The 72,089-nt window shown below is 43.5% G+C and overlaps 4 long non-coding RNA genes across 4 annotated transcripts; all 4 read left to right on the forward strand.

Annotated features, from left to right (window-relative positions):
- Positions 1-15,174: 15,174 nt before the first annotated feature.
- Positions 15,175-16,394, forward strand: LOC142740605 (uncharacterized). Its single transcript, XR_012880813.1, has 3 exons — positions 15,175-15,343; positions 15,454-15,877; positions 16,183-16,394. It is a non-coding gene; the product is annotated as an uncharacterized LOC142740605 (long non-coding RNA).
- A 4,407-nt stretch (positions 16,395-20,801) lies between these two features.
- Positions 20,802-21,920, forward strand: LOC142740607 (uncharacterized). Its single transcript, XR_012880814.1, has 3 exons — positions 20,802-20,862; positions 20,973-21,396; positions 21,709-21,920. It is a non-coding gene; the product is annotated as an uncharacterized LOC142740607 (long non-coding RNA).
- A 4,532-nt stretch (positions 21,921-26,452) lies between these two features.
- Positions 26,453-27,569, forward strand: LOC142740608 (uncharacterized). Its single transcript, XR_012880815.1, has 3 exons — positions 26,453-26,513; positions 26,624-27,047; positions 27,358-27,569. It is a non-coding gene; the product is annotated as an uncharacterized LOC142740608 (long non-coding RNA).
- An 18,127-nt stretch (positions 27,570-45,696) lies between these two features.
- On the forward strand, positions 45,697-47,695 carry LOC142742202 (uncharacterized). The gene is made up of 2 exons (XR_012881326.1): positions 45,697-46,180; positions 46,319-47,695. It is a non-coding gene; the product is annotated as an uncharacterized LOC142742202 (long non-coding RNA).
- Positions 47,696-72,089: the final 24,394 nt, after the last annotated feature.

Consider the following 72,089-nt stretch of genomic DNA (forward strand, 5'->3'; position numbering starts at 1 on the left):
TGAAGTTAATGCCACCCTGCCCCTGTATGTAATGCCACATAGCCCCCTGCAGGTAATGCCACCAAGCTCCCTGCAGGTAATGCCACCCAACCCTCTGCAGGTAATGCCACCCAGCCCCCGGCAGGTAATGCCACCCAACCCCATGTATGTAATGCCACCCAGCCCTCTGGAGGTAATGCCTCCCAGCCCCCGGCAGGTAATGCCACCCAGCCCCCTGTATGTAATGCCACCCAACCCTCTGCAGGTAATGCCACCCAGCCCTCTGGAGGTAATGCCTCCCAGCCCCTGGCAGGTAATGCCACCCAGCCCCCTGTATGTAATGCCATCCAGCCCTCTGCATGTAATGCCACTCAGCCCCCTGCAGGTAATGCCACCCAGCCCCCTGTAGGTAGTGCCACCCAGCTCCCTGTAGGTAATGCCACCAAGTCCCCTGTAGGTAATGCCACACAGCCCCCTGTAGGTTGCACCCACCCCCCCCCCCCCCCCCCCCATTCCAGGAGAAGTCACTGACTTCATTGTCCATATATGGACAGTGTAGTCACTCACTTCTCCTGTAGCGGAATCCCCGGACATAGGGTCGGGGATTCCGCTTCAGAAGTGTGTGACGTCGCTGTGTCCATATATGGACAGTGTAGTCACTCACTTCTCCTGTAGCGGAATCCCCAATCCCCGGCAGGGGATTGGGGATTCCGACTCCTACAGGGAGCAAAAAAAGACCCTCCTCCTCCTCCTCACATGCACTCTGCATTCACTCACCGTCAGAAGAAGGCAGGAGTCTTGCAGCGGCGTACTCACTGGTGTCGATGCCAGCCCGGGAGTGGACCAGTCCAGTCACCTGACCTGTGAGGTCAGGTGACAGGTCAGGTGACTGGACTGGTCCACTCCCGGGCCAGCATCGATCCCAGTGAGACCACCGCAAGACTCCTGCCTTCTTCTGATCGCTGCTGCAGTCATCAGCGATCAGCTGTTTTGATGCAGCACCCAGCGGGACATTTTGAAGACCGGCCGGGATGGTGGGACAGTGGTGAGAAACCGGGACTGTCCCGCCGGAATCGGGACGGTTGGGAGGTATGCAAATGTTTGGCAAATGATTGGCAGAAGCTGAGCCGGTGCCATCATCGCGGTTTCTTACAGCTGACATCCGGCTGTAATGGCGGGGACCGAAATTAGATCGGCTCTCGTAGCCGCCGGCAAGATGGCGCCGGCTCAGGAGCTGATCCGGCGTCATCAGCGGTGGAAGTCAGCTGTATGTTACAGCTGACATCCACCTGTAACAGCAGGAATCGGAGCTAGCTCCGAACCCTGCTATTAACCCATTCGATGCAGCAATCGAAAGCGATTGCTGCATCATAGCGGTTACTAGCAGATCGCCAGCCCTGACAGGCAATCAGGACTGGCGACTGCTGCTATGGCAACAGGAGACACAATAATAAAAATAATAAACCATACGTATTTGGTATCGCCGCGACCATATCGACCTGAGGTATCAAAATATTATATTATTTATTGCACGCAGTGAACAGCGTAAAAGAAAAACTTAAAAAACGATACCAGAGTTTCTGTATTTTGGTCACTTTTCCCTACAAATATTGGAATAAAAAGTGATCAAAAAGTCGCACGTATCCAAAAATGGTACCTATAAAAACTATAGCTCGTCTCGCAAAAAAACAAGCCCTCATACAGCTCCATCAACAACAAAATTAAAAAGTTATGGTTCTCACAACTTGGTGACAGAAAAAATACATTATTTTTGCAAAAGTAATTTTTATTGTGCAAAAAGTTGTAAAACATAAAAGTGATATAAATTAGGTATCGCCGGAATCATACTGACCTGCAGAATAAAGTTAACATGTAATTTATAACGCATGGTGAACGCTGTATAAAAAAAACTAAAAAAACGATGCCAGAATTAAGTTTTTTTGTTTACCTGGCCTCCCAAAAAATAGGATAAAGGGTGATCAACAAGTCGCATGTACCCCAAAATGGTACCAATAATAACTACAGCTCGTCCCGGGAAAAAAAGCCCTCATACCGCTACGCCTATGAAAAAATAAAATTAGTTATGGCTCTAATAAGTCAGGAAATAAAAAATATGCAGTTGTGCAGCCCGAGGGGAACATTTCTTCTGTTTCAAGAGGCGATTTATCAAGGACCTAAAATTAGGGAACCAGGAAGGGGAGGGCCCAAACATATCCGCTGGAAGTGACGGTGCCCGTATTATACCAGGACAACACTTTCCCAGCAAAATTCCCCAAACTGCAAAGGTGTGGAGTATGGACCAAAAGGGGGATAAGAAAGGACGCCATATATCAGTGCAACACCGGCCTGTGCAGAAAGGATTGCTTCACAGCGTAACACATATCTATGGATCATTTTATTGTTTTTTTACCCCATTATTATACCACCTGACTATGCCCCTGATGTACTCTGCCCGGCTTATATGTACCCCCACATTATAAATGGAAACACCAGCAATACTCAAACAAATCTACTACCAAGCAAAATCCGCTCTCCAAAAGCCTAATGGCGCTCCCTCCACTCTGAACCCTACAGTGTGCCCAAACAGCAGTTTCCGTCCACATATATGGCATCGTCATACCCGGGAGAATCCTTTTAACAATTTTTGGGGTGTGTGTCTCCAGTGGCATAAGCTGGGCATGACATATCTGCCACTGAAATGGCATATCTAGGGAAAAATAAAAAATTTTAATTTGCGCCATCCGCAGCGCATTCATTTATGGAAAAGACCTGAGGGGTGAAATGCTCACTACACACCTTAATAAATGCCTTGAGGGGTGCAGTTTCCAAATGGGGTCACTTCTCAGGGGTTTCTTTTTCTTATTTCACATCTGAGCCTCTGCAATTGTGAACCAATACTTTGTAAATCGCCAAATTAGGCCTCAATTTCGCATGGTATGCTTTCACTCCTGAGCCTGGTCGAATGTCCAGGCAAAAGATTAGGGCCACATGTAGGGTGTTTCTAAAACCGGGAAACACAGCATAATAATTAGAGAGCTGTCTTGTTATGGTGGCACAAGCTGGGCACCACATATTGCTATATCTATGGAAAAAAATCCCATTTTCACTCTGCAACATCGAGTGCACACTAATTTCTACAAAACACCTGCACGGTTCACATGCTTACTACACCACTAGGTAAATGCATTGAGGGGTGTCGTTTCCAAAGTGGGGTCACTTCTGGGGGGTTTGCACTGTTTTGGTCCCACAGTCGCCCAGACACCAATCCAGCAAAATCTGCACTCCAAATGGCGCTCCTTCCCTTCTGAGCCCTGCCGTGTGCCCAAACAGCAGTTTATGGCCACATATGGGGTATACCATACTCTGGAGAAATTGCTTTACAAATGTTGAGAAAATGAAAAATTTTGATCTAAAGCTACGTCTTATTGACGAAAAAGGATTGTTTTTATTTTTACTGCCCAATTCTAATAAATTCTACGAAACATCTATGTGGTCAAAATGCTCACTACACCCCTAGATGAATTCCTCAAGGGGTGTAGTTTCCTAAATGGAGTCACTTTTTGTGCGTTTTCATTGTTTTGTCCCCTCGGGGGCTTTGCAAATGCGACATGGCCTCCGCAAACCATTCCTGCTAAATGTGATCTCCAAAAGCCAAATGGCGCTCTTTCCATTCTAAGCCCTGCCGTGTGTCCAAACAGCCGTTTATTACCACATGTGGGGTATTGTTTTATTCGGGAGAAATTGCTTTACAAAATTTGGTGGTGCTTTTTCTCCTTTAGTCTTTGTGGCAATGAGAAAAAAAATTGCTAAACCTACATTTTTTTTGAAAAAATTTAGATTTTAATTTTCAGGGCCTATTTCCAATAATTTCTGCAAAAAACCTGTGGGGTCAAAACACTCACTATACCCCTAGATAATTTGCTCAATGGGTGTAGTTTCCAAAATGGGGTCACTTGTGGGGGATTTTAACTGTTTTGGCACCGCAAGAGCCCTTCAAACCTGACATGGTGCCTAAAATATATTGTAATAAAAATTATTCCCCAAAATCCACTAGGTGCTCCTTTGCTTCTGAGGCCGGTGCTTCAGTCCAGTAGCACGCTACGGCCACATGTGAAATATTTCCTAAAACTGCAGAACCTGGGCAATAAATATTGAGTTGCATTTCTCTGGTAAAACTTTCTGTGTTATAAAGAAAATTGGATTAAAAATTAATTTCTGCAAAAAAATTTGAAATTTGTAAATTTCACCTCTACATTGCTTTAATTCCTGTGAAAAGTCTAAAGGGTTAAGAAATTTTCTAAATGCTGTTTTGATACTTTGAGGGGTGAAGTTTTTAAAATGGGGTGACTTTTTGGGGGTTTCTAATATATAAGGCCCTCAAAGCCACTTCACAACTGAACTGGCCCCTGTACAAATAGCCTTTTGAAATTTTCTTGAAAATGTGAGAAATTGCTGTGAAATTTCTAAGCCTTGTAACGTCATAGAAAAATAAAAGGATGTTCAAAAAAAGATGCCAATCTAAAGTAGACATATGGGGGATGTTAGTTAGCAACAATTTTGTGTGTTATAACTGCCTGTCTTACAAGCAGATACATTTAAATTGAGAAAAATTCCAATTTTTGCAATTTTTCGCAAAATTTTGATGTTTTTCACAATTAAATACTTAACATATCGAGCAAATGTTGCCAGTAACATAAAGTCCAATGTGTAACGAGAAAACAATCTCAGAATCACTTGGATAGGTAAAAGCATTGCGACGTTATTACCACATAAAGTGAAACATGTCAGATTTGAAAAATGAGGCTCTGTCAGGAAGGTCAAAAGTGGCTAAAAAGGGAATCTGATCAGTCCACTGTTTTCACTTTTTAACCTGCTCTAGAATAGGATTCCAATTATATAATTGTAACCAAGTTTCGGACTGGGGTTCCTGGGCCCTGGGACCTTTGGGACCTATTATTGTGTCAGTCTGGGTCCCCCCGCTGGATCCTTGGTACTTTGGTGGCCTAGGAAAACCCTGGTAACACCTCATTTAGCAGTTTTTATAAATAAATCCCATTGTGTTAAAATGAATATATCTTAATAATGGAACATATATTATTCTGCATTATCATTTATGTAATGAAACAGGCCTTATAACACACACACACACACACACACACACACACACACACACACACACACACACACACACGTGTATAATTACTGCAACCAACTAAATTCAATGCTAAATTCCCCTCTATCTACTGCTCCTACCACAATGATGTAAATCATGGATACTGTAGGTCCGGGTATGTCTTTTTTGCTAGCTACATTTTAAAATAAAAGGTCACCCTGCTAATGTCCGGTACAATGTGATTTGTTATCCTATAAAATAACATTGTTCTAGAAATGTGACTAAAGGACATCTATTAGGTAAACTGACTATTTCAGTCTGTAGAAATAATGATGATGTACAATCGGCACAGTGACTGCACACTCTTTCTATTTTGTGTTTTAATTGAAACTGACAGAGTCGCTAGTGACTGCGTTCTGAATATATTATCAGGAAGAATAACAGTTCAAGGGTAATCATAACATTAATATTACTGCAAACGGAGTGCCATCATATTGTACCAGAAACAAATATAAAAACGACTACATAAAAACTGTTCTCCTTTCTAAATAATGTCACCCAGTTTAACTATTGTTACTTGGATATACTTAACCCCATTACTGAAAAAATATCTCCTGAAGTGTCTGGCTCTGCTAACCACCGACCGGTCTCTAATTTCTCATTCATCTCTAAATTCATGGAACGCTTGGTCTCGCCTAATTTGCTACCTCTCTGCTAACTATATTCTTGCTCCTGACAATCTGGTTTCCACACTCTACAGAATCTGCCCTTACTACAGTCTCAAATCAAGTCTGATGGCTAAATCTATCGGCAACTACTTCCTATTGATTCTTCTGGATCTCTCTTCAGTGTTTGATACTCTATTGGCCTCTAGGACACTGCTCTCTCTTGGTTTCCTTAGTACCTCTCTCACTGCTCGTTCAGTGTATTATTTATGCCAGTTGCACACGACCGATGTGCCACTCAAGCCATTTTTAACGGCACCTGAGTGGCACTCGATAGTCTTCACGGACACTTTAGTGGGTGAGTCGGGTCCGTGAAAACTGACTTGATTCTCTGATCCGTGGAAAGATAGGACATGTCCTATCTTTCCACGAATCACTGACGGGACTCGGCTGGCACACACTGTCATCTGCATGAGGCATAACTGGCACAACTTCTCCTCTTTCCCTTGCTGTTGGGTTTCCTCAGGGTTCAGACTTAGGTTCTGCAAGCTGGCAATGCCGGTCTTCCCCAGGCTGGAGCACTGTGTAAGTCGCTCACAACTTTGTTAAGGAGCCTTTTTAGCTGGCACCTGACGAAAATCATTAGACATCCCTAACCCTGGACTGTCCTAAAGGATGGAAAGGAAGACTCTTTCTATTTCCACTCCAGCAGCTCAGCCATTTCCGGGTTCTCTTAGGTCTCATGCACACGACCGTGCTTTTGTGGCCGCAATCTATTTTCACTTTTGCAAATAAATAGCGGACCTATTAATTTCTATGGCCCCATGCACACAATCGTGGTTTTCACTGAACCGTGCTGGGTCCGCAAATTCGGACCTCAAAAACTCAGGACAAGTCATTTTGCAGTCCGTATTTGTGGTTTCACACTACTGGTGAACTGTCCCACCCAATCTTGCTGACAGTCTCCTCCAGTGTCACCATCCAATCTTGCTGATAGTCTCCTTCAGCATCCCCATACAATCCTGCTGACAGTCTCCTCCAGCATCACCATACAATCCTGCTGACAGTCTCCTCCATCGTCCCCATACAATCTTGCTGACAGTCTCCTCCATAATCACTACCCAATCTTGCTCACTGTCTCCTCCAGCATCACCATACAATCCTGCTGACAGTCTCCTGCAGCGTCACCATACAATCCTGCTTAAAGTCTCCTCCAGCATCACCACCCAACACTGCTGACAGTCTCCTCCAGCGTCACCATACAATCCTGCTGACAGTATCCTCCAGCATCACCATACAATCCTGCTGACAGTCTCCTCCAGCGTCACCACCCAAAACTGCTGACAGTCTCCTCCAGCGTCACCATACAATCTTGCTGATGAGTGATAATGGAGGAGACTCAGCAGGATTGTATGGTGATGATAGAGGAGACTGTCAGCAAGATGTATGTTGATGCTGGAGGAGACTGTCAGCAAAATTGGGTGGGGATGCTGGAGGAGACTGTTAGCAGTATTGGGTGGTGATGATGGAGGAGACTGTCACCAAGATGTATGGTGACGCTGGAGGAGACTGTCAGCAAAATTGGGTGGGGACGCTGGAGGAGACTGTCAGCAGTATTGGGTGGTGATGATGGAGGAGACTGTCAGCAAGATGTATGGTGACGCTGGAGGAGACTGTCAGCAAAATTGGGTGGGGACGCTGGAGGAGACTGTTAGCAGTATTGGGTGATGATCCTGGTGGAGACTGTCAGCAGGATGTTGGGATAAAGACATTTAGCAGGAGAGGCATGCAAAATGCGCAAAAAAAACGTGTCAAATACACGCCGTGTGAACCTGTCAACTGAAAAGTCATTCACTTCACTTTCATCATTCTAAGGGTATGTTCACACGTAGTGTTTTCAGCTGTTTTTTGGGCCGTAAAGTTCGTGAAAAACGGCTGAAAAATCGGAAGCAGAACGCCTCCAAACATCTGCCCATTGATTTTAATAGGAAAAATGCATTCTGTTCCGAAGGCCCGTTATTTTACACGGCCGTTTTGAAAAACGGCCGCATAAAAAAAAACGGGCGCGAAAAAGAAGTGCATGTCACTTCTTGGGACGTTTTTGGAGCCATTTTTTGATTGACTCTATAGAAAAACAGCTCCAAAAATGGCCTTAAAAAATCAGAGAGAGAGGCTTAAAAAACATCTGAAAATTAGCAGCTGTTTTCCATTGAAAACAGCTCCGTATTTTGAGACGTTTTTGAGTTTGTGTGTGCACATACCCTAATGCATTACAAAAATTGTAGCATGGGAATGGGGTAGGGAAAGTGCAAAGGAAGGCATAATTAGTTTCAATGGGAAATACGGCGTTCTGTTACGACGGGGCGTTTTTTTACACGCCCATTTTCCAAAAACAGCACGTAAAAAGACGCCCGCCAAAAAGAAGTGCAGGTCACTTCTTGGGACATTTTTAGAGCCGTTTTTCAATGACTCTATAGAAAAACAGCTCTAAAAACGGACGTGAAGAACACAGCCAAAAACGCGAGTTTGATTAAAAAATGCCTGAAAATCAGGAGCTGTTTTCCCTTTGTTTAGTGAGCGTGTGAACACACCCTTAGTCTTTTGGTGTGTCCTATAGCTTCTGCCAGCTGCATTTCAGCAATCACACCCAAAATGGTAGCCGGACACTGCTTAGCAATTTGAAGACACCTTTTCCTGGCTTGTAGGAGCGGGGGGGGGGGGGGGAGATTCCCTCCCACATTTACGGCAGCTGTGAGTCAGGTTGATTTGCCTTATTCACCTTGCTGTAATTCTGGGAAGTGCTCCCTCTGGTGGCCAACATAGGAAAACATGTAAAATTATTATTTAATTTTTACTACTTTCCACCATGTGGAAGAAAAAAATAAATACAGCAAAAAACGTAAAAAATATAATAGAAATAAGTAACTTACTTAAAAAAAAAAAAGGTTTAATTCGCGACACATTCCCTTTAAAAGGACTGGTCTGTTGCTCAGTGGTCCAAAGTCCTGTTTTCAGATGAAAGTAAATTTTGAATTTCATTGGGAAATCAGGGTCCCAGAGTCTGGAGGAAGAGTGGAGAGGCATCAATCCAAGTTGCTAGCGGTCTAGTGTGAAGTTTCCACAGTCAGTGATGGTTTGGGGAGCCATGTCATCTGCTGGTGTTGGTCCACTGTGTTATATCAAGTCCAGAGTCAGCGCAGCCGTCTACCAGGAAATTTTCGAGCACTTCATGCTTCCCTCTGCTGACAAGCTTCATGGAGATGCTGATTTCATTTTCCAGCAGGACTTGGCACCTGCCTACACTGCCAAAAGTACCAATACCTGGTTTAATAACCACGTATTAGTGTGCTCGATTGGCCAGCAAACTCGGCTGACCTAAACCCCATAGAGAATCTATGGAGTATTGTCAAGAGGAAGATGAGAGACACCAGAACCAACAATGCAGACGAGCTGAAGGCCGCTATCTATACCACCTTAGCAGTGCCATTGGCTGATCGCCTCCATGCCACGCCGCATTGATTCAGTAATTCATGGCAAAAGGAGCCCCGACCAAGTATTGAGGGCATATACTGTACATACTTTTCAGTAGGCCAACATATATATATATATATATATATATATATATATATATATATATATATATGAGACAGCTTATCTGTAGCACTCTGACCCTATACCTATGGATAAGATTAGATTACAGTGGCTCAGCAGACAGTATCACACATGATAGGATTAGATGTAGGGCCAAGCTCGCTGACATTGCGGCTCCAGAGCTGGACCCAGGAAAGGTAAGAATAATAATTGTTTTGCTTTTTTATGTGTTACTCATTTTTTTTATGTGTTTTTTTACAGGCTCGGTTGTTGGACTACGTCGCATTCAGGGATTACTTTGATGATGCCTGTTTTTATTCTCAATAAAATGGTTAATGAGGGTTGTGGTTGTTTTTTTTAATTTCAATAAAAAAACATTTTTTTGTCCTTTATTACTACTGCCTTAGTAATGGCTGCTGGCTGATTGACAGCGTCCATTACTAAGGCGGGGCTTAGTGTTAGCCAGTGCAGAGGCTAACACGAGCCCCCATTATTAACCCGGTACCCACCGCCACCAGGGTCCAATACCCGACCATCTGTAGTGATGGCCGGAACCTGGGGCGGCCGCAGGCTGGTACTATTAGGCTGGGAAAGGCCAGAAACAGTGGCCCTTCTCACCCTGGTAATGCTAGGCTGCTGCTGCTATGTTGTATCTGGCTGGTTATGAAAAATGAGGGAGGGGGGGGGGGAGTCATGTAATTTTTCCCAAACTCATTTTTTTTTAAAAATAAATAAAAAAAAATTACATGCCCCCCCCCCCCCCCAATTTTCATAACCAGCCAGATACAACACAGCAGCCGCAGCCAAGCATTACCAGGGTGGGGGGGGCACTGTCTTTGGCTTTTCCCAGCCTAATAATACCAGCCTGCGGCCGTCCCAGTACCCAACCATCACTACAGATGGTCGTGTACTGGATCGTACCCGGCCCTTCACGGCACCCCTGGTGGCGGAGGGTACCGTGGTAATAATGGGGGTTTGTGTTAGCCTCTGCACTGGCTAACACTAAGCCCCGCCTTAATAATGGACGCTGTCAACCAGCCAGCGGCCATTACTAAGGCAGTAGTAATAAAGTTTAAAAAAATACAAGTACAAAAAAAAAAAGTTTTATTTAAATTAAAAAAAAACACACAACCCTCATTAACCATTTTATTGAGAATAAAAACAGGCATCGAAGTAATCCCTGAATGTGACGTAGTCCAATAACCGAGCCTGTAAAAAAACACAAACACATCAAAAAAATTAGTAACACATAAAAAATCAAAACAATTATTATTCTTACCTTTCTTGGGTCCAGCTCTGGAGCTGCTCTTCTTAGTACCCCTGGTGGAGGTGGGTACCGGGGTAATAATGGGGGTTAGTGTTAGCCTCTGCACCGGCTAACACTAAGCCCCACCTTATTAATGGATGCTGTCAATCAGCCAGCAGCCATTACTAAGGTGGTAGTAATAAAGTTTAAAAGAAAATACAAAGACATAGATAAAGTATTTTATTGAAATAACCCCCCACACAACCCTCATTAACCATTTTATTGAAAATAAAAAAAGCCGTAATTTAAGTAGTCCTCGAATCCGACGTAGTCCAATGATCGAAAATGGAAAAAAACACACAAAAAATAAACATTAGTTACACATGTGGTAGGCTTAAATACAGGGCCCATGTTTGATACTGTCTGTTAGACCATTATCTAAGCCTACCAGAAGGTAAGCTTAGATACAGGGCCCAAGCAGACTGTAATCTTATACAGTATAAGATTACTGTCTTCTGGGCCCTGTATCTAATCATACTATGTGGTAAACTTAGATACAGGGCCTATCAGATAGGTTCAGACATGGGCCATGTATCTAAGAATACCATGTGGTAGGCTTAGATACAGGGTCCATGTGTCACACAGTCTGTTAGACCCTGAATCTAAGCTTACCACAAGGCAGGCTTAGATACAGGATCCCAGCAGACCGTAACGTTACACTTACCTCCTTTTCGGCTCCGGGTGCAGCGGCTGTCCTGACACCATCTAGCTTTGTGACGTCATCCGCAGCGCACAGCGTCGTGACGTTATGACGCGAGAAGACGTCAGGACTTCCGCTGCCCTCGGGAAGGAAGATGGGTAAGTATGTGTAATTACTATAGTAATAGGGGCCCGTGTATTTGATTACATAGGCTCCAGTTACTATAGTAACTTTTATAGATGCGGTGTGGGTGGCCCGGTCGCAATTGCGACGTCCCTGGTACCAAGTACTGGAGAGTACCCCTGATCCTTCTGGAATCCACAATCCTCTGAACCTCAAACTCCATATCTACTTCTACCTGAACTGGAGGAGGAGGTTTAGGTGGTGAAAAAAAATTGTTAAGGAGAGATTTGTGAAAAACATCATGAATTTTAAAAGACGGAGGAAGAGCCAGACGAAAAGACACAGGGTTAATAACTTCAACAATTTCATATGGACCAATAAACCTAGGGGCAAACTGACGAGACGGCACTTTCAGTCACAGATTTTTAGTAGAAAGCCACACCTTTTAAACCACACTAAACACAGGACCCACCATACGTTTCTTGTCAGCATTTTTCTTTTGGATAACTTGTGAGTTCTTCAGGTTCATTTGAAGCTGAGCCCAAACTGTGCACAGTTTATTTGATTCAACTTCCACCTCAGGGTTATCACTAGAAGAGGCGGAAAATGAACCAAAACAAGAATGAAAACCATAATTACGGAAAAACGGCGAGATATCAAGAGAAACATGATGACGATTATTTATAGCAAATTCTACTAGTGGAAAATACGAGATGCATTCAACCTGATTATCCGCAACATAACACCTCAGATATTGTTCCAAGGTTTAATTTAAGCGCTCAGTTTTACCAGTCTCAGGATGAAAAGCAGAAGAGAACGATAACTATACACCAAGTTTCTTACAGAAAGCTTTCCAGAAGTTAGCCACAAATTGTACACCTCTTTCAGAGACAATATTTTCTGGAATACCATGCAGACGGACTATCTGATCAATAAATAATTTAGACCGGGTTTTGGAATCAGGAAGTTAAAGCAAAGGAATAAAATGACACATTTTACTGAACTGGTCCACCACAACCCAAATTACAGAGGGAGGCAAATTGGTGATAAAATCCACAGACAGATGAGACCAAGGTTTCTGCAGAACAGACAATGGAAATAGTTCACCCATAGGATGAAGTCGAGGAGTCTTAGCACGAGCGCAGCACAAGCATACATAGGAAAATACATCACCAGACAAAGACTCCAGTAGAGACAAATTTTTTAGCACAAGTTATCCCTGAATGACCACACAAAATTGAACCATGTAACTCATAGAGCAAATTAAATCTGAACTGAAGAGGGACAAGTAATCTTCCAGCAGGAATATTTTGCAGAGCGAGTTGCTGAGATTTTTTAATCTCAGTTACAAGATCAAGCGATATTGCAAAGACCACTATCCCCTTAGAAAAGGTAGGTTCAGGATGAATGTCGGGGATCTGTGAGGAACAGAAACTTCGAGATAAGGCGTCTACCCTGACATTTTTATACCTGGGTCTGTAGGTTAAAATGAAGTCAGATCTGGTAAAGAACAAGACCCACCTAGCCTGTCTAGGATTGAGTCTTTTGGTTGATTCTAAAAAAGTCTGTTTTTTATGGTCAGTCAGTACAGTAATTTGATGTCTAGCCCCCCTAGAAAGTGGCGCAACTCTTCAAATGCCCACTTAATAGCAATAAGCTCATGATTACCTATATCATGATTTTTCTCAGTGGTGGAAAATTTGCGAGATAAAAAAGCACAGGGAAGCAAATTAGTCAATAAAGAAGATCCTTGAGTCAAAACAGCCCCCACACACCTATTTTTGAGGAATCAACCTCAATAATATAGGGCTAGAAAGGCCAGGTTGAACAAGTAAATGCGCTTCTATAAAACACTTATTTTAAGGTTTCGAAGGCGGAGACCTCACTAGGTTTCAAGTTTACTTTTGTAAGATCCGTCAAATGTTTGGCAATAGAGGAAACATTATGAATACATTTCCGGTAATAATTAGAAAAACCCAAGAACCTCTCAGTGAAGTGGGTTGGACCCAATCAAGAACCGCTTGAACCTGAGTCCATACGAAAATCATTTGGAGAAAGAACATACCCCAAGAAATTAACTTCCTTAACTCCAAAAATAAATTTTTCAAATTTCGCGGAAAGACAATTTTCCCTCAGCACTTGAAGGACAGATCTTAAATATTGAACATGAGAGGATCAATCGGAAGAAAACACAAGGATATCGTCCAGATACACAACCACCAAGGGTCCAGTAAAATTTCTGAAAATATCGTTATCCAAGCTCTGAAAAACAGCTGGAGCATTACTTAAACCAAAAGGCATGACCAAACACTCATAATGACCATCTGGAGTGTCTTTCACTCATCCCCTCTGCGGATATGAACCAAATTGTAGGCCCTGCTTAAAGAGGCTCTGTCACCAGATTTTGCAACCCCTATCTGCTATTGCAGCAGATAGGCGCTGCAATGTAGATTACAGTAACGTTTTTATTTTTAAAAAAGGAGCATTTTTGGCCAAGTTATGACCATTTTCGTATTTATGCAAATGAGGCTTGCAAAATCCCAGTATGTGTTCGTATGAAATCAAAGAAATTCCCCCCTCTGAGTCTGTGCCCTGCTGTAGATTCTTTTGTTAAGGCGGTTACATTAGAATTTCAAAATATTCCCGCTAACATTAAGCATGATAATCTTACTACACCACAACGGGAAAGCTTAAACAGATTACAAAAAATTAAGGATGTTGTATTTAAGGCTGCCGATAAAGGCGGGAATGTGGTTGTATGGCCGTGCCACATGTATGAGGCTGAAGCCTATAGACAGCTACGCGACAGACAGTGCTACAAAAAACTGACATTCAATCCTTCATCCTCTTTCAGATCTACACTGCAGCAGATACTATCGAAAGCCTTACAAGAAGATGTTATAAATAAGGATTTGTTAACCGCACTTACAACGGCTGAACCCATTGTCCCTACGTTGTACTTACTCCCTAAAGTGCATAAGAATGACAAAATACCACCAGGAAGACCAATAATTTCAGGTAGGGGCAGTATTACCGAGAAATGTTGCAAATTTATTGACCACCACCTTAAAGACCTAGTCATAAACCTTCCTTCATATGTTTGGGACTCTGCAGATCTTCTTCAGAAAGTTAGCGGTATCAGCATTGATGATGATATGCTACTAGTTGCGATTGATGTCGAATACCTCTACACTAGTATTAGGCATGTTGATGGTATTAGGGCCACTAAATTCTTTCTGTCCACAACAAATCAGGAAAAACCCATGTGTGACTTTCTTGTAGAATTACTGGAGTATACCTTGACGCACAATTTTTTCACCTTCAATGGGCATTTTTACCTACAGCTCCAAGGAACGGCGATGGGGGCTGCCTGTGCACCCTCATATGCCAATTTGTTCCTTGGATTGTGGGAGAGGGACCTTTTTTCGGATGGCCGGGATGATTCAATGGACCGGATCCTGTTTTGGGCACGGTACATTGATGACATCCTGGTCATCTGGAAGGGTACATCCTCTGAGCTGGACAAATTTATGCTAGATCTCAACAAGAACCAGATTAATCTCAAATTTACGTATAAATGTAATAGTCAGCATATTGATTTTTTGGACATCAAATTAACCAAGGATATTGATGGTTTTCTACAGAGTGATGTGTATCGTAAGGAGACCTCTGTTAATTCTCTACTGCACTTCTCATCCTCCCATCCACCACAGACCTTACAGGCGATCCCTATCGGGCAATTCCTGAGGATAAGGAGGATATGCTCCTCCGACACCATTTTTGAGGAACAGGCCAAGGACCTAAAAAATCGTTTTATTGACCGAGGCTACAGCATGCGGTCCATTAAAAAAGCGTACTATAGGGCCAAGCATACAAATAGAGATGATCTTCTGTTTGCTAAGAAGACGAAAGATACACAGACTAAGGTGAGGTTTATAACAAACTATCACTCGAGATGGCCACAAATGAGGGAAATTTTCAAAAGGTATTGGCCCATTTTGCTCACGGACCCTATTCTCACCAACTATGTGACCAGGTACCCCAGCATAACAGCAAGACGTGGGAGAAATTTGAAAGATCATTTAGTGAGGAGTCACTATGATCCGGTTACGAGAAAACATCCGTTTGGATCAAAGGGAGCGAAGTGGGGGTGTTCCCCCTGTGGGCATTGCGTGGCATGTCCTAATATCGAGAGGACAACAATATTTTCAAATGTTAAAGGTACAAAAATCTATACCATAACACATCCGATAACATGCACCACCAAAGCAGTGGTGTATTATGCAACATGTCCGTGCCCTAAAGTATACATTGGTCTCACTTCTAGGGAACTTAAAGTGAGAGTGAGGGAGCATATGTCCGATATCAGACGAGCAGCAAATGAGGAAGCTGTGGAAACTCTGAAACCGATACCGCGACATTTCAAAACATATCATTCCTGCGATCCAACAAAATTAAAGGTGAGAGGCATCGATCACATCGTTACAAACATGAGAGGAGGCAATATCAAGCAAAAACTAGCACAATGCGAAGCACGTTGGATTTGGACCCTCGGGTCAATGTATCCATCAGGCCTCAATGAGTCTTTGAGTTTCGCTCCATTTCTCTGAACCACTGACTCTTTGCGGGTCTAGGTTTTTTAACATATTTTTAATCAATAAATATATATATTTTTTATTTTATTATGTATATATATATATATATATATATATACAGTCATTACCTTGTTAACTACCCTTCTCTATGAATTCTTTATTTCTTGAAGGTATACAGAAAGACAGTTATATGTGGCGATATGTATATTGAAGATGTTGGAGGCTATGGACTCTGGAGACGCTGAAGATTTAATATAATGTATATGTATGCCCATTGGCTATGGGCATGTGTCATCCTATTCTGTATTTTAAAGATGTTCTCCATTTCCTTGTTCTTCATGGGGATGTTGGTTTTATATTTGTTGGGGATTTATATTTATCATAATATGCACTTTAGATATAAATATGTGTTTATATATCTACATATCATATATATTGTCATTTTTGACAATGTATGGGTGATTGTGATTATTTATGCATCTTAGTGATATTTTTTATTGACCTTATGTATATTTTTAATATATTGATATCTAGATATCTATGCATTGCTCTATTTTATATACATACATATGTGTATCTTTTAATATATAGACATGTAGATACTTATGCATTTGCTTATTTTATTTGATATTTTCTATGTCTCTTATACATCTATATATATCTGTGTATGCCTTCTATATATGTATATGTATTCTTTTGATGTATTTATTACTATAATTATGCACCTTATTTATTATGTACCTATATTTAATAGTGTCTACATATATTATTTTCTCTCTAGGTTCTTTTGTGTAATGTACTTTGGTGCATCTGTGTATGTTTTTCTTTTTGCGTATGTACTTATACTTTTTATTGATGCATGGAATATTAATACCACTGATTACGCATCTTTATACATATATATAAAAAAAGTTTTGCCCACATTCTTTTTCTATCTTTTTTCCAATGATATGGTTGCACATCTATCACATTTTTGCATACATATTCAGCACTCAGTATACATTTTTATATATATATTTATTTTTATTTGTATTCTCTCTATGCTTCTGCATTCATTCATATACACTACGTCACCTATATACATATATATATATTTAATATACTGGTATTTATTACTTTCATTTTTATTTCTCTATTTCACACACATCCTGTCAATTCTTGCACATTATAATTAATTATTCATGTATTCAGACTTTTTTAATTTCTCGGTCCCTTATTTACACATCATTGTATCATCTTTGCGTTTTCTTGGACCGTCTTCTCGTCAATATTCACATACGTGCGTTTTTCTTAGGTTCTCTTCTCTATTTCTTTCATCTTTCTTGTTTTTCTCTGTCTCTTTCACATGTTCTACTTTTTCATAGGTCACTTTTTATATTCGCCATATTCCCGATATTAAGCTAACATTTATCTTCTCCGAAGTCCCTTATTTACATGTACATACATCTATCCTGTATATCGCTAGCTGTCCCACAAGCCTGCTTCTTTCTGTCTGGTGGTATAGAATGAGAGAGGTGCGCGCTGGCTAGGGGTGGGGGAGTGGCTCACTCACTTTCGGCCGAGTCTCCAATCTGGGCTGGACGTGGGCGGCGCTGTCAGACATCGTCCGCGCACGTCCGCCTCGATGACGCGGTCACCGGAAGTGGGGCAGTAGCCATCTTGCTACCCCCGGCTTGTCGCCAGGAAAAAACCTCCCACATCACCCACACTGACACCACTTATCCTACATTATGCCCATATATAAGGGAGGGTCCCGCAGAGAAGACGCCACCCCCGGACGAAGGCATCTGCCGAAACGCGCGTCGGGCTTGGCGTCTCTCCCATGCGGCTACATGAATCCGGGTACGTGCAATTTCTCATATACTTAATACATATGGCTGCTGTGTTATCTAGATCCAGGCTATACTACTTGTAATCAGTTTTAGCTATATTGTCACGTTATACAAACGTATACTTTGTTAGTCACATATGTCAATACCAGGTCATGGTGCTACTGATATTAGAATCACTTGATTTAATTCCCTATACATATGCTAACATGTTTTGAGCTGTTCACTGAATCAACATTCAACCCTGGGTCCCTGTTACCTAGTAGTACCAGTATCTTTTTCATGTATTCCGTATGGGCTGACGCCTTTTTCACACTGTATGACTCATTTTTAACTGTTTGTCTCTCTATTTGTTCAATAAAGAAAGTTTATTCTATTACTTATTATCTCTAGTGTACTTGACCTCTTTTTCTTCATAGGTTTCTCAGTATATATTCATGGTCAGAGTACCAGGTTATGTTGGGGTTACATGTATGTTCTTCCTATTCGTTTACTCATGGTTACTCATGTCATTTTGACCATTACCGGCACTTATTAAGATATATATTTATAATATCTTTTTTGTTGTGGAGTTCATACCTTTGCTGCTCGTGTACAATTTGGTTTTCTATATCAATTTTCTCTGTGTTTTACACAGAAACAGGTACCGTGGGTCCCATGGATTACAAAGCCAGAGATGGCGCCTGGCGATCCTTGATGGATCAAGTTTTTAGAGATGAGTCTGCAGTGTCTGGTTTTAGTGGTTCAGAGAGTGTGAGCGAACTCCAGTATAGATACAAGAACTTACTCCATAGACGTATGAAGGTCTGGTGGAACAAAGTATTCCTAGAAAATTACATCCAGAGATGCCTTATTCCAAGGGGTCTTAGGATCCAAATTTTTCCCTCCTTCCCAATCAGTGATGAAACTTTCATCACAAAATGGGAAGATGTTTGTAACAATAGTTCCAAAAAATTCATGGAACTTTTGGTAGGACTCAACCAAGATACACTTGTTTTGTTGGATGCAGAAATTGAAGATGTCCAATCTCAGTTGATTGTACTCTTGTCTGTAGATAGTATGTCCAGATTTAGACAAAGTCTTGAGGTTCAATTCTCCGAATGGGAGAAGGAAATTCAAGCTACAAAATCTAAAAAGTTCACCAGAGATGTTGGAGATTTCCAGCAAAACCAGGTGTACAGATGGAGGAGAAATAAAATAGGTGGTCGGAGTCGCACACCCTCTGTGTCCTCTATCTCCTCTCTCAGTGAAACAGAAAATGCATTCTCTCGCTTCAATCAACCATCTGGCTCACGTCCAAAAAGAAAATTCACACAAAGACAAATGGCAAATAAAAAAAGACCAGATACGCGGGATCCTACTCATCGCCTAAAGGTGATTAACCTATCTGCACACATCTTTTCAGAAATAGATAGAGAGGTCATTGAAAAGGGCCTTACTTTCTCACCTTGTAATCATTTTGACGCTTTCTCTGCAGTAAAAGATCTCAACATGTTTGGTCGGTCACTTATACACAAAAAATGGTTCCACAAATCCACTCATGTGGACCTTTTTCCTACCATAGAGGAGCAACAAGCATTAGGGACTCTTGAGGAGTTGTTGGAAGAACAGGATACTACTGCATCAGGTAAAATCCCAGTATGTGTTCGTATGAAATCAAAGAAATTCCCCCCTCTGAGTCTGTGCCCTGCTGTAGATTCTTTTGTTAAGGCGGTTACATTAGAATTTCAAAATATTCCCGCTAACATTAAGCATGATAATCTTACTACACCACAACGGGAAAGCTTAAACAGATTACAAAAAATGAAGGATGTTGTATTTAAGGCTGCCGATAAAGGCGGGAATGTGGTTGTATGGCCGTGCCACATGTATGAGGCTGAAGCCTATAGACAGCTACACGACAGACAGTGCTACAAAAAACTGACATTCAATCCTTCATCCTCTTTCAGATCTACACTGCAGCAGATACTATCGAAAGCCTTACAAGAAGATGTTATAAATAAGGATTTGTTAACCGCACTTACAACGGCTGAACCCATTGTCCCTACGTTGTACTTACTCCCTAAAGTGCATAAGAATGACAAAATACCACCAGGAAGACCAATAATTTCAGGTAGGGGCAGTATTACCGAGAAATGTTGCAAATTTATTGACCACCACCTTAAAGACCTAGTCATAAACCTTCCTTCATATGTTCGGGACTCTGCAGATCTTCTTCAGAAAGTTAGCGGTATCAGCATTGATGATGATATGCTACTAGTTGCGATTGATGTCGAATCCCTCTACACTAGTATTAGGCATGTTGATGGTATTAGGGCCACTAAATTCTTTCTGTCCACAACAAATCAGGAAAAACCCATGTGTGACTTTCTTGTAGAATTACTGGAGTATACCTTGACGCACAATTTTTTCACCTTCAATGGGCATTTTTACCTACAGCTCCAAGGAACGGCGATGGGGGCTGCCTGTGCACCCTCATATGCCAATTTGTTCCTTGGACTGTGGGAGAGGGACCTTTTTTCGGATGGCCGGGATGATTCAATGGACCGGATCCTGTTTTGGGCACGGTACATTGATGACATCCTGGTCATCTGGAAGGGTACATCCTCTGAGCTGGACAAATTTATGCTAGATCTCAACAAGAACCAGATTAATCTCAAATTTACGTATAAATGTAATAGTCAGCATATTGATTTTTTGGACATCAAATTAACCAAGGATATTGATGGTTTTCTACAGAGTGATGTGTATCGTAAGGAGACCTCTGTTAATTCTCTACTGCACTTCTCATCCTCCCATCCACCACAGACCTTACAGGCGATCCCTATCGGGCAATTCCTGAGGATAAGGAGGATATGCTCCTCCGACACCATTTTTGAGGAACAGGCCAAGGACCTAAAAAATCATTTTATTGACCGAGGCTACAGCATGCGGTCCATTAAAAAAGCGTACTATAGGGCCAAGCATACAAATAGAGATGATCTTCTGTTTGCTAAGAAGACGAAAGATACACAGACTAAGGTGAGGTTTATAACAAACTATCACTCGAGATGGCCACAAATGAGGGAAATTTTCAAAAGGTATTGGCCCATTTTGCTCACGGACCCTATTCTCACCAACTATGTGACCAGGTACCCCAGCATAACAGCAAGACGTGGGAGAAATTTGAAAGATCATTTAGTGAGGAGTCACTATGATCCGGTTACGAGAAAACATCCGTTTGGATCAAAGGGAGCGAAGTGGGGGTGTTCCCCCTGTGGGCATTGCGTGGCATGTCCTAATATCGAGAGGACAACAATATTTTCAAATGTTAAAGGTACAAAAATCTATACCATAACACATCCGATAACATGCACCACCAAAGCAGTGGTGTATTATGCAACATGTCCGTGCCCTAAAGTATACATTGGTCTCACTTCTAGGGAACTTAAAGTGAGAGTGAGGGAGCATATGTCCGATATCAGACGAGCAGCAAATGAGGAAGCTGTGGAAACTCTGAAACCGATACCGCGACATTTCAAAACATATCATTCCTGCGATCCAACAAAATTAAAGGTGAGAGGCATCGATCACATCGTTACAAACATGAGAGGAGGCAATATCAAGCAAAAACTAGCACAATGCGAAGCACGTTGGATTTGGACCCTCGGGTCAATGTATCCATCAGGCCTCAATGAGTCTTTGAGTTTCGCTCCATTTCTCTGAACCACTGACTCTTTGCGGGTCTAGGTTTTTTAACATATTTTTAATCAATAAATATATATATTTTTTATTATTTTATTATGTATATATATATATATATATATATATATATACAGTCATTACCTTGTTAACTACCCTTCTCTATGAATTCTTTATTTCTTGAAGGTATACAGAAAGACAGTTATATGTGGCGATATGTATATTGAAGATGTTGGAGGCTATGGACTCTGGAGACGCTGAAGATTTAATATAATGTATATGTATGCCCATTGGCTATGGGCATGTGTCATCCTATTCTGTATTTTAAAGATGTTCTCCATTTCCTTGTTCTTCATGGGGATGTTGGTTTTATATTTGTTGGGGATTTATATTTATCATAATATGCACTTTAGATATAAATATGTGTTTATATATCTACATATCATATATATTGTCATTTTTGACAATGTATGGGTGATTGTGATTATTTATGCATCTTAGTGATATTTTTTATTGACCTTATGTATATTTTTAATATATTGATATCTAGATATCTATGCATTGCTCTATTTTATATACATACATATGTGTATCTTTTAATATATAGACATGTAGATACTTATGCATTTGCTTATTTTATTTGATATTTTCTATGTCTCTTATACATCTATATATATCTGTGTATGCCTTCTATATATGTATATGTATTCTTTTGATGTATTTATTACTATAATTATGCACCTTATTTATTATGTACCTATATTTAATAGTGTCTACATATATTATTTTCTCTCTAGGTTCTTTTGTGTAATGTACTTTGGTGCATCTGTGTATGTTTTTCTTTTTGCGTATGTACTTATACTTTTTATTGATGCATGGAATATTAATACCACTGATTACGCATCTTTATACATATATATAAAAAAAGTTTTGCCCACATTCTTTTTCTATCTTTTTTCCAATGATATGGTTGCACATCTATCACATTTTTGCATACATATTCAGCACTCAGTATACATTTTTATATATATATTTATTTTTATTTGTATTCTCTCTATGCTTCTGCATTCATTCATATACACTACGTCACCTATATACAAATATATATATATTTAATATACTGGTATTTATTACTTTCATTTTTATTTCTCTATTTCACACACATCCTGTCAATTCTTGCACATTATAATTAATTATTCATGTATTCAGACTTTTTTAATTTCTCGGTCCCTTATTTACACATCATTGTATCATCTTTGCGTTTTCTTGGACCGTCTTCTCGTCAATATTCACATACGTGCGTTTTTCTTAGGTTCTCTTCTCTATTTCTTTCATCTTTCTTGTTTTTCTCTGTCTCTTTCACATGTTCTACTTTTTCATAGGTCACTTTTTATATTCGCCATATTCCCGATATTAAGCTAACATTTATCTTCTCCGAAGTCCCTTATTTACATGTACATACATCTATCTAGTATATCGCTAGCTGTCCCACAAGCCTGCTTCTTTCTGTCTGGTGGTATAGAATGAGAGAGGTGCGCGCTGGCTAGGGGTGGGGGAGTGGCTCACTCACTTTCGGCCGAGTCTCCAATCTGGGCTGGACGTGGGCGGCGCTGTCAGACATCGTCCGCGCACGTCCGCCTCGATGACGCGGTCACCGGAAGTGGGGCAGTAGCCATCTTGCTACCCCCGGCTTGTCGCCAGGAAAAAACCTCCCACATCACCCACACTGACACCACTTATCCTACATTATGCCCATATATAAGGGAGGGTCCCGCAGAGAAGACGCCACCCCCGGACGAAGGCATCTGCCGAAACGCGCGTCGGGCTTGGCGTCTCTCCCATGCGGCTACATGAATCCGGGTACGTGCAATTTCTCATATACTTAATACATATGGCTGCTGTGTTATCTAGATCCAGGCTATACTACTTGTAATCAGTTTTAGCTATATTGTCACGTTATACAAACGTATACTTTGTTAGTCACATATGTCAATACCAGGTCATGGTGCTACTGATATTAGAATCACTTGATTTAATTCCCTATACATATGCTAACATGTTTTGAGCTGTTCACTGAATCAACATTCAACCCTGGGTCCCTGTTACCTAGTAGTACCAGTATCTTTTTCATGTATTCCGTATGGGCTGACGCCTTTTTCACACTGTATGACTCATTTTTAACTGTTTGTCTCTCTATTTGTTCAATAAAGAAAGTTTATTCTATTACTTATTATCTCTAGTGTACTTGACCTCTTTTTCTTCATAGGTTTCTCACAATCTACAAAAGCCTGACCAGAAATACAAACATAATTAAACCATACATTAACAGGCAAAAAGATTTTTTGAGAAAATGTGGGAAAAACCTGACAGCCCAGATGTCCTTCCAGAGTACCAGCTAGGCGCTGAAGTTTTCTGGAGCTGAACGTTTGGAACACTTCTTGAGCGTATGACCAGCGTCCCTGAAATAGATCCACAGCCCTCTTTGTTTCCGAAAAAGTCTCCGTTCTTGAGAGGACATAGTGGAGCCCAACTGTATGGGCTCTTGTGAATCAGATGAACGGACCTCAGCACAGGGAAGGGGAGAGGCCATTGTAGATCTTTCATTTTTGGGCACTCGTGAAGTCGTCAGTGCAAACGCACAAGAAGAGTCATAGTATCCTCTAAAGTCAAGGGCGGACGGTTATTTATTAGGAGATACTTTAAGGTTTCAGAAAGGTCTTGGCGAAATTGACAGCGGAGTGCAGCATCATTCCACTGTGAAGAAATAGACGACCGTATAAATTCCGAACAATAATCTTAGACAGGACGCCGTCCTTGCTGGAGAGATAAAAGATTGGTCACTGCAGGGTTATCTGGTTCTCCATATATTTACCCTAATGCCTCAAATAAGATCTCCACAGAAAATAGTTCAGGGGCATCAGGTCCCAACGAAAAGGCCAAGCTTTGAGGATCTCCCTGCAAAAGTGAAATGACGACACCAACTCAGTTCCACTTCCAGAGGAGAAAGGTCTTAGAAAATACAATTTGCAACTCTCCTGAAAATTAACAAGACTTACGATCACCAGAAAAACGATCAGGTAAGTTCACTTTAGGTTCAACCGGATTTGCGACTGGAACGACTGCTTGGGACTGTGCAGTTTCATGATGTTGAATCCTTACAGCCAGACCTTGCACCAGCTGACTCAAATCGTGCATCTGTTCCACCAGAGCATGCATAGGTTCCATCATGATAAAAAGATAATATTAAAGGCATGTGATTATGTTAAGGAATCACCAGTTGAGCAATTCCCAGGGTGGAGGTTTATGGAATTTCTAGGTGCGCGATTCCCCAAAGGCTGCTGGAGACTGTCTGGAATGAGTGTGCAAATAAATCCGCAACCCCAAATCCATCACAACACTGATCAACAGAATCTAAGGCTACTCTATGGTTTTTCGCCAGAGCCCACCGCAAGGCAGGTTGGACTTTGCAGCATAGAACCCAGGTTGTTTTAACTGAGTTCGGTGTTGGATAAGAGCTGTAATGCAGACAACACCAGAGCAGATATCAAGACAGCCCGAGGGTAAACAGAAAGTCCAAATCACAAAGCTAGTGGTTATCAGGGATTGCAGAGGTCAAAATCAGCCGGGAGCAGAACGTCCAAATCATTAAACAAAGGGTAAACCAAAGACAAGCCGAGGTCCAGTTCCAAAATTATTCTACCATCTAAGAACTCATGCATCACCTCGGGCTACATTTAATCGGGACTGATCTGCCAAATCCAATGGCAGACCACTGCTGCTCGATTAAACCGGCTCTAAGGTGACATAAATAAAAAAACTCCCGACGTACAGGTTAAACATATTCATAGGTCTCTAGAGGGCAGAAGAGTGAGGCTCCAGTGATAGTAATCGCTGGAGCCACTGAACGAAGCAAAGGCTTCCTAGAGTCCCTAGATTGCTTGCACGATATAATGGAATACTAATGTATTGCAGTATATCATGATTTTTACAGGCTTCTATTAAACCCTTAAAGAGGCTCTGTCACCAGATTTTGCAACCCCTATCTGCTATTGCAGCAGATAGGCGCTGCAATGTAGATTACAGTAACGTTTTTATTTTAAAAAAACGAGCATTTTTGGCCAAGTTATGACCATTTTTGTAGTTATGCAAATGAGGCTTGCAAAAGTCCAAGTGGGTGTGTTTAAAAGTAAAAGTCCAAGTGGGCGTGTATTATGTGCGTACATCGGGGCGTTTTTAATACTTTCACTAGCTGGGCGCTCTGATGAGAAGTAACATCCTCTTCTCTTCAGAACGCCCAGCTTGTGACAGTGCAGATCTGTGACGTCACTCACAGGTCCTGCATTGTGACGGCCACATCGGCACCAGAGGCTACAGTTGATTCTGCAGCAGCATCAGCGTTTTACCTACAGCTCCAAGGAACGGCGATGGGGGCTGCCTGTGCACCCTCATATGCCAATTTGTTCCTTGGACTGTGGGAGAGGGACCTTTTTTCGGATGGCCGGGATGATTCAATGGACCGGATCCTGTTTTGGGCACGGTACATTGATGACATCCTGGTCATCTGGAAGGGTACATCCTCTGAGCTGGACAAATTTATGCTAGATCTCAACAAGAACCAGATTAATCTCAAATTTACGTATAAATGTAATAGTCAGCATATTGATTTTTTGGACATCAAATTAACCAAGGATATTGATGGTTTTCTACAGAGTGATGTGTATCGTAAGGAGACCTCTGTTAATTCTCTACTGCACTTCTCATCCTCCCATCCACCACAGACCTTACAGGCGATCCCTATCGGGCAATTCCTGAGGATAAGGAGGATATGCTCCTCCGACACCATTTTTGAGGAACAGGCCAAGGACCTAAAAAATCATTTTATTGACCGAGGCTACAGCATGCGGTCCATTAAAAAAGCGTACTATAGGGCCAAGCATACAAATAGAGATGATCTTCTGTTTGCTAAGAAGACGAAAGATACACAGACTAAGGTGAGGTTTATAACAAACTATCACTCGAGATGGCCACAAATGAGGGAAATTTTCAAAAGGTATTGGCCCATTTTGCTCACGGACCCTATTCTCACCAACTATGTGACCAGGTACCCCAGCATAACAGCAAGACGTGGGAGAAATTTGAAAGATCATTTAGTGAGGAGTCACTATGATCCGGTTACGAGAAAACATCCGTTTGGATCAAAGGGAGCGAAGTGGGGGTGTTCCCCCTGTGGGCATTGCGTGGCATGTCCTAATATCGAGAGGACAACAATATTTTCAAATGTTAAAGGTACAAAAATCTATACCATAACACATCCGATAACATGCACCACCAAAGCAGTGGTGTATTATGCAACATGTCCGTGCCCTAAAGTATACATTGGTCTCACTTCTAGGGAACTTAAAGTGAGAGTGAGGGAGCATATGTCCGATATCAGACGAGCAGCAAATGAGGAAGCTGTGGAAACTCTGAAACCGATACCGCGACATTTCAAAACATATCATTCCTGCGATCCAACAAAATTAAAGGTGAGAGGCATCGATCACATCGTTACAAACATGAGAGGAGGCAATATCAAGCAAAAACTAGCACAATGCGAAGCACGTTGGATTTGGACCCTCGGGTCAATGTATCCATCAGGCCTCAATGAGTCTTTGAGTTTCGCTCCATTTCTCTGAACCACTGACTCTTTGCGGGTCTAGGTTTTTTAACATATTTTTAATCAATAAATATATATATTTTTTATTATTTTATTATGTATATATATATATATATATATATATATACAGTCATTACCTTGTTAACTACCCTTCTCTATGAATTCTTTATTTCTTGAAGGTATACAGAAAGACAGTTATATGTGGCGATATGTATATTGAAGATGTTGGAGGCTATGGACTCTGGAGACGCTGAAGATTTAATATAATGTATATGTATGCCCATTGGCTATGGGCATGTGTCATCCTATTCTGTATTTTAAAGATGTTCTCCATTTCCTTGTTCTTCATGGGGATGTTGGTTTTATATTTGTTGGGGATTTATATTTATCATAATATGCACTTTAGATATAAATATGTGTTTATATATCTACATATCATATATATTGTCATTTTTGACAATGTATGGGTGATTGTGATTATTTATGCATCTTAGTGATATTTTTTATTGACCTTATGTATATTTTTAATATATTGATATCTAGATATCTATGCATTGCTCTATTTTATATACATACATATGTGTATCTTTTAATATATAGACATGTAGATACTTATGCATTTGCTTATTTTATTTGATATTTTCTATGTCTCTTATACATCTATATATATCTGTGTATGCCTTCTATATATGTATATGTATTCTTTTGATGTATTTATTACTATAATTATGCACCTTATTTATTATGTACCTATATTTAATAGTGTCTACATATATTATTTTCTCTCTAGGTTCTTTTGTGTAATGTACTTTGGTGCATCTGTGTATGTTTTTCTTTTTGCGTATGTACTTATACTTTTTATTGATGCATGGAATATTAATACCACTGATTACGCATCTTTATACATATATATAAAAAAAGTTTTGCCCACATTCTTTTTCTATCTTTTTTCCAATGATATGGTTGCACATCTATCACATTTTTGCATACATATTCAGCACTCAGTATACATTTTTATATATATATTTATTTTTATTTGTATTCTCTCTATGCTTCTGCATTCATTCATATACACTACGTCACCTATATACAAATATATATATATTTAATATACTGGTATTTATTACTTTCATTTTTATTTCTCTATTTCACACACATCCTGTCAATTCTTGCACATTATAATTAATTATTCATGTATTCAGACTTTTTTAATTTCTCGGTCCCTTATTTACACATCATTGTATCATCTTTGCGTTTTCTTGGACCGTCTTCTCGTCAATATTCACATACGTGCGTTTTTCTTAGGTTCTCTTCTCTATTTCTTTCATCTTTCTTGTTTTTCTCTGTCTCTTTCACATGTTCTACTTTTTCATAGGTCACTTTTTATATTCGCCATATTCCCGATATTAAGCTAACATTTATCTTCTCCGAAGTCCCTTATTTACATGTACATACATCTATCTAGTATATCGCTAGCTGTCCCACAAGCCTGCTTCTTTCTGTCTGGTGGTATAGAATGAGAGAGGTGCGCGCTGGCTAGGGGTGGGGGAGTGGCTCACTCACTTTCGGCCGAGTCTCCAATCTGGGCTGGACGTGGGCGGCGCTGTCAGACATCGTCCGCGCACGTCCGCCTCGATGACGCGGTCACCGGAAGTGGGGCAGTAGCCATCTTGCTACCCCCGGCTTGTCGCCAGGAAAAAACCTCCCACATCACCCACACTGACACCACTTATCCTACATTATGCCCATATATAAGGGAGGGTCCCGCAGAGAAGACGCCACCCCCGGACGAAGGCATCTGCCGAAACGCGCGTCGGGCTTGGCGTCTCTCCCATGCGGCTACATGAATCCGGGTACGTGCAATTTCTCATATACTTAATACATATGGCTGCTGTGTTATCTAGATCCAGGCTATACTACTTGTAATCAGTTTTAGCTATATTGTCACGTTATACAAACTTATACTTTGTTAGTCACATATGTCAATACCAGGTCATGGTGCTACTGATATTAGAATCACTTGATTTAATTCCCTATACATATGCTAACATGTTTTGAGCTGTTCACTGAATCAACATTCAACCCTGGGTCCCTGTTACCTAGTAGTACCAGTATCTTTTTCATGTATTCCGTATGGGCTGACGCCTTTTTCACACTGTATGACTCATTTTTAACTGTTTGTCTCTCTATTTGTTCAATAAAGAAAGTTTATTCTATTACTTATTATCTCTAGTGTACTTGACCTCTTTTTCTTCATAGGTTTCTCACAATCTACAAAAGCCTGACCAGAAATACAAACATAATTAAACCATACATTAACAGGCAAAAAGATTTTTTGAGAAAATGTGGGAAAAACCTGACAGCCCAGATGTCCTTCCAGAGTACCAGCTAGGCGCTGAAGTTTTCTGGAGCTGAACGTTTGGAACACTTCTTGAGCGTATGACCAGCGTCCCTGAAATAGATCCACAGCCCTCTTTGTTTCCGAAAAAGTCTCCGTTCTTGAGAGGACATAGTGGAGCCCAACTGTATGGGCTCTTGTGAATCAGATGAACGGACCTCAGCACAGGGAAGGGGAGAGGCCATTGTAGATCTTTCATTTTTGGGCACTCGTGAAGTCGTCAGTGCAAACGCACAAGAAGAGTCATAGTATCCTCTAAAGTCAAGGGCGGACGGTTATTTATTAGGAGATACTTTAAGGTTTCAGAAAGGTCTTGGCGAAATTGACAGCGGAGTGCAGCATCATTCCACTGTGAAGAAATAGACGACCGTATAAATTCCGAACAATAATCTTAGACAGGACGCCGTCCTTGCTGGAGAGATAAAAGATTGGTCACTGCAGGGTTATCTGGTTCTCCATATATTTACCCTAATGCCTCAAATAAGATCTCCACAGAAAATAGTTCAGGGGCATCAGGTCCCAACGAAAAGGCCAAGCTTTGAGGATCTCCCTGCAAAAGTGAAATGACGACACCAACTCAGTTCCACTTCCAGAGGAGAAAGGTCTTAGAAAATACAATTTGCAACTCTCCTGAAAATTAACAAGACTTACGATCACCAGAAAAACGATCAGGTAAGTTCACTTTAGGTTCAACCGGATTTGCGACTGGAACGACTGCTTGGGACTGTGCAGTTTCATGATGTTGAATCCTTACAGCCAGACCTTGCACCAGCTGACTCAAATCGTGCATCTGTTCCACCAGAGCATGCATAGGTTCCATCATGATAAAAAGATAATATTAAAGGCATGTGATTATGTTAAGGAATCACCAGTTGAGCAATTCCCAGGGTGGAGGTTTATGGAATTTCTAGGTGCGCGATTCCCCAAAGGCTGCTGGAGACTGTCTGGAATGAGTGTGCAAATAAATCCGCAACCCCAAATCCATCACAACACTGATCAACAGAATCTAAGGCTACTCTATGGTTTTTCGCCAGAGCCCACCGCAAGGCAGGTTGGACTTTGCAGCATAGAACCCAGGTTGTTTTAACTGAGTTCGGTGTTGGATAAGAGCTGTAATGCAGACAACACCAGAGCAGATATCAAGACAGCCCGAGGGTAAACAGAAAGTCCAAATCACAAAGCTAGTGGTTATCAGGGATTGCAGAGGTCAAAATCAGCCGGGAGCAGAACGTCCAAATCATTAAACAAAGGGTAAACCAAAGACAAGCCGAGGTCCAGTTCCAAAATTATTCTACCATCTAAGAACTCATGCATCACCTCGGGCTACATTTAATCGGGACTGATCTGCCAAATCCAATGGCAGACCACTGCTGCTCGATTAAACCGGCTCTAAGGTGACATAAATAAAAAAACTCCCGACGTACAGGTTAAACATATTCATAGGTCTCTAGAGGGCAGAAGAGTGAGGCTCCAGTGATAGTAATCGCTGGAGCCACTGAACGAAGCAAAGGCTTCCTAGAGTCCCTAGATTGCTTGCACGATATAATGGAATACTAATGTATTGCAGTATATCATGATTTTTACAGGCTTCTATTAAACCCTTAAAGAGGCTCTGTCACCAGATTTTGCAACCCCTATCTGCTATTGCAGCAGATAGGCGCTGCAATGTAGATTACAGTAACGTTTTTATTTTAAAAAAACGAGCATTTTTGGCCAAGTTATGACCATTTTTGTAGTTATGCAAATGAGGCTTGCAAAAGTCCAAGTGGGTGTGTTTAAAAGTAAAAGTCCAAGTGGGCGTGTATTATGTGCGTACATCGGGGCGTTTTTAATACTTTCACTAGCTGGGCGCTCTGATGAGAAGTAACATCCTCTTCTCTTCAGAACGCCCAGCTTGTGACAGTGCAGATCTGTGACGTCACTCACAGGTCCTGCATTGTGACGGCCACATCGGCACCAGAGGCTACAGTTGATTCTGCAGCAGCATCAGCGTTTGCAGGTAAGTCGATCTTACCTGCAAACGCTGATGCTGCTGCAGAATCAACTGTAGCCTCTGGTGCCGATGTGGCCGTCACGATGCAGGACCTGTGAGTGACGTCACAGATCTGCACTGTCACAAGCTGGGCGTTCTGAAGAGAAGAGGATGTTACTTCTCATCAGAGCGCCCAGCTAGTGAAAGTATTAAAAACGCCCCGATGTACGCACATAATACACGCCCACTTGGACTTTTACTTTTAAACACACCCACTTGGACTTTTGCAAGCCTCATTTGCATAACTACAAAAATGGTCATAACTTGGCCAAAAATGCTCGTTTTTTTAAAATAAAAACGTTACTGTAATCTACATTGCAGCGCCTATCTGCTGCAATAGCAGATAGGGGTTGCAAAATCTGGTGACAGAGCCTCTTTAAGGACACGGCCAATTTTGGCCTTGAGGACAGAGCAATTTTTTTTCATTTCCCCTCTTTGCATCCCGACGCTCATAACTCTTTTATTTTTTGTACGACGTAGTTGTATGAGACTTTGTTTTTTGCGGGACGAGTTGTACTTTATGTAGGTACCATTTTTTGGTACAAATACATTATCGTTCAATTTCTATACATTTTTATTTTGGCGAAAATGCAGAAAAAAAGCAGTTCCGCTGCAGTTTTAATATTTTTTTTTTTACACCATACACCGATCATCATAAATAATGTTATACATTTGTTGTACAGGTTATTACGGTTGTGGCGATACCAAATATGTCTATATTATTTCATGTTTTGGGACTTATATTTTAAAAAGTTTATGTATTATAAAAAAATGTGTGTTTGTGTATTTTTTTTTACTTTTTATTTATTTATCATGAATTTTTTTTTACATTCATTTAACTTTTTTTTTTAATCCTATAAAGGGATTTATCATTTTGATTTTTATTTTGTAACTGTAATGTTCTGACTAGAGATGAGCGAACCGGGACAACCGAACCCGGTTTCGGTCCGAACTTCAGGAAAAGTTCGGTTCGCAGCGAATCCGAACTTTACCGGGTTCGGCCGAACCCGTTTTGACCGAACCCGGCTACATTTTGGCGCCTGCCACATGTTACATCTAAAATGGAGGATTACAGAAGATCACCTGACATCAGGCTACCCCATAATGCCTTGCAAACGGCTCTCCCAGCCAATCGGGAGGCAGCATAGGGGCGGGCTCAAGCCTGCAATAAAAGTCTATGCACGGAGCTCAGCGGCCATTTTACAGACAGGAGCTGTAGGGATAGCATCTCTGTGCAGTAAGGGAAAGCTTTAGGAATCTAAAAGGCAGGAATTCAGAAATCGAAGGGGCTCATCCACTACTCACTACTCAGCCAGTGTGTGAATATGCTTTTATAAGGGGCTCATCCCCATTGCATCCAACTTGCAATACAGGCAGCCTTTGTAGTAGTGGTAGTAGTAGTACTACAAGGCCCAGCATTCCCTGAGTGCACTGCAGCGAGGCTGATTGAAATTCTCATTCATTGCCATTTGCCAAGCCAGTGTCCGTGTGTGAATACGCTTTTAAAAGGGGCTCATCCCTGGAATAACAATCCAACTTGCCATACAGGCAGCCTAGAAGTACTACAACGCCCAGCATTCCCTGAGTGCACTGCAGCGAGGCTGATTGAAATTCTCATTCATTGCCATTTGCCAAGCCAGTGTCCGTGTGTGAATACGCTTTTAGAAGGGGCTCATCCCCATTGCATCCAACTTGCAATACAGGCAGCCTTTGTAGTAGTGGTAGTAGTAGTACTACAAGGCCCAGCATTCCCTGAGTGCACTGCAGCGAGGCTGATTGAAATTCTCATTCATTGCCATTTGCCAAGCCAGTGTCCGTGTGTGAATACGCTTTTAAAAGGGTCTCATCCCTGGAATAACAATCCAACTTGCCATACAGGCAGCCTAGAAGTACTACAACGCCCAGCATTCCCTGAGTGCACTGCAGCGAGGCTGATTGAAATTCTCATTCATTGCCATTTGCCAAGCCAGTGTCCGTGTGTGAATACGCTTTTAAAAGGGGCTCATCCCTGGCCGTTATTAACAGGAATAACAATCCAACTTGCCATACAGGCAGCCTAGTAGTACTACAAGGCCCAGCATTCCCTGAGTGCACTGCAGCGAGGCTGATTGAAATTCTCATTCATTGCCATTTGCCAAGCCAGTGTCCGTGTGTGAATACTCTTTTAAAAGGGGCTCATCCCTGGCCGTTATTAACAGGAATAACAATCCAACTTGCCATACAGGCAGCCTAGAAGTACTATAAGGCCCAGCATTCCCTGAGTGCACTGCCGCGAGGCTGATTGAAATTCTCATTCATTGCCATTTGCCAAGCCAGTGTCCGTGTGTGAATACGCTTTTAAAAGGGGCTCATCCCTGGCCGTTATTAACAGGAATAACAATCCAACTTGCTATACAGGCAGCCTAGAAGTACTACAAGGCCCAGCATTCCCTGAGTGCACTGCCGCGAGGCTGATTGAAATTCTCATTCATTGCCATTTGCCAAGCCAGTGTCCGTGTGTGAATACGCTTTTAAAAGGGGCTCATCCCTGGCCGTTATTAACAGGAATAACAATCCAACTTGCCATACAGGCAGCCTAGAAGTACTACAACGCCCAGCATTCCCTGAGTGCACTGCAGCGAGGCTGATTGAAATTCTCATTCATTGCCATTTGCCAAGCCAGTGTCCGTGTGTGAATACGCTTTTAAAAGGGGCTCATCCCTGGCCGTTATTAACAGGAATAACAATCCAACTTGCCATACAGGCAGCCTAGAAGTACTACAAGGCCCAGCATTCCCTGAGTGCACTGCCGCGAGGCTGATTGAAATTCTCATTCATTGCCATTTGCCAAGCCAGTGTCCGTGTGTGAATACGCTTTTAAAAGGGGCTCATCCCTGGCCGTTATTAACAGGAATAACAATCCAACTTGCCATACAGGCAGCCTAGTAGTACTACAAGGCCCAGCATTCCCTGAGTGCACTGCAGCGAGGCTGATTGAAATTCTCATTCATTGCCATTTGCCAAGCCAGTGTCCGTGTGTGAATACGCTTTTAAAAGGGGCTCATCTCCCTGGCCGTTATTAACAGGAATAACAATCCAACTTGCCATACAGGCAGCCTAGAAGTACTATAAGGCCCAGCATTCCCTGAGTGCACTGCAGCGAGGCTGATTGAAATTCTCATTCATTGCCATTTGCCAAGCCAGTGTCCGTGTGTGAATACGCTTTTAAAAGGGGCTCATCCCTGGCCGTTATTAACAGGAATAACAATCCAACTTGCCATACAGGCAGCCTAGAAGTACTACAACGCCCAGCATTCCCTGAGTGCACTGCAGCGAGGCTGATTGAAATTCTCATTCATTGCCATTTGCCAAGCCAGTGTCCGTGTGTGAATACTCTTTTAAAAGGGGTTCATCCCTGGCCGTTATTAACAGGAATAACAATCCAACTTGCCATACAGGCAGCCTAGAAGTACTACAAGGCCCAGCATTCCCTGAGTGCACTGCCGCGAGGCTGATTGAAATTCTCATTCATTGCCATTTGCCAAGCCAGTGTCCGTGTGTGAATACGCTTTTAAAAGGGGCTCATCCCTGGCCGTTATTAACAGGAATAACAATCCAACTTGCCATACAGGCAGCCTAGAAGTACTACAACGCCCAGCATTCCCTGAGTGCACTGCAGCGAGGCTGATTGAAATTCTCATTCATTGCCATTTGCCAAGCCAGTGTCAGTGTGTGAATACGCTTTTAGAAGGGGCTCTGAAATGTCTGGGAAAAAAAAGGTTGTGAAAGGACGGGGTAGAGGAAGAAACACCCATGCCGTCTCTTCTTCCAGTCCAAATGTTGGATCTGTTGGTGCCAGACCCAGTAGCAGCATTTGTGGCACAAGACATGTGCCCAGTTCCACTAGTAGCAGCTGCCATGTGCCTGCTCGTAGTAGTATCAGCAAGCCAGACTTGTCCATCTCCTCCGGTGGGCGGGTTACTTTAGACAATACGGCCATTGTGGACTGGTTGGCTGGCTCGCGGTCATCTCAGCAGGAAGACTCTGACGATCTGGCTTCAAGCCAGATTTCGTTGGATTCCAGATCCTCTACAGTTCCTTGGCACGGTGACAGTAGTAATATAGGTATTTCTAGCGTTTCCATTCCATCATCTATGTCTTCGCTCCCCCTTCCTAGCGGGAAGCCATCTTTCCTGAGAGTCCTAAGAGACATCTCCTCGGGTGCGAAGGAAGATACTGAACAACATAGTGATGATGATGATGATTTGTTTTCCGCGAGTCAGCCAACGGAGTGTGTTGCGGCGGTGGTGGAGGTGGAAGCGGTGACCGAGACGCATAGCTGCGGTAGTGGGGGTGTTGGTGGTGGTAGCCGTGGTGGCAGACGCAGTAATGAGGGGGGGCATGGAGCCCGCCATGATGTCACATCACATTCACAACACAGTGACAGAAGTGGCGGGGATGATGAGGAAGGCTATGATGATGATGTTGTTTTAGACAGGACGTGGGAACCAGGTGACGAGGTGATGATGGCGTCAGAGGAGGAGGGTAGTAGTGGCGGCACTGGATGTGATAAACAGCCAAGCCGAGGTAGGGGCAGAAGTCAATCTGCAAAACGTTGCAGCGGTAGGGTCAGCTCAGGAGCCGGTGACGGCGACACAGATGCTGGTGTAGGCTCCCGAAAAAAGCCTGCCAGACAAGGGGCAAGCTCGGGTGGTTGTGGTGGTGGTGGTGGTGGTGGTGGTGGTGGTGGACGTGGTACTACCTCTTTACGGTACTCTGCCGTGTGGCAATTTTTCTGTACCTACCCGGAGGAGGAAAACATGGCACAGTGCCGTATCTGCAAGCAGAAAGTAAGGCGTGGGCAGGGCAGCAATGTAGGAACTACTGCTCTACATAAACACATGGAACGGCATCACAAGGCCATGTGGGACAATCAACATGCCCCACCATCATGTACATCTAATGAAGACCCCTCTTCCGCTGCTGCTGCTGCTCCGAGTCCCTGTCATCTAAGTAGTAGCCAGGCCTTATCCACCATGTCGTTGTCATCATCATCATCACTGTCATCTAGTGCTCCTCCTATGTCCCGTCAGTTATCCATTACGGAATCGTTGTCCAATAAGCAACAATATATACCCAGTCATCCACTTGTCGTGCGGCTTAATTCACACCTGGCTAAGTTGTTGGTGGTTCAGTCGCTGCCGTACCACCTGGTCGACTCCGCCGGCTTCAAGCAATTGATGGCGTGCGCTCAGCCTAGGTGGCGAATACCTAGCCGACATTACTTCTCCAAAACAGCTGTCCCTGCCTTGCACAAGCATGTGGAGGAAAAGGTGTCCAAGTCCTTGCAATTATCCGTGTGCAGCAGGGTACATGCCACCGTCGACACGTGGAGCAGCAACTATGGGCAGGGACAGTACATGTCTTTCACGGCCCACTGGGTCAATATTTTGCAGTCCGATGCACCAACGCAGCAATGCCAGGCATTACCACCTCCACGCTTGTATGTTTCTAGTTCAACTCCGGACACCAGGCACCTACCATCCTTCTCCTCCTACTCCTCCTCCTCCTCCTTGCCTTCCTCCTTGGAGGTCTTCCCGTCCCCGACAGGACACAGCGTATCTTCCACTCCTCCTCCCTCCTCTTTTCATAGGTGCAAGGTGAAGCGCCACAACGCTGTCTTACACCTGCTGAGCCTGGGCGAGAAAAGCCACACAGGGCAGGAGCTGCTGCTGTGCATCAAGGAGGAAATCGCACGCTGGCTGTCTCCTCTGAAACTCACACTGGGCAATGTTGTCTCTGATAACGGCAAGAACGTTGTGGCTGCACTGCGTCTAGGTCACCTGACACACGCTCCTTGCATGGCACATGTGATCAATCTGGTCATAACACGCTTCTTAAAGTCATATGTTGGTTTGAAGGGTGTGCTGGCCATGTCCAGGAGGGTTTGCGTTCGCTTTAGACGTTCGTATGCATTTAAGCACGCCCTCCTGGACTTGCAGCGTCAAAACAATCTCCCAGAACACAGCCTGATTTGCGACGTTCCAACACGATGGAATTCCACCCTGCACATGTTGGACCGTCTGTACGAACAGCGGAAAGCCGTGAATGATTTCCTGATGCAGCAGACGGGCAGCGTTTGGAGCCAGTGTAATTTCGAGCTCAGGCACTGGCAGCTGGTTAGAGACGCATGTCGCGTTTTGAGGCCCTTTGAAGAGGCCACACGATTTGTGAGCCTTGACGCTAGCGGAATGAACGATGTTATGCCGCTGATATTCATTATGGAGCAAACGCTCACAGCGATGATTCAGCAAAGGATGGAGGAAGGATCACATCTGGCTATGGATGTTGAGGAGGAGGAGGAGGAGGAGGAGGAGGATGAGGAAACAGGACCTGAAGAGGAGCTGGATTTGGAGATGAAATCACAGGAAGGGATAGGGGACGAGGCAGCCGCACAACATGACAGTGATGGTGGTGATGACGAGTCTGACGACGACCTTGATGATGGACAACCATGGCAGTATGGGGCGGAGATGGAACCAACCGGGCCCTCTGAAACGCTGGCCAGGATGGCGAGCTGTATGCTTCGTTACTTGCGCGCTGACTGTCGTATTGTTAGCATGAAGCAAAGAGATGACTACTGGATAGCCACACTTTTAGACCCTCGGTATAAAGCCAGAATGGGGGAGTTTTTTGCGCCTTCCGAGAGGGAGGCAAAATTGGCTTATTATAGAGAGAAGCTATGCTGCCAGCTTGTCACGGCTTTCAAACGGCAAACACCCGCTGCAAGCATGTCTGACCGGGGGGCCACTCTCCGCTCCCCACTGTCTCATCGTTCCACCGCCTCTGGCAGAGCTACCTCTGCAATAGGCGGCAGCCGTGGCAGCAGCGGCAGCAGCAGCAGCAGCAGCCAATTCAGTTTGGAAAATATGATGACAACATTTTTACATCCAATACCCCGACCTGACACACATCGTAGTACTAGTCACCAAAGGGATGTTCACCATCTCCAGGTGCAGCACCTAAACAACCAGGTTCACTCGTACCTGGACTGTGCCCTTTCTCCGTCAGAAATGCTGATCCCAGACCCCATGGACTTCTGGGTCAGCAGATTGGATCATTGGCAAGAACTGGCCCAGTTTGCCATGGGTGTACTGTCTTGTCCACCCTCCAGTGTAGCGTCAGAGAGGGTATTCAGCGCAGCAGGGGGCTTCGTCACCCCTAAGCGAACAAGATTGTCCGCCAACAGCTTGGAAAATCTCACATTTCTGAAAATGAATCAAGCGTGGATCGGTGAGGATTTTAAAACCCCTGTGCCTGATGCCACTGATTAGATCTGACATTGCTGCTGCTGCTGCCGCTGCCGCCTGCTACTGCCGCCTGCTACTACGGGATTCTGTCCTGTCCACTCTTTTTTTAATGTGCCGCTGTTGGTGCTGCAGCTGCTACTACTTCTACCACCAATCCACCCCAGTGCCGTCTGCTACAAGCAGGCCTGCCCCACCAGAGGGCTTTGTCCTGTGACTCTCCAGTCTCTTTTTTTAATGTGCTGCTACTACTGCTTGCACCCTTGCTGTCTGTGTTGGCTACCTCGACTACTACCACCAATACACCTCCACTGCCGCCCGTCTGCTACAAGCAGGCCTGAGGCCTGCCCCACCACAGGGCTTTGTCCTCCTCTGACTGTCCAGTCTCTTTTTTTAATGTGCTGCTGCTACTGCTACTACTGCTTGCACCCTTGCTGTCTGTGTTGGCTACCTCGACTACTACCACCAATACACCTCCACTGCCGCCCGTCTGCTACAAGCAGGCCTGAGGCCTGCCCCACCACAGGGCTTTGTCCTCCTCTGACTGTCCAGTCTCTTTTTTTAATGTGCTACTACTACTACTACTACTACCACCCTTGCTGTCTGTGTTGGCTACCCCTACTACTACCAATACACCTCCACTGCCGCCCGTCTGCTACAAGCAGACCTACCCCACCACAGGGCTTTGTCCTGTGACTGTCGTCCAGTCTCTTTTTTTAATGTGCTGCTGCTACTACCAGTCTACCACCCTTGCTGTCTGTGTTGGCTAGTCTACCTCTACTACCACCAATACACCTCCACTGCCGTCTGCTACAAGCAGGCCTGAGGCCTGCCCCACTACAGGGCTTTGTCCTCCTGTGACTGTCCAGTCTCTTTTTTTTAATGTGCTGCTACTACTGCTACTACTGCTTGCACCCTTGCTGTCTGTGTTGGCTAGTACCTCTACTACCACCAATACACCTACACTGCCGACCGTCTGCTACAAGCAGGCCTGCCCCACCACAGGGCTTTGTCCTGTGACTGTCGTCCAGTATCTTTTAATGTGCTGCTACTACTGCTACTACTGCTTGCACCCTTGCTGTCTGTGTTGGCTACCTCTACTACCACCAATACACCTACACTGCCGTCTGCTACAAGCAGGCCTGAGGCCTGCCCCACCACAGGGCTTTGTCCTCCTGTGACTGTCCAGTCTCTTTTTTTAATGTGCTGCTACTACTGCTACTACTGCTTGCACCCCTGCTGTCTGTGTTGGCTACCTCGACTACTACCACCAATACACCTCCACTGCCGCCCGTCTGCTACAAGCAGGCCTGAGGCCTGCCCCACCTCAGGGCTTTGTCCTCCTCTGACTGTCCAGTCTCTTTTTTTAATGTGCTGCTACTACTGCTACTACTGCTTGCACCCTTGCTGTCTGTGTTGGCTACCTCGACTACTACCACCAATACACCTCCACTGCCGCCCGTCTGCTACAAGCAGGCCTGAGGCCTGCCCCACCACAGGGCTTTGTCCTCCTGTGACTGTCCAGTCTCTTTTTTTAATGTGCTACTACTACTACTACTACTACTACCACCCTTGCTGTCTGTGTTGGCTACCTCTACTACCACCAATACACCTCCACTGCCGCCCGTCTGCTACAAGCAGACCTACCCCACCACAGGGCTTTGTCCTGTGACTGTCGTCCAGTCTCTTTTTTTAATGTGCTGCTGCTACTACCAGTCTACCACCCTTGCTGTCTGTGTTGGCTAGTCTACCTCTACTACCACCAATACACCTCCACTGCCGTCTGCTACAAGCAGGCCTGAGGCCTGCCCCACTACAGGGCTTTGTCCTCCTGTGACTGTCCAGTCTCTTTTTTTTAATGTGCTGCTACTACTGCTACTACTGCTTGCACCCTTGCTGTCTGTGTTGGCTAGTACCTCTACTACCACCAATACACCTACACTGCCGCCCGTCTGCTACAAGCAGGCCTACCCCACCACAGGGCTATGTCCTGTGACTGTCGTCCAGTCTCTTTTTTTAATGTGCTGCTGCTACTACCAGTCTACCACCTTTGCTGTCTGTGTTGGCTAGTCTACCTCTACTACCACCAATACACCTCCACTGCCGTCTGCTACAAGCAGGCCTGAGGCCTGCCCCACCACAGGGCTATGTCCTCCTGTGACTGTCCAGTCTCTTTTTTTAATGTGCTGCTACTACTGCTACTACTGCTTGCACCCTTGCTGTCTGTGTTGGCTACCTCGACTACTACCACCAATACACCTCTACTGCCGCCCGTCTGCTACAAGCAGGCCTGCCCCACCACAGGGCTTTGTCCTGTGACTGTCGTCCAGTGTCTTTTAATGTGCTGCTACTACTCACCCTTGCCAATAAAAAGGGTCAATTTTTGGAGGGCTTGTGAAAAGCCATTGCTTGTTGCTTTTACATCCATGTATGGAAGAACCCCGGCAGGCATCTGCCAATAAAAAGGGTCAATTTTTGGAGGGCTTGTGAAAAGCCATTGCTTATTGCTTTAATGCTTTTACATCCATGTATGGAAGAACCCCGGCAGGCATCTGCCAATAAAAAGGGTCAGTTTTTTGAGGGCTTGTGAAAAGCCATGCTTGTTGCTTTCACATCCATGTATGGAAGAACCCCGGCAGGCATCTGCCAATAAAAAGGGTCAATTTTTGGAGGGCTTGTGAAAAGCCATTGCTTATTGCTTTAATGCTTTTACATCCATGTATGGAAGAACCCCGGCAGGCATCTGCCAATAAAAAGGGTCAGTTTTTTGAGGGCTTGTGAAAAGCCATGCTTGTTGCTTTCACATCCATGTATGGAAGAACCCCGGCAGGCATCTGCCAACAAAAAGGGTCAATTTTTGGAGGGCTTGTCAAAAGCCATTGCTTCTTCTTTTACCACCTTATATGTATGAACCCTGGCAGGCATCAGCCGCCTAAAATGGTTAATTTTTGTACCTTTTTTAACAATGCATTAAGCATACAACATGCACAAGTGCAGTGGTTTCTGTTAGTTATCTCCATGTCCCATCCGTTTTCCTAGAGCCATACATGTTGGCGTAACTTTGACACCAACTTTGCATTAAAGACAGCTCAAAAGTACTTGGATACACTCATGGGTGACCTAAGAGTGTTATACAGGGCTTCTAGGGCTTTAAAACAGTGTTATACACGATTTTTAGGGGCTTTCTTGTATTACAGGTTCGGTCAGAACTAGTTCGGTCCGAATCAAACTTTTGCACGAAATTCGGCGAACTTGCCGAACTGAACTTTTCATAAGTTCGCTCATCTCTAGTTCTGACATAGATCTATATGCCAGTACATTAGCCTGTGTACTGATTGTTCACAGGCAGTTGTTAGGGCATACCTCAGTAATTGGACAGTGTCTGACTCCCGGGACCCCAGCCGATCAGCTGTTTTGAAGGGGGTGCAGCGCTTGTACGAGCGCTGCTTCCCCTTCATTCCTACTTGGTCACTGTGAATCTTCAATGCGTATTTAGCGGTGATTCACAGGTATTGTATTGTATCTTCTCCCATTGAAGCGAGTGGGAGAAAAGGCTGCAATACCTGTGAATCACCGCTAAATGTGTGTTTAAGATTCACAGTAAGCACCACGTGCTTTTCTGTTTACAGACATCCAAACACAGTGTCATAATGATGGCAGCTGCGCGAAAATCACCCAGCCACGCATCATGCAACATCTGGGAGCTGTTAAGTACCTTTTGCGCGTGCAAAACGCCGCGTTTTTTGCGCGTGCAAAATGCATACGCTCGTGTAAATCCGGCCTTACTTTTATGTTTTCACACCGATGCCGAATTCAGCTTTTTCTTGAGGGTGCTATCCGTTTTTTTTAACGGATAGCACCCTGACACATTCATTTTAATGGGGCCAGGCACACTTCCGTTGTTTTAACTGAACCGTGCGGCCGTTCCGTCAAATAGGACAGGTCCTACTCCTGTCCGTTTTTGACAGAACAGTCTCAGCCTTTTCACTAATTTGGTCCGCGAAACAACGGACTGCACACATAATCCATCCGTGTGCGGTCCGTGTTTCAAGGATCCGTCATTAGCGGCCGTACAACGGCGACGGATGTGTGCATGATGCCTTTATGTTTATTTAATTTATCTCATAATGATTTGTTCGAAATTTTTTATATTTCTTCTTTAATAGAGAGAAAAAGTTGAATACTACAAGATGTATTGCATTGTTACTACCTGATGTATTTTAATGTGGCCCTGTAGCTACAAAAAAAAGTGAACACATTGTGACAATGTTCTAATATACTGTTGTGAAGGATGATTTATTTGCTTATATTCTCTGTATGAAATTACATTGTGAATTATCAAGCAGGAGGCCGAATTACTAAGATATGTAATATGTGAAAGTGATGATAATGTGTAAATGATTTAGTTTCGTGCAGCAGCCATCTTGTCTGGAGTTCCCATCTTGGTTCTTTTGTAGTGAATAGGAAAGTCATTGTTCCTTTAATACAAGTAATGTTGATTTCGTATGTTTTATCTTTGACCTTGGTTCCCATGCGAAGTTGAGATGGGAGTGAGATGGGAGGATGGCAAGTATGCGTGAGGGAAGGTCTCCCCCATCTCCACGAGAACATTCTGTCCAAAAGAGAGATAAGAAACCTGTAAACATAATGTGTGAAGAATTATAATGATGTATCTGGGATGTATTTTAATGTATGCTTTTTACTGAATAACAAATATTGTTACATTGTCTCTGATTGGTTTACCTCAAGCCGACACCCCTTCTGAATTTCAGTTTAACAGTTTGAGTTTGGTAATAAATCCTTCAGAGGAGCATTTTGAACATATAAGCGTGTCTGTGTGTTTTCTTCTCCTCTCTCGATATATATCGGTGAAATATCCTAATTAGGATTCTGACTAATGGAGTCTGGCCTTGAGAGTCTGTTGGGACTCATATAAATTTCAGTCTAATATATTTTGAGCGATGGATTTCCAGGACAGTAATGGTGCCGATAAAACCCAGGAAGATTGCACGTCTGATAAGCTGTCACTGGAGAGGTCTGGCTTTGCATCTGTGAATTACAAAAAACCGCGGTAGGTAAGGAGCTTATTCTTACACCATTCACACATGTATTGCGTAAGCCTTGGAATCTAGCTGTCAGAACGTCACTTCTATGGACGAGACTCCTTAGTCAGAACGGGTTGAAAGATGGATCCAAAAAGGTATGTTGAAGCTTTTTGTGTGATGAAGGATTGCAGGTGTGTACGTGATCTTAAACTGTTGATATGAAAGACATGAGAGAATTTTTGCCAGCAATTATATTGTTAAATCCGTTAAAAATTGTGAGAAGTGCAAGACTTCTGCCTTTGGAATGCAGTGACGTAGCGCATGGCAGAGAGAAGTCGTAACTCACATGTGAAGTATTTGAAATGAAAAGATTGTAGTTTGGACTGTGAGGAAAAAAACAAAACTTCTGCTTGCTGCTTTGTTGTAGCGTTATTTGTTATTTAGTTGTGTAAAATTGTTGAGGATTAATAGTTGATCTGTTACCCGTTTGTCTGGGATTGTAGTTGGGAGGTACTGACTGGTATTGGCTCAGACCCATAGAAAGTTGGATAGTTGTGAGTAATATCATGTAGTACCACAGGGGCTTCAATGGTTAAGTCCTGATAATGTAGAATCCAGTGCAAGGAGAAGCAATTGTGTCTATATTGAATTTGCACTCAATACCATTACCCAGTGCAACAGGGAAAAACTTTGAATACTGTATTAGAAAATCATTTATATTTTCCTGGCTCATTGCCAGACAGTGATATTGTGTGTAAGGGTCCATAAACCAGTTGTATGCATTGCCAAACTGGCATAAGGTGGGAATCAGTACAGACTGATTTCTAGCACATGATAATCCGGCATATACACTTTGATGTAAAATAACATCCAAGTAATTAAGTCTGTAGTAGTATAACATCAGACCGCTGGATTGAATACCGTTGTTATATAACATCCTGTATTCAATGAATGACCCTGACACTTACCCCAGGTGCCACCTGTGTTGTGGTAGTAATTACCGTGAAGGACATTGGTATTGGCTCAGACCTAGAGCCCCTAAAGAAATCATCACCAACATAGATAACAGCCCCCTAAACTACAACCCACAAAGTTAACGACTGAGCAGGGAGGATAATATATATATGTTACCAAATATAATTTGCATGTGAAACCATTGCAAAGTGCTAGAGGAAAGAGTTTGGGATATATGCTACATCACAGGCTGTATGAACCGAAAGACACCCCCCGGCAGCAAGTGTTCTGCATAAGTGAAGTGTTACCAACTCCTGCTTGAATCAATGGAGATTCATGAATGTCGATCGTGTTGAAGAATTTGCTCTTGTAATTGTTGATTGGCAGCATTTTGTCTGTTCTTGATTTTCAATACAGTGAGGGATCAGAGGATCCTACTGCTAGAATGTCTGGAGGAACGACTTTTGATATCGTATTGGTAAGACAGTCTAGGAGATAGACTGGTCTGAGATATCTGTCGGCAAACGTGGCCTGTTTGCCTGGAGGTGGGGGATTTTCCGGAAATCACCCTACTGCTCTCCGACCATGGTGTCAGGAGGAAGTTGGACAAAGATGCTTTGGGGCACTGGTCCCGGCCAACATTAGAATGAGCAAAAGGAGCTGGGGCTTTAATTATAAAGTATGTGAAGGCAAAATAACACACTGAAAAAAATTGCGCAGTCGTCTGTAACTACACCAAGCGAGAAAAATATTACAGCCGGCTGGATCTGTTTGTAGAAAGATAAAAGCTATACTGCAGATTAATGTTGGAATGTTTTGATGTTAATTCAAATGTATTAAACTACAGATATTGTGAGACACGGGGTCTTGAAAATGTATGTGCCCCCTCTGTTCCCTATTCTTATGTACAGCTTATTGGTTTGCAGTAATTAATATTACCAGATATATTATTTTCTGTGTTATTGAATAACTAATTACATTTGTCTTGTTTTTGTTTTCACACATGAGGCGCGTGCTATGGTGCTGCCTAAATGTTATTTTTGAAAATGTGAGATGTTTTACAGGTAAATGGTTGCAGGTCATTTTAAAGATAAAATGTATTTTTGTCAGGAGAAAGTAATCTTTTTTTTTGTTCCAGGCTGTTGTATATTACAGGGGGTTAAACTAGTGCCCCCCCCCCCCCCCCGATAGAGTGCCTAATCTCATTATGTTAATATGTAGTTTTGAACCCTGCTACATTATTTTCGCAGAGTCCAAATAGGAGGGAATGTTGAAGGGACTGATCAGGTAGTTTTGTTTTTTGTTCTCCTTTTTACAGGCAATTTTATAACCCCTTCACAGCCAGAGGGAGCTATGCCAAGCACTGCCCTATCCCAGTGGCTGAGAAGGGGTTGAAGATTTCCCAATGTTGAAGGGACTGATCAGGTAGTTTTGTTTTGTGTTTTATTTTGTTTTGAATTAATGAATTTGGTTCTAGGAGATCTACAAAATGTGTATGAGCTTCAAGGAGTAACCCAGATTAAATGTGTATGAGCTTCAAGGAGTAACCCAGATTAAATGTGTATGACAGTAACTTATATTTTGAGGTTTTTCTGTGTAGATGGTTCCAGATCCCCCTCCAGCCAATTTACACAGGAGGCAGAGGTGACGCCACTCACAGATGAGTCTTTACAGATTTAGATGGGGAGAAGGCAAAAAAAAAAAATGTTTGAATATTGTTTATTTTATGCCAGATTTCAGTAACATATTTTGTTTGTTTTTGTATTAATCAGGTATTTACAGGACCTGGTGGGTGGGATTTACAAGTGTTCTGGATTATCAGATAAATGTGGAACAATAAAACTCCACCCTTTTGAAATGTTCTATCTATATGTGACATGGGTTTCCAATGTAAATTTGTAATGTAGAAATACTTTATCATATACAGCATGTGTAGAACAGGATACGAGGCACAAGGTAAATTACACAGAAACCACTCTCACCTTCTTGTTCATCTCAAGGAGCGGAGCTGCAGGTGCTCGCTGAGGCTGTAACCTGGCAGAAGGTAAGACGGCCGACATATACACTGACTCTAGGTACGCTTTTGGCATCGCCCACAATTATGGGCCCATTGGTAGTAGGAACTTTGTTGGATCATCGGGTAAGCCAATTGAGAGAGCGAGAGAAGACAGAACTGACAACAAGGGTATATGCAGCCAGGTGTCAGTAAATTGGCTTGTCCCTGGATACAATAATGCCACCACTAGGTTTGTAGCAGCCGGCATGATGTGCGCACGGCATGACATAGGTAAAACAGCAAAGGTACCTGTGAAAAGTGCAGCCCGGCCAGATTAACAGTCCCAGCGACTGCAGAACATACAACTACCCGAGGTAGACGTGTATGACGCGGTGCTCGTGTGTGTAGACCTGTTCTCAGGGGGGCCTGAAGCCCGGCCTGTATTTTCCCCACTGCAGACCTTGTGTGTAAGTGACGGGGGAACAATGTTATCCCAAGTATTGACCTGATGTTTGTACAATAAGATATCAGCAGTTCTCCAGATGTTATTCCAAAGTTAGTTTGTTTAACAATTGTATTTAAGAAGTGTTGTGGGAATATTAAATACTGAAGTTAAGTTTTATGTAAAGTTCTGGACCAGCCTTAGCATTGGACTATTAGAGTCATGCGTCAGATAAAAGGTACAGAAGTGGAATATTCCCATTTGAAAACATTTTTAGTTATTTGTTTTTTGTCGTTGTTATTGTGAAAGGAAAATTCTGTGCAGTGTTTGTGTGTGTGTGTGTGTGTATATATATATATATATATATATATATATATATATATATAAAGAAGAAAAATGAGTTTGCATGTATAATTTCTAGTTATTGCTCAATGTGAATGTTTGATGTAAAGATGTTATTTGTTAATGTTTTTCTTCAAATTAATTATTTGATTAAGATCAATTAATGTTTATACAATGAAAAAGTTTGTTCTCCACAGGAAGAGTCCAACTGGGAGCGGAAGGCGTGAGAACCAGATTCTAACAGAATGTGGACGGATAAGGGAACGTGAACCGGTAACAGCCAAGGCACTCTTGATGGCTTTTGCATTGATGGTGTATGACCTTACATATGCCCCAAGACTACAAGGATCGATGTGGTAAGATCTAATTGGTATGTCCCAGGCTTTACAGCTGTTGCTGCTAAATTCTGTTAGAGCTGTTTGATTTGCCTACAGAACAGTCCTGGCAGACCGGTGCCAACCTTATCATACCCGCCTCCCACAAAGAGAACAGACCTTGAGAGGCCTTCCCATGCAATACAAATTAGAGTAAGAAAAATTGGTTTGCGACATTTGTCAGATAAACATGTGGAATCTGTGTATATTTTGGTGAGCTGGAAATGTTCCAGGCAATCAGCTCAGATCAAGGTACAAATCCTGCTGGAAAGCGTGACACCAAGTGCAAATGAAATGTACCCAATAATTACACATCTTCTAGGTGCCCTGTCCATTGGAACAGAGAAGTTTTTCTTATATAAAAGGTGTTTGTTTGATTTAGTTTAAGGGCCTGACATTGTTATTGTATGTACTTAGAACAACTTTTATAGTACGTAGATGTTATCACCAGATTAGTAACAATTGACAAGGGTTGGGGTTCCCCAGCAAGTGCCAGTAAACATGAACTAAAAGATTTTTAATACGATGAACTCCATTACTGAGGTGCGGCAGGAGCAGCCGGAGCCAGTACAACGCGTTTGTCATGAACTGACGGCAGTGTCACAATTCCAAGCAGCCGCCCAGACAAGTAAGAAGACAGATGAGCGGAGGGTTTGTGGGGTCACAATAACACCCCACTAATCCGCCTACGTGGGATCTCACACCAGGCTCACAGCATGAGGTGTTGTGTATAGCCCGGTGACGTAAACTAAAAGAGACGGTGTCTGACAGATGAAAAGGACCAAATCAAGTCCTGATGACATCAGCAAAGTTCCAAGTAAAGACCAAAGACCTGAGTGAATCCATCAGCAGTATCAAGTGTTCTAATCAGAAGACAGGAGAAGAAGAGGACGATGATGTACATGACTGGTCAATACACTGGTGGGACCCCATACCCTAACCGGACATTGGTGATGGCATCATATTAGTTGTGGCCCTATTGATATATTGTTTGAGTTTCATAATCATAATATATAATTTCTGTAATTTAATATGAGAAAAAGGGAGGTTTGTGAAGGATGATTTATTTGCTTATAATCTCTGTATGAAATTACATTGTGAATTATCAAGCAGGAGGCCGAATTACTAAGATATCTAATATGTGAAAGTGATGATAATGTGTAAATGATTTAGTTTCGTGCAGCAGCCATCTTGTCTGGAGTTCCCATCTTGGTTCTTTTGTAGTGAATAGGAAAGTCATTGTTCCTTTAATACAAGTAATGTTGATTTCGTATGTTTTATCTTTGACCTTGGTTCCCATGCGAAGTTGAGATGGGAGTGAGATGGGAGGATGGCAAGTATGCGTGAGGGAAGGTCTCCCCCATCTCCACGAGAACATTCTGTCCAAAAGAGAGATAAGAAACCTGTAAACATAATGTGTGAAGAATTATAATGATGTATCTGGGATGTATTTTAATGTATGCTTTTTACTGAATAACAAATATTGTTACATTGTCTCTGATTGGTTTACCTCAAGCCGACACCCCTTCTGAATTTCAGTTTAACAGTTTGAGTTTGGTAATAAATCCTTCAGAGGAGCATTTTGAACATATAAGCGTGTCTGTGTGTTTTCTTCTCCTCTCTCGATATATATCGGTGAAATATCCTAATTAGGATTCTGACTAATGGAGTCTGGCCTTGAGAGTCTGTTGGGACTCATATAAATTTCAGTCTAATATATTTTGAGCGATGGATTTCCACGACACTGTATAAAGGGCCCTTACATAATCTGATCTGGCTTTCTCTCTTCTGCGGGACACATAGTAACTTTTGTTGTACCAGTTTACGTATATTTCATGTGGTTTAACTTGTTTCAATTGTTAGGGTCAGTTCACACGGTGGATTTTGCATTGCGGAACCCGCTACAAAATCCGCTGCGGAATTATTCCTGCCTTCGGCAGGAAGATTCCTCCTCTCTTTGATTTCAATGGGAGGTTCAACTGCAAAATAAACTTTCCTCCCCTCAAAATAACTTGCTTTTATTTAGTATTCAAAAGCCCATTACACAGACACGGATCTATTTTTCACTTACTTAACCATCTTTTACAGATAAGGGCTAAGACTCTGTTTACCGTTCATTGGCATCATATCTTCCATTATTACAGGACCCATGATGGATCTGTTGTGTAATGGGTCCCATTGAAAATGATATCCACCCCAGAAGAAGCCATCCAGGCGAAACACGCGTTGGGGAGTACACTGTTTCCCCTTAATGAGTGGTGGACCATTTAGAACTATGGGTAAGGCACTCTTTTACCAATTACTGACTGCTTTAAACTGCTTTGCAGTTGACATTAGATGCACCTCTGTTTGAGGAAAATCTATATATATTTTTTTTTTTACTGTTGCTGAAGATTAATACATGCCTCATAGATAGCACAGTCCATAGAATGCATATTTTTGCCCTACCTGATATCTATCATTTCCATGACACACCTATAAAACCTTTTGGTTATTAATACAATATATATGTTAAGGGTTTTAATATGATTAATAGTAGCCATTGTTCACTTAACAGTGTGATTTTGTACTGGAGTCCTCTTTATCAATTCATGTTTTTATAATGTATTGTCAGTTTAAATATGTCATTTAATAAAATGTGCTATTTTTAGATATGTGATAGTATTGGACTCTGTTTCTTGTGCTTTAGATCAGAAATGTCTAAATACAACCTTGTACAGAGATTGTGTTTAGACTTGTAGGGGTCCAAAAAGATCAAAACAGTCCACTGGTAGATGTAGATAAACAAGTCTCTTATAGACTATAGGTCATATAGTGATCCTTATAATTTTAGAAATAAAAAAAATGAAGATCCAGTTATGCAACACAGCCCATATAAAGCCCCTACTTTATAGTCAGTAATAGATCACACATTGCCCCGTTTGCAGAGAGATGTGATGCAAGTATTTTGATTATGACAGGATCCAATGTCAATATATTACCACACTGCATCCCACATTGACATCTATCTCTAATGTTGTATAAAGCTTCAATGCACCTAGGGGTGAATAGTCCTTTTATACAGTATCACATGGAGCCTGGCACTAATCTAACAACAGTGCTCCTAGGGAAGATCATCTCCGTACATAAGGGCAACCGACAAAGTAATGTGCTGTGGTACACAGAGGTAGTGCAGCAACATACTAGGGAGCCATCCAGCCTCTGTGTGCTGCCACTCGCTTTGCCGTGTTCATGAGGTCTTAAAGTAGTTCAATCTAAAATTGGGACCCTTGGACTGAAGGAATTTGTGCAGGAGGCACCTGCTGCAGCCAGTTGTCTTACAGCCAGACACAGGATTGTAAGGAGTGAGAAATGGCTTCTGGGACATATTTTTCTTATCTCTGCTCTTGTTTGGAAAGTACAGCTGGTAAAAGGTAAGGCAAGTAATCTTCTTAGCGGGTGCTTTATTGCCGAACTATCTTCTCCATTCAAGGCCGCCTTTATGTCACGTGGTCCACACTGTGATTTTCTGAATCCCATAGCGTATGTTGTATGGACCAGAAGCCACTTTCACTATGAATTCCTATGAGACTCAGATTGATCGTAATGCATAATGAAAGTGACTTCTGGTCCACACAACAGACACAGTAGAATTTGGACAGTCACAGTGCGGGTCACATGACATAACGGCGGCCCGGAACGGAGAAGATAGTTTAATAATAAACTGCCCGATAAGAGGATTATCTGCCCTACCTTTTACCCAGTGTACTTTCCAAACGGAGGCAAAAATAAATATTTTTATCCTGGAGTGTTCATTTAAAAGGAACCTGTCACCAACATTTCACCTATTGAACTCTATTCACCTCTTGCTGGCCGCTGCTGTCAAAAGTTCATTGGCATTATCCACTCCTCCTCCAACTGTATATAACGGTCTGCAAACATTTTGTGCCTTTTATGGTATTAATCAATCAGTATCGTTCGCTCTTCTTCATATGCCCGCCCACCGCCAAAAACTGGCCAGTCCTGAATTCTGAAATCTTGTCTGAGATAGCGCGCATATGTCAATCAAAAGAAAGGTAGCAGTGTTAACTCTGAAAGGCTTGAGGAATGAAGATATGACTCTTTTCAAACGGAAATATGACTCTTTTATGCTCATTAACATACGGTGTGGGAACACTAAAAAACTAAATACTAAAGGTACAGAGCTGACTTAGAAGACAATTATAGGTTACATAAAAATTATTTTTGACCCACTACCACCAGGTATTGCTGGTTTAATAGATAAAATGCTGGCAACAAGTTCCCTTTAAAGGGAACCTGTCACCAGCATTTTAGCTATAAAGCCAGCAATACCTGGTGAAAGTGGGTGAAAAATCATTGTCATCTAAGCTATAAATATGTTCTAAGTAAGCTCTGTACCTTTAGTATTCCATTTTTCAGTGGTCCCATGCCGTATGCAAATGAGCAGAAAAGAGTCAAATCTTCATCTGAAAAGAGTCAGATTTTCATTCCTCCAGCGTCTCAGAGTGGACTCCACCTCCTTCTTTTTGATTGACAGCTCCTTAGCCAGTCAGGGCCGGACAGGTGCCGGCGGTGGGCGGGGTTAAGAAGCTGAGTCCCAGAGGGAAAACTAATTACCATAAAAGGCGGGAAAAGTTTAAACGTCTACATTTACTGACAGAGGAGGACTTCAGGAAAGAAGAGAACAGGAACGAACTCTGGACAGCTGCGGCCATTGAGGGGTCAGGCGAGTTTGACAGGTAAGATGTTGTTTACAGGATCCCTTTAAGCTGCACACAAAGGGGGAAGTAACATTTGATGCAAAAGAGTTCACACAGATCACAGCAAGAGCTCTTGACATACGAACCATTTTGAGCACCACTTCATTTAATTACACATCTTTACGTAAATTATCATATCCTGAAATGGTTGTGTTTTTTCTATAGAAATTCTGAAAAATCCTTCTACTAGTTAAATGACTTGCATGTAAATAATACTGCCACACAACAGACACCAACAACCCCTGAGAGGCCCCATTGACTTATAAGTCTCTGACAGAAGTGTAAGCAGTAAATATGGCCCTGTTTAAATGTCCAACACCTCCTAAAAATAAAAGTTCAATATGTGCAGAATTCATACAGGCCACTTATGCATATGTCTATATGCACATAGCTTACATAGTTACATAGTTAGTACGGCTGAAAAAAGACACATGTCCATCAAGTTCAACCAAGGGACGGGAAAAGGGAAGTAAAAAATTTCTACACATAGGAGATAATATTTTTTTGTTCTAGGAAATTATCTAACCCTTTTTTAAAGCCATCTACTGTCCCTGCTGTGACCAGCTCTTGCGGTAGGCTATTCCATAGATTCACAGTTCTCACTGTAAAGAAGGCTTGTCGCCTCTGCAGGTTGAACCTTTTTTCTCCAGACGGAGGGAGTGCCCCCTTATTTTTTCAGGGGGTTTTACATGGAACAGGATTTCACCATATTTTTTGTATGTGCCATTAATATATTTATATAAGTTAATCATGTCCCCCCTTAGTCGTCTTTTTTCAAGGCTGAATAGATTTAATTATTTTAATCTTTCCTCATAACTTAAATTCTCCATGCCCCTAATTAGCTTCGTTGCTCTTCTTTGTATTTTTTCCAACTCCAGGGCATCCTTTCTATGAACTGGAACCCAGAACTGAACTGCATATTCTAGATGAGGCCTCACTAATGCTTTGTAAAGTGGCAATATTACATCCCTGTCCCGCGAGTCCATGCCTCTTTTAATACACGACAATATCCTGCTGGCCTTTGAAGCAGCTGATTGACATTGCATGCTGTTATTTAGTTTCTGATTTACAAGTACACCCAGATCCTTCTCATCAAGTGACTCCACCAGTGTAGCTCCCCCTAGGTCATATGATGCATGCAGGTTGTTCGTACCCAGATGCATAACTTTACATTTATCTACATTAAACTTCATCTGCCAAGTGGATGCCCAAACACTCAGTTTGTTTAAATCCGCTTGCAATTCATGAACATCTTCCATAGACTGAACTATATTACATAGCTTGGTGTCATCTGCAAAAATAGAAATAGTGCTATTAATCCCAACCTCTATATCATTAATAAATAAGTTGAATAATAGTGGTCCCAGCACTGAACCCTAGGGTACACCACTTATAACCGGGGACCATTCAGAGTAGGAATCATTGACCACAACTCTCTGGATTCGGTCCTTGAGCCAATTCTCAATCCAATTACAAACTATATTTTCTAAACCTATAGTCCTTAATTTACCCATTAGACGTCTATGAGGGACAGTGTCAAATGCCTTTGCAAAGTCCAAAAACACTAAATCCACAGCGGCCCCTCTGTCTATGCTTCTGCTCACCTCTTCATAAAAACAGATTAGGTTAGTTTGACAACTTCTGTCCTTAGTAAAACCGTGCTGGCTGTCACTTATAATGCTATTTATTGTCACATAATCCTGTATATAGTCCCTCAATAGCACCTCAAACATTTTCCCCACGATGGATGTTAAGCTTACTGGTCTATAATTACCCGGGGAAGACCTAGAGCCCTTTTTGGAAATAGGCACCACATTTGCCCTGCGCCAGTCCCTTGGCACTATACCAGTCACTAGAGATTCTCTGAATATTATGAAAAGGGGGACAGAAATAACTGAACTAAGCTCCTTAAGAACTCTAGGGTGTATCCCATCTGGTCCCGGGGCCTTGTGCACATTTATTTTATTTAATTTAGCTTGGACCATATCTACATTCATCCAATTCATTATATCAACTGATGTATTAACAGCACTGGCACCGGCTACATCAGCTGCTCTTTCTTCTGTTGTATATACAGAGCTAAAGAACCTATTTAGTAACTCTGCCTTCACATAATCAACAAAACTGAAGAGACTAAAAAAATCTCTGCATGAGTGCAGTTGCACATTACTGAGTACCACTCGGGCCCCTTTTTATACGGCATCCGAGTGGCACCCGATTTTAGTGGGTGAATCGGGTCTGTGAAAAGATAGAACTTGTCTTTCCGATCCGTGGAAAGATAGGACATGTCCTATCTTTCCACGGATCACGGACGGGACCTGAACGGCATACACGGTCGTGTGCATGAGGCATTACAGATTGCAGTAAATATTTGAGTCGACAAATGTCCTAGACGCAGAGGGTGATTAGATTTGCAACTGCTGATCTTCTCACCGGTTTAGTAAAGAGAGAAAAAGACCAACTAAGGCTATGTTCACACGGGGTCTTTTGCCGAGTTTTTTGACGCGGAAACCGCGTCGCAAAACTCGGCAGAAACGGCCCGAGAACGCCTCCCATTGATTTCAATGGGAGGCGTCGGCGTCTTTTTCCCGCGAGCAGTAAAACTGCCTCGCGGGAAAAAGAAGCGACATGCCCTATCTTCGGGCGCTTCCGCCTCCGACCTCCCATTGACTTCAATGGGAGGCAGGAGAAAGCGTGTTTTATGCCCGCGGCGCTCAATGGCCGCGGGCGAAAAACGGCGCGATAATTGCTATTCACACGGAGTATTTTGGGGGAGGAATATCTGCCTCAAAATTCCGTTTGGAGCTTTGAGGCAGATATTCCTCCCCCAAAATACTCCGTGTGAACATAGCCTTAATGGGACAAATGGAAAGCAGATGTCTTCTCCGATTGATGGAGGGGTGATATAATGAAGAAAAGTCAACGTATTAGACCCCTAGGGTGACTGGAGGCTGTACAGGGTGAGAAATTAGCAGGTAGAAAGATCACAACCTTTTACTGTGTCATTTCAGCTTCACCCCTCCTATCCCTCGCTTCTTTACACGCAGAACTAAGTAAAACTTTTCATCCTGCTCCTCGACTTCAAACAAGTGCTGCTTCCCAAATATTGCCTTGATCCTTGGTATCATTTGCAAGCAACGGAAGGCCGAACATTCCACTATTTTGTGGTATTATATAGCTGTGTGGTAGGCAATTCGCAAACAGTATGGCCTTTCTTTTAGTGTCTAAACATCTACCATTGTGGAGTCATCCTGAGTTCGGGCAGGGTAGAGTTAGTATATTTTTTAGGAAAGGAGGTCAAAAGGAATATTGACTGTTCAGCAGTTTTTACATGACTCAGAACCTCGGTGGCAGATAAAGGATCATTTAATACCTAAGTATTACCTCTCTCATCAAGATATGCAATATGACCAGGTCCGACATTCAATTTTGGTCAATTTATCTGATGTGACCAACGAGATAATCTCCAACCTGTTTGAAAAAAATGTGGTTAATGAGTTCCTACTTGTTAGATTTGGGTATGGGCGCAATGTTACGGAAGCATTGGTAATCTTGATACCAGGACCGGCACCAGGGGAACTTGTAGTAAAATGGCAGAAAACGTTGTGGCTCATATAAAAGTTAGTCCCTGTTTATTCCCCTCATATAGAAGTTATGCCCCTATTTTGTAACCTCATATATTTAGTGCCCCCTGTAGATTGTGCCACACAGCCCCCCTCCCAGGTAGTACCACACAGCCTGCCCCTAGTGCCACAAAGCCCTCCGCCCAGATAATGCTACACAGCCCCCCTCACTGGTAGTGCCACACAGCACCCATCCCTGTAGATAGCGTCTTTGGGGCTCCCTCTAGGAGTGGAATGCCCTGCCAGAGCATTGCCGACGCTCTTGCTGGGTATTCCTCTCCAGGAGGAGCCCGACGTCACTGTCCATGTATGGTTAGTGACGCCAGGGGCTTCTTCAGGAGCGGAATCCCCGGCCAGAGCGTCGGCAATGCTCTGGCCGGGAATTCAGCTCCAGGAGGTGCCACTGACTTCACTATATAGGAATGCATAGATCGTTGTGGTTTCCTATACAGTTGGCCACTGTGTATACTGCGCAGTGTACATTTTCTTAAACATGTGGACCTGTAGATGATGTATACCACCGTATGCATTGAGAGATTTTCCTGTCATATATGGCGAATGCAGACACTAAACATGATGTGTACATATACATATATATATATATATATATATACACACACGTGTGTGTGTGCGTGCGTGCGTGCGTGCGTGCGTGTGTGTGTGCGTGTGTGTGTGTGTGCGTGTGTACTTCATTATATATTGATGTATTTATATATATATATTTATATATTTAAAAAGATAGAAAATAAATAGATAAATATGTTGATAGATAGATATTAAATAGATAGATATTAGATGATTAGATAGATAGATAGATAGATAGATAGATAGATAGATAGATAGATAGATAGATAGATAGATAGATAGATAGATAGATAGATAGATAGATATGTGCTGTTCAATTTTTGTTGTGTTTATGGTATCCATATATGTGGGGTTAGTGACTGCCTCCACTTGTTGTTCTTGCACTCCTCCCACTCTGCCCTGGGTGATTTTAATCAGTTCAATGCTGGATCCTACCATACCCAGGTATATATGTAGGCTTAGTCCCAGTTCTGGGTGTATGTGCAGCGTAGGTTCCCACCTTACAGAGGTCGCCTTGTCGTGGCAGGTGGGCTAACACTTTTTTATCAAAATGTGCACTAAGAACCTCCCTATTTGTAGGTAGATTTAGCTTTAGTGCATATCTATTTATATTTAGTGGTTTAGGTGGCATTAGTGTTGCAGGGTGCTGTCGCCATTTTTTTTATATCTGCTGTATATCTGCAGTCATAGGTGTTCTTGCACCTGCATATTTTGTATCATTTAGTTGGAATGTGCTGTTCAATTTTTGTTGTGTTTATGGTATCCATATATGTGGGGTTAGTGACTGCCTCCACTTGTTGTTCTTGCACTCCTCCCACTCTGCCCTGGGTGATTTTAATCAGTTCAATGCTGGTTCCTACCATCCCCAGGTATATATGTAGGCTTAGTCCCAGTTCTGGGTGTATGTGCAGCGTAGGTACCCACCTTACAGAGGTCGCCTTGTCGTGGCAGGTGGGCTAACACTTTTTGATCAAAATGTGCACTAAGAATCTCCCCATTTGTAGGTAGATTTAGCTTTAGTGCATATCTATTTATATTTAGTGGTTTAGGTGGCATTAGTGTTGCAGGGTGCTGTCGCCATTTTTTTTATATCTGATAGATAGATAGATAGATAGATAGATAGATAGATAGATAGATAGATAGATAGATAGATAGATAGATAGATAGATAGATAGATAGATAGATAGATAGATAGATAGATAGATAGATAGATAATGAGATAGATAGATAGATAGATATACTTTTTCTCTGTTATGCTAAACAGTCAGCCCTGATGTGACAGCTCAACATGACAGACGTACACACAATGAAGGGGTTAATAGCTGCATTACTAGTAGCTACTTACATACATCTGGTCTAGGGTTCAGAGAGCAGCAGGAGTAAGAATTCCTGAACTCAGCAACCGCGGGACACTGCTACTCGTACTGCTGGGGAGGAGCAGACATGCACACGGTGAGCTCTTGCTGTAGCCATTCCTTTCCCTCTAGGTCACGAGGAAATGGTAAACAGCTAGAAGCGGGCTCATTGGGTGGACGGGACAGAGGGCGGGCCTGCCCAGCAATGTAGAGGATTCATTCATTGCAGTGCTGCTGCTGCACCAGTGTGGGGGGGGGCAGTGGGTCCCTCTCGCTTCAGCAATGCCACTGTCTGGGGCTCGTACAGGAGCAGAATCACCGGCCAGACCATCAGCAACGCTCTGGCCGGTGATTCCACTCCTCAAGGAGCCATGAAGGTAGCATCAGCACCCAGCAGCCAAGTGGGCCCCCCAAGGGTAATGGGCCCCCAAGGGTAATGGGCCCCAGCACTTGCCCGGGTTCACAGGGTGTTGACGCTGCTTGATACTCATGTGATTACTCTTTCGGGACTCACCAATGCTAGTGTCTTGAGTATATCAAAACAAAAAATAGTTGGCCCTTATAAATTTTACACATTTTCGTCTTTGCATTCTTTCAAATATTCCACACAGTGTTTGTACCCGAGTTTGACTCCGAGCAACCATTGAGTCCATATAACAATGGATTATTTTAGGCCTGTATTTGAGGCACAGGCTATTAAGCATCTCTATTTTACTTGTGTGGCAAAAATGGAAAAGGTGCTTCAAGTCCCTTATCAAATTTGCATTTTTAATTATGTGTCATGTGCCACTGCATTGTTTTCTAGTCATTTGCTGGTATTTTTAAGGTCTTCAGACAAAGGAAGATGCAGACATGCTTTCTGAGTATTGTCCGCCTCCCATTCATGTATATTCACTACAGTAGTGAACTCCATCTGATTATTAGCTCTTCTGGGTACTCGCCAGATGACCAAAAAAAAAACCCACCACTGGTGATTCTTTATGGATGGCACGCATTTCAATAAAATTTCACAGTGTTTGAACTTAGAAGCTGCTAGTATCTTGTTACCTACTGATTTTTCTAGATGCCATACATCAAAATCTTGTTATATCGAAGGATAGTTATCTTTTATTAGTTTATGTATACCCCACCTTACTATCTGTAGCAATTCTGCAAATTTGTATACTGTATGCCTTTTAAAGCAATTCTTCTAAGGCTCCCTCAAATTCAACTTTTTCTAAGCCAACTGATGTGAGTAGTAGCACTACCTGTTCTACAGATAAAGAGCATATTTTCTTGTTCTCTGTGTCCATTATAGTATATATACAATCAGTGACATAGCTATAGGGGTCGCAGCGGTTGCAAAAGCCACTGCCATGGCCCCCCGCACCAAGTCTTTACTGTAGTAACTGGGGTGTATGTAGTAAACTACACTAGCCCCTGTTACTACAGTTAGGCTGGGCTCACACAACCTATTTTCAGACGTAATGCAGGTGTTTTACGCCTCGAATTACGCCTGAAAAGACGGCTCCATTACGTCTGCAAACATCTGCCCTTTGCTTGCAATGGATTTTACGATGGTCTGTTCAGACGAGGTTTAATTTTACGCGTCGCTGTCAAAAGACGGCGCATAAAAAGACGCCCGCGTCAAAGAAGTTCATGTCACTTCTTTGAAAGTTTTTGGAGCCGTTTTTCATTGACTCCATTCAAAAACAACTCCAATTACGTCCGTAATGGAAGCCGCGAAAAACGCGAGTACTTGCAAAAACATCTGAAATTCAGGAGCTGTTTTCGCCTGAAAACAGCTCCGTAATTTCAGACGTAATTTGTTAAGACGTGTGAACATACCCTAAAGGGGAGTTCACACAGTTTTTTTTACACGGAAACCGCGCCGCAAAACGCGCCAAAAAACTGCCGAAAATGCCTTTTATTGACTTCAAATGGGAGATGGAGGCGTTTTTTTCCCGCGAGCAGAAAAACCGTATCGCGGGAAAAAGAAGGGACATGCCCTATCTTCGGCCGTTTACGCCTCTGACCTCCCATTTACATCAATGGGAGGCAAAGAAAGCGTATTTCGCTGGGTTTTATGCCCGCGGCGCTCAATGGCCGCAGGCGAAAAACGCAGCGAAAATCGGCGTGCAGGCAGAGCAAAATCTGCCTCAAGATTCCAAACTGAATTTTGAGGCAGATTTGCTCCTGCAAAAAACTCTGTGTGAACCCAGCCTAACAGTATACTAACCCACATCACTCCTGAATCAAGTCCGGGCACAGCGCTGAATGGCGTCAGGACCCCCCGCTGCACCCAGAGATGAAGAGGACCCGATTCAGGTATGAGAAGAGTAAGTATAAGGGCTTATTCAGACAAACGTATAATATGTCCGTGCTACGCGCGTGATTTTCACACGCGTCGCACGGACCTATGTTAGTCAATGGGGCCGTTGAAACTGTCAGTGATTTTCACGCAGCGTGTGTCCGCTGCGTAAAACTCACGACATGTCCTATATTTGCCCGTTTTTCGCGCATCACGCACCCATTCAAGGTCAAGTCAATTGGTGCGTGAAAACCGCGCACGGCACACGGACGCACTTCTATGTGCCGCGCGTGATGCGCGCTACAGTACTCAAAACTATGAATGAAAACAGAAAAGCACCACGTGCTTTTCTGTTTACAAACATAAAAACAGAGTGTCATAATGATGGCGGCTGCGCGAAAATCACGCAGCCACGAATCATATGCTGCTGACACACATTGACCATTTACGCTCGCAAAACGCCGCGTTTTTTGCGTGCGCAAAACGCACACGCTCGTGTGAATCCGGCCTAAGAATACTGTCTGCTGGGCCCTGTATCTAAGCCTATCATGTGTGATACTGTGTGCTGGGCCCTGTATCTAAGCCTATCATGTCTAATATTACACTAGGTCCTCCACACACTTTATACCCAAAAATATTATGCCTTCCTATGCACTTTCCCTACCCCATTCCCATGCTACGATTTTTGTAACGCATTACTGCTTATTAAGCACAACAATATATGCAATAAGCTTCTTTAATATGCCACCTTGCACAGACAGATCAGCCAGTTAGTGTAAATTTTGGAGGCCTGCATCTTACGGTTAGCCTCTTCCCAGGGCCGGCTGCCTAGCCTACTGCAGTGAGTTAGTGTGACAGCCATCCACCCGCTATCACCTAGATTTCCACCAAGTTGGAGCTGACTGACACAAGTTGTATCTGACTGTCACCACTGTCAACTGGGCCCGGCTGTGGGGTGGGGGCCTACGCAGCAGACAGCATCACTCTCGTCTTGGTCGCCTAGCTCGCATGCACCCTCCAGGCGGGCACAATTGAAGTCAGTAGTGACAGACAGTTTAAACTTGGCATTCACTACCACCAACGGAGTAGTGCCTTGCTCGCTTTCACGGGGCTGCACTGGAATTCAGTGAAAGTTGTGCTTGATTCAAACGTGACATGCTGCTGGCTGCTTCCACTCCAGGCCCGATTGCGATTGCACCCCCCTTCAACTGTGATCGTTATGCCTCTGGTCATGTGTCTTATTTTCATCCCTCATTTTTTATTCAAGTCAGCAATCATGAGCTTTTATTAGGGCTCTCGCACATGGCCATATTACAGATCCATGTGCAGTAACACTGAACGCCTTATTAGGGTAAAATTACACACAGAGCTTTGATGCAGTTTTTAGTTCAGATTTTTGAGCCAAAGCCAGAAGTGGATCCAAAAGGAAGGAAAGGTGTATAGAAAAGACTGATGCATTACTTCTAGAGAAAAATAGGGTGCCTCTCGAAGTGCCTAGGGACTTGCCACCGTGCAAGTTCATTGGCCCGTGTATAGGGGCCTTTAGTCTGAAGTCCACTTGAGGAAGATGTGACTAACTTATCATTCGTACACCACAAAGGGAAATCCATGGCAGCTAGCGTTGATTTTCGCTAAAGTTTACACCAAAAAAGTTTACACCAATTTCTGGAATTAATGGTAGTAAATTTGTCATGCTGCAAATGGTCCCGCCCCTCCCACTAAGCCCCATCTTAGTGGGCAGCGTAAAATATATATATAGAAAAAATTCGAAATATTTGCGCAATTTTTTCCTTTTTTTTCCCCGTTGGAACGGCTGGAGGGGGGATATTTAGTGGTATGTAGCCTATTTTCTTCCTGCATCATGGAAAGAATTTATAGCTATATGAGAGTAATTATTAAGTGTTGTTCATCAGTATATCATTTAGTAGAAAAATCTGTAGTATAGACAGTTAATAATTATGTGAAAACATGTTTTAGAACTTGAAAGTCTCAGTTTTGAAACAATTATATCAGACCAGGGGTGGGACCCGGCCGGTTCGCAGCGATTCTCCCGAACCGGTTGTTAAAATTTCCAGGGTGAAGCAGGAAACCAGAACCGGTCCCCTGCACTCAGTCGTATTCGTGTCCTTAGGACGCAAATACAATTGAGTTGAGTAGAGCTGCCCTGGCGAGGCACATGATGCCTCGCCATTTAGCGCTTTAGTGATGATGCAGTCGGCACGGTATATATGTACTAAGCTTTGTTCTGGAGTTATATACATCATAACAACCAAGCCCAATACATATATACAGCACTAAAGAGAAGCTCAGAACATATATACAACTCCAGAATCAAGACCAGTACATAAATACAGCACCAGAACAAAGCTCAGTACTTATGTACAGCACCAGAGCAAAGCTCAGTACTTATGTACAGCACCAGAGAAAAGCTCATACATATATACAGCAGAGGAACTAAGCTCAGTACATATATACCAGGGGTCTCAAGTACGCGACCCACTGTCATCTGCGGCCCGTGGGACACAGAGCCGCTAGTACAGGCTCTGTTCCGGGACTCTGTGGAATTCACTGACATCGCTGTCCACATATAGACAGCGATGTCTGGGGCTTCCCCAGAGCTGAAGTCCCGTGCAGAGCGCTACTATAGGCTCTGGTCCGGGACTCTGTGGAATTCCCTCACATTGCGGTCCATATATGGACAGTGTGGTCAGGGTCTTTCCCATAGCGGTGTCCCGGGCAGAGCGCTAGTATAGGCTTTGCTCCGGGACTCTGTGGAATTCCCTGACATCGCTATCCACATATGGACAGCGATGTCTGGGGCTTCCCCAGAGCTGGAGTCCCGGGAAGAGCGCTAGTATAGGCTCTGCTCTGGGACTCTGGGGAAGCATCTGACATCGCTGTCCATACATCAACAGTGATGACAGGTGCTTCCCCAGAGCAGGAGTCACTGTGATGTCAGGAGCATAGCTGGAGTCCCCAGGAAGAGCCTACTTGTGCTCTGCCCGGGACTCCAGTTCTGGGCTTGCCCCTGACATCCATATCCATACATGGACAGTGATGTCAGGAGCAGAGCTGGAATCCCAGGCAGAGTGCTAGAAGTGGCTCTGCTCCGGGACTCCAGCTCTGAGAAAGCCCCTGCCATCACTGTCCATATATGGACACTGATGTCGGTGGCTTCCCCAGAGTTCTGGCGCAGAGCCTATACTAGTGCTTTGCTCCGGGACACCGGCTCTGGGGTTGCCCCTGATATCACATTCCGGTCCAGGAAGATCCCCTGACGTCACTGTGTGTGGACAGTGACGTCAGGGGCTCCAACAGCAGAGGAATCCCCATCCAAAGCGTCGGCAACACTCTGGCTGGGGATTCCACTCCTAGAGGGAGCCCCAATGGAGCTATCTACTTGTGGTGTGTGTGCCATTATCTGCAGAGGGCACTGTGGCAGCATCTGCAGAGGGCACTGTGGCAGCATCTGCAGAGGGCACTATGATAGCATCTGCGTTGGGCAATGTGGCAGCACCTGCGGCGAGCAATTTGGCAGCACCTGCGGCTGGCAATGTGGCAGCACCTGCGGCGGGCAATGTGGCAGCACCTGTGGCGGGCAATGTGGCAGCATCTACGGAGGGCACTGTGGTAGCATCTACAGAGGGCACTGTGGCAGCATCTACAGAGGGCACTGTGGCAGCATCTACAGAGGGCACTATGGCAGAATCTACAGAGGGCACTGTGGCAGAATCTACAGAGGGCACTGCGGCAGAATCTACAGAGGGCACTGTGGCAGCATCTACAGAGGGCACTGTGGCATTATCTACATGTGGGTGTGTGGCAGTATCTACAGAGTACACTGTGGCATTATCTAGGGGTGTGTTGCATTATCTACAGAGGGCACTGTGGCATTATCTACAGAGGGCACTGTGGCATTATCTACAGAGGGCACTGTGGCATTATCTACAGAGGGCACTGTGGCATTATCTACAGAGGGCACTGTGGCATTATCTACAGAGGACTCTGTGGCACTATCTAAAAAGGGTCTGCCCAATCTTGACATGTGTGTCTGTATCTACAGAGGACATTGTGGCATTATCTAGGGGTTTGTTGGATTATCTACAGAGGGCACTGTGGCATTATCTACAGAGGGCACTGTGGCATTATCTACAGAGGGCACTGTGGCATTATCTACAGAGGACTCTGTGGCACTATCTAAAAAGGGTCTGCCCAATCTTGACATGTGTGTCTGTATCTACAGAGGACACTGTGGCATTATCTAGGGGTTTGTTGCATTATCTACAGAGGGCACTGTGGCATTATCTACAGAGGGCACTGTGGCATTATCTAAAGAGGGCACTGTGGCATTAGCTACAGAGGGCACTGTGGCATTAGCTACAGAGGGCACTGTGGCATTGTCTACAGAGGGCACTGTGGCATTGTCTACAGAGGACTCTGTGGCACTATCTACAGAGGACTCTGTGGCACTATAAAAAAAAGGGTCTGCCCAATCTTGACATGTGTGTCTGTATCTACAGAGGACACTGTGGCATTATCTAGGGGTTTGTTGCATTATCTACAGATGGCACTGTGGCATTATCTACAGAGGGCACTGTGGCATTATCTACAGAGGGCACTGTGGCATTATCTACAGAGGGCACTGTAGCATTATCTACAGAGGGCACTGTGGCATTATCTACAGAGGACTCTGTGGCACTATCTAAAAAGGGTCTGCCCAATCTTGACATGTGTGTCTGCCAAACACTGACAACTGAGCCGCCGGACTGCATTTAGCGACACTTAAACTGGAAAACTGGATTGTTGAAATAAGCACGTGGAGAATTCTCTCAAATTTTAAACCTTGCAGTATTATTATAGTAATGTAGTATTATTATTATAGTAATATAGTGTTATAGTAGTTCAAATAACTAATTGATTAACAATAATTTTGTATTGTATCAAATTTGAAAGTAAGGCTGCCCGTCAACTTCCCATTTGTTCTATATGTGGCCCACTTACCCGGCCGAGTTTGAGACCCCTGATATATACAGTACCAGAACCAAGCTCAGTACATATAAACAGCATCAGAACAAAGCTCAATACATATATACAACACCAGAACCAAGCTCATTACATAAATACAACACCAGAACTGAGCTCAGTACATATATACAGCACCAGAACAAAGCTCAGTACATATATACAGCACCAGAACAAAGCTCAGTACATGTATACAACACGAGAAGAAAGCTCAGTACATATATACAACACTAGAACAAAGCTCAGTACATATATACAGAACTACTCAAGTCCCAGGAGTCGGACCCAAACTGATTAGATATTGATGGCCTATTCTGTGGATGGTCCATCAATTTTTAGAGACTGGGCAACCCCTTTAATTCCCTGCACCCTCTTTAGCAAGACCTCTGGAGAGGGGATGCCTTCACAGATTCTCAGTAGCTATTTAAATAGCTGCCAACCTGGTCTGGGCTGCTACTTATGCTGAACTTTCACATACATTATATCTGCTATGACTATCATATATTACTAATACAGAAGGTATAGCATGTATGAATATTCTAGCATTTATCTTGCTTACTATGAAAAGACTGGCAAGAGATTCAGGTTTTCAAGGAATCATATTTTTTTTCTCCAATTGTTTAATTTTATTATCATTATTCTACCGAAATAATATATGTTCTGGTTTTTACAATAATCAGTTAACCATAAAAAATACATATTAGGTAATTCTTCTGTTTGCAATGCATAATACAATGTGACAAATAAATCCCAAGACTAGTGATTAGTGTTAAATGTAGTCTTACAAAACAGATGCTAAACAATAAAGTGCTTGCTTATGTAAATATTTGGTACGACTCGCAACTGGCTCATTATAAAATAACAATGTGGATTTGTTGCCCGCAGCTAATCCAACTTTGTTGTTATGTGGTACAAACAATCTGAATTCTCATTGCAGGCTCCGGTGATAAAATTACTTTTTATGAGAATTCTAAAAGAAACATGTTTTCACGGGTTTCCTCATGAATAGCTAAAAATGTTTATACCTTTTTCCAAGGATGGCATTCATATTAGTGGAATCCTGGCAGATATTTTCTCTACCTCTTATGGCTATAGTATACACACTTCATTGTTTGTCCCTGAGGTTTCTCTATTTTATAATTTATCTGTTTTATCAGTAATACATCCCACATGGTAATTTGTTTTTTTAAAGTCTATTCAAGACCTTAATTTATCATTTAGTGTTGTGCCAACTTGCCCTTGTGTAGATCATGTTCTGTTTTTTGCAATTAATAGAAGCTGAATTTAGTTTTCTCATTACTCATATATTTGTAGGGTTTATAATGTTTCCCCTGAAACTTTATACCATGTTAAATATCAGACACTCACAAGCACACCTGCTCACTCCTGTATACTGACACCAGGGTCAGACTGGCCCACCAGAGAACCAGAGGATCCTCTGGTGGACCTAGGCCCTAACACAATAATAGGCCTTAAAGGCAAGGTGTCGCAATTTTTTTTTTTAATATATAATATTGCTTTTAGTATGTCATTAAAATACATTTTATTTATGTAAAGGATCTGCCAGGCACAGCTTCGGGGTTAACTCCCATAGGTAATCAGTCTGCACCTGAATCTACGTCTCTGAGACTGACTCCATCTTCCACCACTCAGGATGGCAGGCTTAGGAGTGGGAGAGCCTATCGCAGCCTGGCCAGACGGAGCTAGCTCCCGCCCTCTGTCTATTTATACCTGCCTTTCCTGTTCCTCCTTTGCTTGTGATTCTTCTCGTGTGGTTTCCTGGCCCAGCTACAGCTCCTGACTATTTGATCCTGCTCCATACTGACCCTGGCTTACTGACTACTCTCCTGCTCTGCGTTGGTACCTCATGCTCTCCTGGTTTGACTTGGCTCGTTCACCACTCTGGTTGCCCACGGTGTTGCCGTGGGCAACTGCCCCTTTCCCTTTGCTTTGTATTCCCTTGTATGTTTGTCTCGTGCACTTACTGAGCGTAGGGACCGCCGCCCAGTTGTACCCCGTCGCCTAGGGCGGGTCGTTGCAAGTAGGCAGGGATAGAGTGGCGGGTAGATTAGGGCTCACTTGTTCGTTTCCCTACCCCCGTCGTTACATAATCACAAGCCCATACCTAGTCTACCCTGGTCCCTGACACCACTATGGACCCCCTTGAGACCCTGGCTCAGCATATGCAGGGTCTCTCCCGACAGGTCCAGGCCCTGGCTCAGAGGGTCAACCAGCCTGATGCTACCTTGGTAGTTCCCCTCACCTCACCTCCTGAACCCCACCTCAAGTTGCCCGACCGGTTCTCAGGGGACCGGAGGGCTTTTCTCTCCTTTCGGGAGAGTTGTAGGCTTTACTTTCGCTTAAAGCCTCATTCCTCAGGTTCTGAGAACCAGCGGGTGGGTATAATCATGTCCCGGCTCCAGGAAGGGCCCCAAGAGTGGGCCTTCTCCTTGGCTCCTGACGCCCCTGAACTTTCCTCCGTTGATCGTTTCTTTTCTGCTCTCTGACTCATTTATGACGAGACTGACAGGACTGCCTTTGCCGAGAGTCAGCTGGTGACCTTACGTCAGGGTTAGAGACCTGTTGAGGAGTATTGTTCTGACTTTAGGAAGTGGTGCGTAGCTTCTCGGTGGAATGACCCTGCCTTAAGGTGCCAGTTTAGGTTGGGTCCGTCGAATGCCCTGAAAGACCTGCTAGTTAGCTTTCCCTTTTCTGACTCCCTACACCAGGTTATGGCTTTAGCGGTACGACTTGACCGACGTCTCAGGGAACGACAACGTGAACGTTTATGTGTTTTCTCCTCCGACTCCCCCATGATGCCTCCCGAGGTTCCGTTGCTTCGTTCCTCCCCGGAAGACTCAGAGGTACCTATGCAACTCGGGGCCTCCGTGTCCCCCCAACAGCGTAGAGATTTCCGCAGGAAGAATTGTCTCTGCTTCTACTGTGGGGATGACAAGCATCAAGTGAACAACTGTCCTAAGCGTAAGAATGCAGCCGGAGAACTTCCGCGCCTGAGTGATCATCGGGGAGGTCACTTGGGCGCACAGGTATTTCCCGTAAATATGAAACGTAATAAGATCTTGCTTCCCTTTCAGGTCTCTTTTGGTGGTAGGTCTGCTACCGGCAGTGCCTTCGTGGATTCAGGGTCCTCTGCTAATATCATGTCTGTGGAATTTGCTATGTCTCTTGCTATGCCTTTGATTGATTTGCCTAAACCTGTCCCGGTAGTGGGTATCGACTCCACTCCTCTTGCTAATGGTTATTTTACACAGCATACCCCTGTTTTTGAACTCCTTGTTGGCTCCATGCATTTGGAGCAGTGCTCTGTACTGTTGATGCAGGGATTATCGTCCGATTTGGTTTTAGGCCTTCCCTGGTTGCAGTTGCATAATCCCACGTTTGACTGGAATACTGGGGAGCTTACCAAATGGGGTAATGAATGTTTGACGTCATGTTTTTCTGTTAATTCTATTTCTCCCCCTGAGGAGGTGAACACGCTACCTGAGTTTGTTCAGGACTTCGCTGATGTTTTCTCTAAGGAGGCCTCCAAAGTGTTACCTCCTCATAGAGAATACGATCGCGCTATCGAATTGGTACCAGGAGCTAAGCTTCCTAAGGGTAGGATATTTAATCTTTCTTGTCCCGAACGTGAAGCCATGAGAGAGTATATCCAGGAATGCCTGGCCAAGGGTTACATTCGCCCCTCTACTTCTCCGGTAGGTGCTGGCTTCTTCTTCGTAGGGAAGAAGGATGGTGGTCTTAGGCCATGCATTGACTACCGTAACCTGAATAAGGTCACTGTAAGGAACCAGTATCCCCTTCCTTTGATTCCTGATCTCTTTAATCAGGTTCAGGGGGCCCAATGGTTCTCTAAGTTTGATCTACAGGGGGCGTATAACCTTATCCGCATCAAAGAGGGGGATGAGTGGAAAACTGCGTTTAACACGCCCGAAGGTCATTTCGAATACCTCGTCATGCCCTTTGGGTTGTGTAATGCTCCGGCGGTCTTCCAGAATTTCATAAATGAGATTTTGAGAGATTACCTGGGGATATTTCTTGTAGTGTACCTTGATGACATACTGGTGTTTTCCAAGGACTGGTCCTCCCACATTGAGCATGTCAGGAAGGTGCTCCAGGTCCTTCGGGAAAACAAACTGTTTTCAAAAACCGAAAAATGTGTGTTTGGGGTACAGGAGATACCATTTTTGGGTCAAATCCTCACTCCTCATGAATTCCGCATGGACCCCGCCAAGGTTCAGGCTGTGGCGGAATGGGTCCAACCTGCCTCCCTGAAGGCGTTACAGTGTTTTTTGGGGTTCGCTAATTATTACAGGAGATTTATTGCTAACTTCTCGGTCATCGCTAAGCCTCTTACGGACCTCACTCGCAAAGGTGCTGATCTCCTCCACTGGCCTCCTGAGGCTGTCCAGGCTTTTGAGGTCCTTAAGAAGTGCTTTATCTCGGCCCCGGTGCTGGTTCAGACCAACCAAATGGAGCCATTTATCGTGGAAGTTGACGCATCCGAGGTGGGAGTGGGGACTGTCTTGTCCCAGGGTACCAGGTCCCTCACCCATCTCCGCCCCTGTGCCTACTTCTCCAGGAAGTTTTCGCCCACTGAGAGTAACTATGATATTGGCAACCGCGAACTCTTAGCCATTAAATGGGCATTTGAAGAGTGGCGCCACTTCCTGGAGGGGGCTAGACACCAGGTAACGGTCCTTACCGACCACAAGAATCTGGTTTTCCTAGAATCTGCCCGGAGGCTAAACCCGAGACAAGCTCGATGGGCGCTATTTTTTACCAGATTCAACTTTTTGGTTACCTACAGCTCCGGACTATTTGATCATGCTCCATACTGACCTTAGCTTACTGACTACTCTACTGCTCTGCGTTTGGTACCTCGTGCTCTCCTGGTTTGACTTGGCTCGTTCACCACTCTGGTTGCTCACGGTGTTGCCGTGGGCAACTGCCCCTTTCCCTTTGCTTTGTATTCCCTTGTATGTTTGTCTCGTGCACTTACTGAGCGTAGGGACCGCCGCCCAGTTGTACCCCGTCGCCTAGGGCGGGTCGTTGCAAGTAGGCAGGGATAGAGTGGCGGGTAGATTAGGGCTCACTTGTTCGTTTCCCTACCCCCGTCGTACAATTTATTTGTGTTTTTGTGGTGTACTTTTTATTTTTTTCTTTCTTTTACTTCTCTATGGGGTTTGCCATTTTTTTTTTCCATCTCTGTATGTGTCGATTAACGACACATACAGAGAAGGAATACGACAGTGCATAGGAGTCAATGAACGGCTCCCGTCCATTGCTTCTGCTCTCTGGCTCTGTACTGCACAGACGCAGGTCAGAGTCACACAGCAGTTCAGCTGTTTGCAGGGAGATAGCAGGCACCATCATGAAGACCAGCTGCACTGCAGGTAAGGTGTGTGTCTCTGTCTGTCCCTCTTCTCTCACAGACCGCCGCTCTCGTAACCCCCGACGGGCCCCCCCCCTGACGCCCCCCCCCTGACGGCCACCCCCCCGGCAGGCCCCCCCATAGTCGTGCAGGACTCTGTATAATGGAAACATGATGTAACTGTCCTGGGAAAGCTCGGTGATAAACAATATGCCCGCTGTTAGTGTGGTACCCAGCTTTCTCAGACCCCTGAGCGATAAATCTCTCTAGTTGTGCTGAGACTGAGAGGTTCATTAGTCACATCCCCAAACAGTCTCAGCACAACTAGAGAGATTTACCATTCAGGGGTCTGGGAAAGCTGGGTGACCACCATTACCCCTCCTACTGGAGTGTGAGAGAGGGGTAATGGTGGTCACCCAGCTTTCCAAGAAGCAGATATAACCAGGAAAGGGCTGGATGGACGGGCTGAGGGTGCACAGGGTTTTTGGTGATCCCCCTCTGTCATGTGATCGGACCTAGGTTAGCGGTTCTGATGCAGACGGGGTTCATGTGACTATAAATCTGTCCATAACAAGAGACAGTGCACTCAGGACAAGCCCTGCCCTCATGCCGTAGTTGTGTGGTTCTGTCTGCAGTGATGGCGGTGGGTGGCTCTGACACCCGCCTCCCCCGTGGGGTCATCTCAAGACAGGAGTGTCCGGATTTGAGACATAGCGCCGCACCTGTCCTCAGGTTGTGTCTGGTATTGCAGTTCACCTCCATTGAAGTGAATAGGACAGAGCTGTAATACCACACACGTCCTGAGGACAGGTGCGGCGCCATGTTTTCATGGACGACCCCTTTAAGACTTTTCCCGTGTGTGTGTGCGTGTGTGTGTGTGTGTCAGAGCGGAGTGTGCACGGGCAGCGCTGATACTTCATAGCCACTTATCAGCTGTTTTGAATCAGCGGCGAGCGCACACACATACACACACACACACACACACACCCCAAGTGTAATCAAGCGTTTCTTTATG

Source organism: Rhinoderma darwinii, chromosome 2 (genome assembly GCF_050947455.1).
Source record: "Rhinoderma darwinii isolate aRhiDar2 chromosome 2, aRhiDar2.hap1, whole genome shotgun sequence".
Lineage (NCBI taxonomy): Eukaryota > Metazoa > Chordata > Amphibia > Anura > Rhinodermatidae > Rhinoderma > Rhinoderma darwinii.